At 43.6% G+C, this 72,089-nt stretch overlaps 1 protein-coding gene across 1 annotated transcript; it reads right to left on the bottom strand.

Moving 5' to 3' along the window:
- Positions 1 to 21,356: 21,356 nt before the first annotated feature.
- Positions 21,357 to 66,679, bottom strand: ONECUT1 (one cut homeobox 1). Its single transcript, XM_019442073.2, has 2 exons — positions 65,112 to 66,679; positions 21,357 to 28,271 (listed from the first exon to the last, which is right to left on the bottom strand). Exons 1-2 carry the CDS (start codon positions 66,214 to 66,216, stop codon positions 27,979 to 27,981), a joined length of 1,398 nt encoding a protein of 465 aa, XP_019297618.1. The 5' UTR covers positions 66,217 to 66,679; the 3' UTR covers positions 21,357 to 27,978.
- Positions 66,680 to 72,089: the final 5,410 nt, after the last annotated feature.

The following is a 72,089-nucleotide window of genomic DNA, read 5'->3' as shown; positions in this document are numbered from 1 at the left end:
AGCCACTCAGGTGCCCCAAGCATGTGACTCTTGTTCTTGAGGTTGTGAGTTCACACCCCATGTTGGGTGTAGAGATAACTTAAAAATAAAAAATCTTGGGGAACCTGGGTGGCTCAGTCTGTTGAGTGCCCAAGTCTTGATCTTGGCTCAGGTCATAATCTCATGGCTCGTGAGTTTGAGCCCCAGGTTGGGCTCTGTGCTGACAGTGCTTGGGATTCTCTCTTTCCCTCTCTCTCTGCCCCTCCCCCATTCTCTTTCTCAAAATAAATAAATTTTTAAAAATTAAAATTAAAAATAAATAAAAAGTCTTAAGGGCACCTGGGTGGCTCAGTTGGTTAAGTGTCTGACTCTTGATTTTGGCTCAGGTCATGATTTCACAGTTTGTAGGTTTGAGCCCCTGTGCTGACAGCTGACAGCATGGAGCCATCTTGGGATTCTCTGTCTCCTTCTCTGCCTCTTCTGCTTGCATGTGTTCTCTCCCTCTCTCAAAGTACATAAATAAAACTTAAAAAAAAAAAACTTAAAAAAAAAAAGAAAGTGTTATTCCACTGTCTGTCATTCTAATTACTATTCCTTTGTAGGTGATCTGCCTTTTCTCTCTGAAAAAAGATATTTTCTTTGTCTCTGGTATTTTGCAGATTTCACTATGATGTAACCAGGTTTAGATATTTAAGAAATTATCTTTCTCAGCATATGTTGTTTTACTGTAGCTTTAAATTCTTGACTTTAATCATTCTGGAAAATGCTCAGCAATGATCTCTTTAAATACTGCATCCTTGCATTGTCTTTGATCTCTCCTTCTGAGACTCTAATTAGACATATGCTAAACATTTTCATTCTTTCTATCTCAACTTTTCTCTCTGTGCTACATCTTGTTAATTTCTGAAGCTCTCTCTTTCAGTTAGCCAATTTTTGCTTCAGTTGTTTCTAATCTGCCTATTTAATCTCTATTGAGTTTTTAAATTTTCTATATATTTTTTATTTTAAAAGTTCTATATGTAACATATGGCCAACTAATCTTTAACAAAGCAGGAAAGAATATCCAATAGAATGAAGACAGTCTCTTAGCAAATGGTGTTGGGAAAACTGGACAGCAGCATGCAGAAGTATGAACCTGGACCACTTTCTTACACCATACACAAAAATAAACTCAAAATGGATGAAAGACCTAAATTTAAGACAGGAAGCCATCAAAATCCTAGATGAGAAAGCAGACAACAACCTCTTTGACCTCTGCGGCAGCAACTTCTTACTCAACATGTCTCTGGAAGCAAGGGAAACAAAAGCAAAAATGAACTATTGGGACCTCATCAAGATAAAAAGCTTCTGCACAGTGAAGGAAACAATCAGCAAAACTAAAAGGCAATCGACAGAATGGGAGAAGATACTTCCAAATAGCATACCTGATCAAGGGTTAGAATCCAAAATCTATAAAGAACTTATCAAACTCAACACCCAGAAAACAATCCAGTGAAGAAATGGGCAGAAGACATGAATAAACACTTTTCCAAAGAAGATACCTAGATGGCTAACAGACACATGAAAACATGCTCACCATCACTCATCATCAGGGCAAGACAAATCAAAACCACAATAAGATACCACCTTCCACCGGTCAGAATGGCTGAAACTAACAACTCAGGCAATGACAGATGTTGGTGAGGATGCAGAGAAAGAGGATCTCTTTTGCCCTGCTGGTGGGAATGCAAATTGGGTTAGCCACTCTGGAAAACAGTATAGAGGTTCTTAAAAAAATTAAAAGTAGAACTACCCTACCACCCAGCAACTGCACTACTAGGTATTTATCCAAAGGATACAGGTGTGTCTTTTCAAAGAGGCACATGCACCCCAATGTTTATAGCAGTGGTATCAACAATAGCCAAAGTAAGGAAAGAGCCCAAATGTCCAGTGACAGATGAATGGATAAAGAAGATGTAGTATATTTAGACAATGGAGTATTACTCAGCAATCAAAAAGAATGAAATCTTGCTGTTTGTAACAACATGGACGAAACTAGAATGTATTATGCTAAGCGAAATTAGTCAGAGAAAGACAAATATCATATGATTTCACTCATATGTGGAATTTAAGATACAAAACAGATGAACATAAGGGAAGGGAAGCAAAAACAGTATAAAAACAGGGAGGGGGACAAAACATAAGAGACTCTTAAATACGGAGAACAAACCGAGGGTTGCTGGAGGGGTTGGGGGTGGGTATAGGGGCTAAATGGGTAAGGGGCATTAAGGAACACACTTGTTGGGATGAACACTGGGTGTTATATATAGGGGATGAATCACTGGATTCTACTTCTGAAATCATTATTGTACTATATGCTAACTAACTTGGATGTAAATTAAAAAATAAATAAATACATACATACATACATACAAATTCTCATTTTTTATTGTCTCCTTTTTCTATTTTTGTGACTCCAACTTTTATTTATTTAGACATTTCATATATTATTTTCTAGTCTTTATTTTGTAATTCTAGTATTTGAAGTTTGGACGGTTCTTTCTATAAGTCATGACTTATGATCAATGTTTTTGCTGATACTCACTCATGGTGCCTTTTTTCCTTATTGATCCTTGGTAATGAGTACATATTTGTTTGATCTTAACCTGGAGGAACCCTCAGGGTGAAGCTTAACTTTCCTTTTTTCAAAGGAAACTTTCATTTGTTTCTGCATGGAGGGGGCACTGCCTTCAGGGACCTTTTGGCCCCTTCCAGGGTCTCTGGCTTAATCTAGAGTCTAAGGTTCATTTTTGCGACCAAAGGTGTAGGCTCTGTTAAGGGCTGAATTGTCTCCCCAAAATTCATATGTTGAAATCCCAATCCCCAGTACCTCAGTATGTAACCATATTTGGAGATAAGCTCATTAAATATTTAGGTGATAACATTAAAATAAGGCTGGGTCTCTGATCCAATTAGGGTGGGCCCCTCATCCAATATGACTGGTTTCCTTATAAGGAGTCATAAGTTTTCCTTATAAGGGAGTTCACCTCTGTGAACAGGTGAAGAAGCAGTGAGATGGTGACTATCTTCAGGTCAAGGAGAGAGGTCCAAAAGGGTTGGCACCTTGATCTTGGACTTCTAGACTTCAGAATTGTGAGAACAATGAATCTCTATTGTTTAAGCCAGTCATTGTGTGGTATTTTGTTATGGCAGCCCAGCAGACTAATATAGGCTACATGGTACAGTTCATTAGGATTTGCCCTCAGGGTAACAGCAGCTTTCCTCCTGTGTATTTATTATTCGACACTCTGTTTTTAGCTCACATTTTAATCTCTGCCCCTGGGAAATGTCCCTTACTTCCTACAAGCTCACTGATGCAAAGAAAATATGTTTCACTACAGATCTAGCTGTTTGGTCGGGGTATCTATTCAGAGTATCTAGTCTGCCAGCAGCAGAAGTGCTTCAAATTCTATTGCTTTCTTAAGTACCAGTTTAACAATTCTTTCTTTATGATATTGTCCTGAGTGACCTTCTCCTATGGCAATCCTTTCCCTCCTTAAAAATCTTAGCGCTTATACATATATCATTTATTGCCATTCAGGCTGCCTTAGAATTAGTCACCAACCATTTCCTTGAAAACAGAGGCCAAACCTTACACCTTCTCTCACACAGCTCATAAGGTAATCATAAGGTGCCTCATAAGGCACCATGGGGATCTATTTCATGTTTATGGAATGGTGAATAGAAAATGAAAAACAAAGGACCAAAACTCTTTAAGCTGTGACTACCAGCTGAACAGACTGCATGAACCACAGAGTTGATTATGGCTATTAAGTGATCTAAATACATTTTAACTACAAAAACATCACATCTGAGGCCCAATTCACAGAGAGCCTTTGAGAAGTTAGTGAAAAGGCCTTCCATTATCGGTGAGAAACACCCCTGAAAGAAATGAAAACTGACGTGAATCAGATCAGCAATCCTAATTTATTTTGCAAATCCTGCTCTTCCTGAGAAACAAAAATAATAGAAACTAAATTTATCCTGCACTGACTAACACCAGAAAGGAAAATACAGTCACCTGTTGTGACTCATGTAGCCTATTTGGCAATGATTTCCAGATTCCTCTTCCAATTAAGAAGCAAGACAGAACTAAGATTGTTCAGTTAAGTCTGTGTGGCTATAGATATTAGACCATAACCACATGGAGGCACTTACGACATGGGGACTTAGTCTGTAAATGAGTTCTGATTTTTATTTTTTTTATTAAAATTTTTTTTTAATGTTTATTGAGAGAGAGAGAGTGTGTGTGTGTGAGCATGTGCAGGGGAGGGGCAGAGAGAGATGGAGACAGAATCTGAAGCAGGCTCTGGGCTCAGAGCTGTCGGCACAGAGCCCAACGTGGGGCTTGAGCTCACAAACTGTGAGATCACGACCTGAGCTGAAGTTGGATGCTTAACCAACTGAGCCACCCAGGCGCCCCAGTGAATTCTGATTTTTAAATTTACCAGGTTTCTACCATCAATTGTGTCATTTCATATTGTTGAAGAAATTAAAAGGAACCAAGTTGAAAATAAAGATTTAATAGCTATATAACAACACGGTCAGAATTACTTTATTATTTTAAAGCTTGATTTTTATTTATCTTTTTTGTAAGTAATCTCTACACCCAATGTGGGGCTCAAACTTGCAACCCTGACATCAAGAGTTGCATGTTCTAACAACTGAGCCAACCTTGTGTCCCTAAGCCTTAATTTTTAAAAAGCTAAGAAAGACCCAAAGGAAGAAGAGGGACAAGGAGCTGGGAAGGACAATGGAGATGTGAGATGAGATGGAGGGATGTCACAGCCAAGAGGAGTAAAGCACCGAGGCCACCTTGTGGGGTGACTCTGGAATCTGGAAGTGGTCCTCCTCCCTTCCAGCTCTCAGGGGCTCCTGGAGAAGTTCCGAACAGGCATTTGGAATTTGGAACAAGACAGATAGCAGTAAAGTGTATGTTAGTTGTCCTGCCTTGTAACCGGGGGCATTCTGTGTGAGTAGTACAGGAGTGGCCAGTTCTTAGTTAACTGTGATCTGGGAGACTGCTAGGAGCAAGTTTATTCCTAGACGAGTGCCAATCCAAAAAACCGGGACTGAATTTGATTTAATTTCTTCAATGGGCTCCATTTTCTGAAAGGCCATCAAATTAAAGAATCACATAGCCTCGTAATTAGAATTTTGATGGTTTCCATAGACTTATCTTCCTATTGTGTGATGAGTTTGTTTGAAACAAACTCACAGCTTGCTTAAGTTTACTTTCCTTTCTCTTAAGGGAAGAGACAATTATCCCCAAATGGGCCCAGACTAGTTGCTTTCTAGCCCAGCACTTGTGTAGGTGGTGGCTTATAGGGGTATATATTTACTGAAGTCATATTTGTACCCCTCTTTTGTTAATAAATCTGTAAATCCATACCCCTTCAGACTCATTTTGTGGAAAAAAGAACCCCCACAACCCCCAATTTCCTACAAATCTTTTTGTGTAGCACACATATTTCAACTTCTGTCTTCATCTCATGAAAACATGATCAATTTCCTGTTGACTTGATTTGTCTCATGCACGTGCTATTAGATCTTATGACTAATGCATGCCATCTTCTGAAGAGGACCTAAATAACCTACCTGTAATTCTAGTTCTTTTGTAATAGACCCACATCTGGTTTCTCTTCCTGGTCTAGTTAAGGCAGGTGATGTGCAGGTAATTTTTCTATCCCCTTCCCCACGGGGGTGGGGGTGGAGTGAGCTGCCCATCCCTGCACTACACTTCTGTGTCAGAAACAAAGGAATATGATATCCAAAGGGTTTCTGGGGAACTGTAATAAATAGTTTTCACTTATTACAGCTTTTATAGTCCAATTCTCCAAGGTGCATAAAACCAGCACATTGAGGTAGGGCAAATGAGTCTAAGTGTCAGATCTCAGCTTTCTTGTCTCATAGTACACCACAGAGAATACCTGAACCTTTGTGTAAGCCAACACCGAGGTTAAAAATACCTCTCTCTGCTCTAGCTGGGGGAGAGTAGGGCTTTACCTTGGAGAGGAGCGGATAAGGCCACAGCCACCCTCCTGAGCAGGGCATTCTGATTCTGGAAAGCTGCCCAAATACAAAGATAGCCCATCACACAGCTCCCCCAGAAGCATAGTGGAGACAGTCTTGAGCTATCATAGAAATTTTAGAAGAATTGAGAAACGCTTTCCCCCGGGCAAGATACCTTCCTTATTCTAACAACCAGCACCTGAAATTCTATTGCTGATAGATGCCTTTAGCTGAAGACATGTGAATTTGCAAACCCTCCCAAGAATGGTAACATATATCAATACATTAAACAAAGAAAAAACAACCCGTAGTTGTTGAAAAAGTCATATATCCACACAGTAAAAAACAAAACAAAACAAACACAGATAGTTCAAAAGGCTATACATTAAAATTAGTCTTCCTCCTACCCCATACCTTCAATATCTCTGCAGTTATACTAGTCAGACTCAGGCAGATGTAAGATAGGTGTACCCCTATAGCCTTTCCCTTTGTTTCTTACCTACATGGGTACACACAGTTGTGTCCCTCCAATCTCCACTTTTTTTTTTTTTTTTTTTTTGCCTCCTAGGTTTCTTCAATCGACTGATTTATTCTGAGGGTACGCTTAGAGATGGAGCACATCCTTCCCCGCTGCTGTTCAGTGTTACATGACCATCATAACAGGCTCAAGCTATCCTTTTGTTTTTTTTTAATTGTTTATTTATTTTTGGGAGAGAGAGTGCAAGTAGGGGAGGGGCAGAAAGAGAGGAGGATAGAGGATCCAAAGCAGGCTCTGTGCCGACAGCTGAAAGCCAGATTTGAGGCTCAAACTCATGAACCGGGAAATCATGACCTGAGCCGAAGTCAGATGCTCAACTGACTGAGCCACACAGGCACCCCCAGAGTTATCCTGTCTTAAGAGGATCCAGAGGCTCCACATTTCCTTAAACAGAAGAAATATCTGAGATCACTTTAAGGTGGCTTGTTTGAGTAGATCACATGTTCATAGAACAAATTCTTTATTCCACAAAACATGGTAAAATATTTAGATTTAGGGGTAAATTAAGTTTGGAAATTGGAAGCTCTTGTAAACTTTGGGAACAGGTAAAACTTCAAATGTCCAATCTTCTACTTATGGGGCTGGGGCTGAGGGAGGAACCAGGCAGAGCAGGTGTGAAGTGGACGGTTGGACCAGGATCAGATCCAGGGGTGGGGTCGGAACAGGGCTGTGAATCAGAAAATGTAAACAGATCAGGCTCCCAAGAAAAAAACAGGTGTTTCCTGTAAAAGATTTAAATATTCTAATTTATTTTATGTGGGTTTCTTCCAAACCATATGAGAGCATATATTTATGACTTATGAGATTCCAAAGGTAGAATTATAAGTAGACTCTGATCCATATAGTGAATAAGTAAGTAGGTTTTGTGTTTCATGGGACTAAGATAAATGCAGTCTAATTGAGCAGTACCAGTTGATACGTGAATATTTTATGCAATTGTCATTTATGTCATTCAGTCTTTCTGTGAGACACTTTCTCCATTTTATAAAAACATACTTAGAATTCTGGCACTTTAAGAAGAAAATATTTCATTTTTAGGAGATCTCTGTACCCAACATGGGGCTCAAACTTACAACCCTGAGATCAACAGTCACATGCTCTACTGATTGAGCCAGCCAGGTGCCTCTTAGAATGCTGGCTCTTTAAAAACATTTAACCCAGGGGTGCTTAAGTGGCTCAGTCAGTTGAGTGACCGACTCTTGATTTCATCTCAGGTCATGAACCTAAGGCCCTGGATTGAACCCTTTGTCAAACTGCATGCTGAGTGTGGAGCCTGCTTAAGATTCTCTCTCTCTCTCTCTCTCTCTCTCTCTCTCTCTGTCTCTCTCTCTCTCTCCCTCCCTCTGCCTTTCTTCCTAGCTTGTGCTCTCCATCTCTCTAAAATTAAAAAAAAAAAAAGTTAACCCGAATCTGTTTTAGATCTAACTTCCAGGTTATAGGAAACTTCACGGATAGAGCAACAAGCTAAGCCACATCTGGAAGAAGTCATCAAACACACCCAGGAGGCAGGCATTTTCCAGATCTACTGATCACAAGTCTCCAAGTCAGAAGCATTAAAAAAGGGAATGTTGTAGATTAAGAGACAATAGGGAAATAAAAAACAAGTGCAATTGTGGTCTCGCTATTGGAGCCTACTAATTGTTTGTTTGTTTGTTTATTTATTTATTTAAAGTTTATTTATTTTGAGAGAAAGAGAGAGCATGTGCAGAAAGAGCAGAGATGGGAGGGGGTGTAGAAGCCCAAGAAGACTCTGCACTGGAAGTGCAGAGCCCAATATGGGGCTCGAACTCACCAACCAGGAGATCATCACCCGGGCCGAAGTCCCACGCTTACTCAGCTGAGCCACCCAGGCGCCCTCTTCTTTCTTTATTTTTTAGAAAAATTTTCTTTTAAGTAATTTTACACCGCTCAAACTTACAACCTCCAGACCAAGAGCCGCATGCTCTTCTGACTGAGCCAGCCAGACACCCCTGGAACCTACTTAAGATGAACAACTATAAAGGACATTTTTAAGGACAATTTGAGAAATTTGAATTCTAACTGGGAATTCTACATTAAGGCATATATTTATATAATTTAATTTGGTTCAATGTGAAAATGTTATTTTGACTATAAAAAACGTTCTTTTTTTATTTACTTACTTTGTTAATGGGCTGAACTTTATTTGCTACCCACCGTCGGGGTGCGCCCTCCAGGCGGGGAAGCTCAGAGCTTCCCCTATTACAGCAGCAGGTCCCCATCCACCTCCAAGAAGCACGCACTCGAGGGCGTATCTGGTAGCGGAAGTGGTGGCACCCAGGATCGCTGACCACCACCTTGAGCCCTTATTCCGCGTTGGTGAGGAGCACGCGGAAAGGCTGTCTCGTACAGGAAGTGAATGGCTGCGCCACTCCCCTCTCGGCCCCAGGTGCCCTGCACCAGGGTGTTGAAGACCACTGCAGACTCATCCAGCCCGGGGGTTGAAATGCAGGGCAGAGGCACCACCCTGCACCTGGCTAAACAGCAGGCTCACATAAAACCTGCCAGCCTTGACAGGAATGACGCTACGAATCCTCATCACATTGCCGGCCTGGATGCCCTAGGGCAGCGGGGTCTTGTGGGACACATTCTGCAGGATCAGCGGTGTGGGGTCCAAAGGAACCAGGGACACAGAGGAGTGAAGCAGATGGGTCAGCCCCAGGGAGAAACGACCAGGACCCAGATCAGCAGAATCAGTAAGAAGAAAGGCACAGAGCCAGAGGAGAGAGAGCCAAAGCTAGGCAAAGAACTGGAGAGAGAAATGCAAACATCAACGGAAAAAGAGAGAGAGAGAGCATCCAAGAGGCAGATGGGAGCATTGGGATGGGTTGGGTCAACCCAGGAGCCACAGCCCAGACACTTCCTAGCACACCCTAGCACCCACTTTCTCCTTTCAAACAGGAGACCTCAGCTGGGCCAGGCCCTACCCCCTAGTCTGGTGCAGCGTTGGGTCCAAGCCCCCCAGGCCTCTAGGCCCCTGAGACCCTCACAGAGCTCCCCTGCCATGGCTGGGACAGTGGGGCAGACAATGAAATGAAAAATGTTCTTGTTTTAAAAAGATGTATACTGAAGTTAAAAAACAAACTGTGTCGTCACCATCCCCTCAACCCATCCCCCTCCTTCCACCACCAGACTTTGATTGAGTTCTTAAAATGAAGGCTACCAGATCAGAGTAGGGTACAGGACTGTGCTTCATTTTTCTTTTCCTTCTGGTTAAAGCCAAGTGTTATCACTGACACGTGGGGGTGAGGCGTGGGGAGGAAATTACAACAAATCAAAATGTTCACAGCCATGCATGTCTTTCTTGAGTTGCTTCTTTCTTGTATTGAGTTTTGCACCGTCAGCAGAGCAGAACTTGTGTTATGTAAAGCCAGGGATTCCTGCATCGCAGTATCTAAGTCCTTTTACCCACATCCTGTCACATTCAGCTGCAGATGTGGGAAGAGGCTCCAAAGCAATACAAAAGGTCTGTCTTGGGATATTGTGGGTCAAAATGAACTGCAAGGATTCTGGGTTGGAAGGGAAGACAGAAACAAGTTAGGTGGGCCCCTGGGCTGGCTGGTGCCTGCAGTGACCCCCAACCTGGGCCTGTACCAGAAACTCAGGAACAGCTCCTGTTGGGATCCTTTAACCCCATTTCTGTCAGTCTTAGTATTTCTCAAGCCTAGGCCCCAGGGAGCCCCGCTGAGTCTGACTGATTCTGAAGGCCATTTCTTTCTACACATCCAATCTGCTGCTTTGCTGAACGGGCTGGGAGGGCTGGAGGGGGAAAGGATGTCTGAGGATGCCAGGCAGTGAGTGTTAACTGGGTATTTTCATATTGCTGGGGGACTCTGAGCAGACACCACAATGCCCGTCTGTCCATTAGCAGTAGGCTATGGATTAGAAGTGGTAGAAAGGATATCTTTAAATAGATTTCTTTTTTTGTTTGTTTGGTTTCAAGCCTAGTGATTGAGGTCACTCTGGGAGAAGCTTCAGAAGAAGCAGGAAGCTCTGGTCAGAAGCTTTGGGTTTTACATTTCACAACCATTATCCTCCCTCCTACTTCAATGGGAGAAAGAAAAGGTTAGGTGGGTGGGGTAGTGGAATGAGGAACAAAAATCCTCAGTCTAGGAAAATCAGACTAGAAAACATTACAATACATATTTTATATGTCTGAACCATTGAGGGAAGGGTTTGGCTTAGCACAACTCACCTTCATCAGGGAATCCTTGGTGCCCAGCATGCCTGAAATCGGCCCAGGTCCCTGTTACCTTTGAGCCCACTCATTTTGCAAATAAATGGCAGGAGCTCAGAACCAGTTTCCGTTCCAGTGGAAGGACTGGGCTTATCCAAATTCTTGTCTTTAAGTCCTAGCTCTGGCACCTGCTAGCTGTGGTGTTTTAAACCAGTCTCTGGCCTGCCCTGGGGCTCAACAACTAGTAAAGATGGCTGAGATAAGGGGGTCGGGTATCAGACTTTCATGGGAGCAGTTCTGGGCTTTGGGGGAGAAGACAGAGGAGAGGAGAGAGAGAACCAAGTGGAGTTTCTTCCAAGTCTACAGTTAAAAAAAATGCTATTAGTTGTATTTAAAAATGATTAAACGTCTTATAATATTAATAATTTATCATTTCCTTGTAATTCATTCCTTGAAAGCTTAAAAAACATTTGCAAGCCATCCTTTGTTATAATTTCAACAGTGTGGCATTAGCACCCAGTGGACGCAGTGCCCAGGGCTCTTTGATGCCCCAGGCTGGGTGTGGGGGCAGGGTGGGGATAGGGTGGGGTAGATAATTTTGCCTCCAAGCCTTACCTCACTGTTTACAAGTTCTTTCCTTCCTGCCTCATCACTTAAGTGCCAATAAAAATGGCATCTCCCTATAGTGACTGTACATCATATAATGACATTGTCACCTTCAACTCCTGGGTTGTGGATGTCTCATTGTTTTACCTCCCCTCTTTGCAATCTCAGGTTTTGTCTGGGGGTTTTGCTGAAAATAACCTTGGTTGAGTGCTGCCATCTGCTGGCCAAAATGTATATAAGTAAGGTGATGTGGCAGGGAAAATGTTAAAACCTGATGTTTCCAAGACCATGCTCTGTGATGTCACTGGGTTGCGGCTTTTCATATTATTCTGTCAGCAACCTATAAAGCAGAGACGGAATCCATAACTGACTTTCAGAGAAAAATAACTCTAGAAATAGGGGTTTAAATAAAAGTTTTTAAACCTTTTATGTTGAAGTAATTTGAGATTTACAGGAAAGTTGTAAAATAGTACAGAGAGTTCCATTAACCCTTTACCCAGTTTCCTTTAATTTTAAGTCTACATGACCATAGTGCCATTATTGAAACCAGAGAATTAACATTGACACAATACTTTTAACTATACTAGAGACCTAATCTGACTTTCGAATGTTCTTTTTCTTGATCCAATTCAGGAGCTCATGTCGTCATTTCTCCTTAGTCTCCTCCAATGGTGACAGGTCCTCAGTCTTTCTTGACCTTAACGCTTTTGAAGAGTACTGGTCAGCTATGTTGTATAATGTCCCTCGGTTTGTTTGATACTTTCACATGATTAGATTGAAGAAATACATTTTTGTCAGTGCATCATATAAGGGGAAACATGATGTTGATATGACTTAACAAATAGTGATGTTAACTTTTTTTTTTAAGATGTTATTTTTTTAAAGAAATCTCTGCACTTAACATGGGACTTGAACTCACAACCCCAAGATCCAGGGTCACGTGCTCTACTGACTGAGCCAGCCAGGTGCCCCCAGTGATGCTAGCTTTGACCTCTTACTTAAGGAGGGGCCTGTCAGGTTTCTCTGCGGTAAAGTTATTATTTTCCTCTTTTAAATTGATGGGTATCTTATGGGAGACACCTTGAGATTTTGCACACATCCTGTTTATCATACTTCCACCTAGTGATATTAGCGTTCATCAATGGGTGTCACTTGCAGCAAATATTACTGTGTTGTTTGCCTAGTGGTGATTATTTCCATTTCTCCTATATTTTGAAATTGGAATTCTGCTGTAAGGAAGGGCTGTCTCTCCCCTTCCTTTCTCCCTTTGTCCCTTCCTTCCTTCCTTCCTTCCTTTTCTTTTTCTTCCTTTTCTTTCTTTCTTTCTTTCTTTCTTTCTTTCTTTCTTTCTTCCTTTATATCAGTGTGTACTCATGGATATTTACTTTATTCTATGGGTTAGAATCCAATGCTATCGTTTTTTTTGTTGTTGTTCATACTGTCCAAGCTTAGGCCTTTGGGAGCTCTTTTAAGTCTGTTCCTGTGCCCTTCAGCAGGTACCATCATTTAAAAAATAACAATGGTATTGAGATATAATTCACATACCATAAAATTCATGCTTCTAAAGTGTACAATCCAGTGTTTTTTAGTATATTCATGAGATTGTGCAACCATCACCACTATCTAATTCAAGAACATTTTCATCACTCCCAAAAGTAATCTGTTAGCACTTACTCCCCATTTCCTTTCCCTCAGTCCCTGGAAACCACTAATATATACTTTTTTTTTTTTTAATGGACTTGCCTATTCTGAACACTTCATACAAATGGAATTGAAGGGTAGCAGACACCCCAAATTGTGCCACTTTGGCATGTGGATTATTTTGAGCTGCAGTCAATCAAAATGTTGCAGACTCAAGAAAAACTTTTACCTCTCCCTTAACTACCTAAAAGAATTTAGACAGGGGGCCTGCCCAGAAAGAGGGCTATTACCTCAGACAGCTCTTTTTATCTGAAAGATGTATCTGTATGTCAGGGTAAATATATGGTTACTGAATACCTGCTCTATGAATTACCCACCTCCCCTTCGAAGCCCCAGGTCCATATCCTATTCCTTTGCTCAGGCAGGCATACAAGCCACAACTGGTTTGCCCTTGAGTCTCATACCTTTGGGGCCCCCCTACATATGAAATTAAATATGTTTTTCTCCTGTCAATCCATTTTATATCAATTTAAATATTAAAGTAGCCTAAGAACTTAGAAGAGAAGAAGGGATACATTTTCTGACCCTGCAGCATCATACACATGTGGCCTTTTGTACCTGTGTTCTTTCACTTTGCATAATGTTTTTGAAGCTCCTCTGTAGTGTAGCATGTATCAGTTCCTCATTGCTTTTTATAGTTGAATAATAGGGCATTGTACAGACATGCCACAATTCGTGTATCCAGTGAACACTTAGCTTGTTTCCATTTTTTTGGCTATTATGACTAATGTTGCTATGAACATTAGTGTACATGTTTTTGTGTGAACATATTTTCAGTCCTTTTGGTTATACACCTGTGAGTGGAATTGTCGGAATACACCTGTGAGTGGAATTGTCAGATCAAATGGTAACTCTACGACCAACTTTTTGAGGAACTGCCAAATTGTTTTCTAAAGTGGCTGCACCTGTTTACATTCCCACTAGCAATGTGGGTTTCAATTTCTCTATATCCTCACCAATGCCTGTTTTTGTCTTTATTATAGCCCTCCTAGTGGGTATAGAGTAATATTTCCTTGTGGTTTTGATTTGCATTTCCCTAATGACTAATGACGTTGAGCATCTTTTTTGTTTTTATCTTCCATTTGTATATCTTATTATAATTTATTTAGATTGCTTCAAAATTTTTTCAACAATGTACTGCAGTTTTCAACGTACAAGTCTGGCACTTCTTTTGTTAAATTTGTTCCTAAGTATTGTATTGTATTGTATTTTGTTCTATTTTATTTTATTTTATTTCGAGAGAGAGAGAGAGAGTGAGCAGGGGAGAGGGAGAGGGAGAGAGAATCCTAGCTTGCTCCACGACCAGCATGGAGACCCATGTGGGGTTTGATCTCATGACCATGAGATCATGACCTGAGCTGAAATCAAGAGTCAGACACTTAATTGACTGAGCCACTGAGGCGCCCCAGTATTTTATTATTTTTGATGCTCATAAAAATGGAATTTTTTCTTAATTTCATAATCAGATTATTCATTCAATATATTAGTACAGAAATACAATTTATTTTTGTATAATGACCTTGTATCTTGCAACCTTGCTGAATTCATTCATCAGTTCTAATAATTTTTTTATAGATCCCTTAAGATTTTCCATACACATGGTTGTGTCATCTGTGAATATAGTTTTGCTTCTTCTTTTTTATTTTGGATGGATTTTACTACTGTTTCTTGCCTAATTTCTCAAGCTAGAACCTTCAGTACATTTTTTAATAGAAGTGGTGATACTGTACATCCTCATCTTGTCCCTGATCTAAGGAGGAAAGCGGTCAGTCTTTAGCTATTAAGTATGGTGTTGGCTGTGAGTTTTTCATAGATGTGTTTTGTGTGGTTGAGGAAGTTCTCTTCTATTTCTGGTTTGTTGAGAGTTCTTATCATGAAAAGATGTTGAATTTTGACATTTTTTTTTTCTGCATCTATTAAGATGATCATGTGGATTTTGTTCCTTATTGTATTAAGATGGTATGTTAAATTAATGCATATTCACATGTTAAACCAACCTTGCATTCTTAGGATAGATTCTCCTCAATCATGGTATGTCATCCTTTTTGTGTGTTGCTGAATTTGGTTTGCTAGTATTGCATGGGGACTAAAATCATCCCTAGTTGAGAATTACTATGCTAGAGGAAAGACTAAATTATCTTTCTTTCCCCTTTATAGTGAACATTTATATAAGGAGGCAATCTAACATAACAGTGTGTAGCCAATGCCTTGGCCTGATGGAAGGAGAATTTTTATAGGATCCCCAGTCACCTCCTTCTGGTGGGCATAGCTGTATATGGCAACCCTAGGTGCTATGGAACTGAGAACAGATGGGGCAATCCTTGAGTAAGGCATAGGCAGAGGAGGCAAGCGAATGTTTGCATAGAAAGTACCTGGCATATAAGTTAGAATTGCAGTTAGTAAACAAAAAATTCATTTTGTAGCAGGATTCTAACACAGACTCGTGACACTGAGGCTTTTCTTTCCAGGAAGCAACTTTATTCCTGCTGGCACTGCTCAGTTGGGTTGTACCCAAAGAACTGAGCCCTGAATGCCACGTGGCATAGTTTTTTATATATTTTCTACTTCTTTGTCTTCCATATATGGTAACACACAAACATGTAGCCTGATTAAGGGGTCTCATGTTACAACGTCATCGTCATCGTTGTGAGGGATGTTGTCACCTATAGCCAGGTTGCCTTGAGGTTTTTTTTTTTTCCTTTCCTTAGGGAGGGGACCCTACCACACTTTATGATTAGATAGCTCCCAGGTTGGTCTTAGCTCTTCCCAGAGGATGATAATGTGCAGATAAGCAAGTGCTTTGGGTGCCTTGAATGTTCTGGGCATATGGCCTGAGATCCTCTGAGCCAGCTAATTGACTTGGCTTAGATGAGTTACTATTAGGTGGACCAAACACACATTTAAGGTACCAACCATGCAGGGGCACTCAAAATGTGACAACAAATTTTGGAAAGACTATGATGTTTGATCTATTAAGAAAAGCATTAAAGTAATTACCATGGGAAAAATAGAAAATGTGTTTAATTTCTTTTTGTGTACTGTAGGTTTAGTATTATTTTGAGTTTGAATTCTACATTAGGGATATGGTAGGGAGGAGGTGGGTGAAAGGAGGTACATCATAATCTTTTCAGTGCTTAGTGCCTCTGAAGATCCAGCCCTGCCTGTGGGGTTATCAGAATGTGCTCTAATGGGAAGAGCCTCCAAGTCTTAATCCCTGATTTTACAAAAGAGGAAGCTGAGGCTCAGAGAAGTTAAGTCCTTGCTTTGCAAAGTGTGGTCTGTGAACCAGCATCACAGCATCACCTGGAAGCCTTTTGGAAATGCCAAATCTCAGGTATCATCTTAGACTTATTGAATCTGACTATGCATTTTAACAAGAACTCCAGGTGATCTATGTACAGAGTCTGAGAAACACTGGGTTGAGAAATTTATTGAGGATCAAAGAGACAGCAAAGCCAAAGTGGGACCCAACTGCTACCTACCATGTATTTATGTTTTTGATGTCATAATTTACTTCTTTTTATATTGTGTATCCATTAGTAAATTATTATAGTTATACTTATTTTTTTAATGTTCGCTTATTTTTGAGAGAGAGAGAGAGTGAAAGCTGGGGGGGGCGGGCAGAGAGAGCAGGAGACACAGAATCCAAAGCAAGCTCCAGGCTCTGAGCTGTCAGCAGAGCCCAATGTGGGGCTGGAACTCATGAACAACGAGATCATGACCTGAGCCAAAGTTGGACGCTCAACTGACTGAGCCACCCAGGCACCCCTCTATGTTTTCTTATAGCTCATTGATCTTCCTAAAAACAGCTGTTTAAAATTCTTTCTTGGGTAAATTGCAGATCTCCATGTTTTTGAGGGAGGTTACTGGAGGAGTATTGTGATACATTGGTGATGTCATGTTGCCTCAAATTTTCATCTTCCTTTAAGTCTTGTATTGCTATCTTCATGTTTGAAGTTGTAGTGCCCCTCTCCAGTCTTTACTGAATAAGTGTGACAGAGAAATATCTTCCTTGAGTCCTGCTGGGGATTCTGAGGTTTTCTCAGACCTTCTATGGATATCCCTGCTCCATGCTTCTTGCTGCCTCCTGTGGCAGAATTCTTAAGCTGTGTGCCTTCTTTTGATCCTTCACACCAGGCTGAGTGCTGATAGCCTCCCTTTTGCTTTCCCAAAGGTGGTGCTAAAGCTCAAGTTTTATGGTCTTTCCCTCAACCAAAGATTTGGACTGGTGCAGGCTTTCTGTGAGGGCTCCCTAGCCATCTGCAAAGCTTTCTCTCACTACTATTGGGAGCACACATAGGTAACTGACTATAGAGAGAGAGTGTGTGTGTGTGTGTGTGTGTGGAGGGGTGAGACTTGAGTAGTGCTGGGATGACTGTGGCCACTTGGGGAGATTTGTGGGTGAGGGATCCTCAGTAGATCATGGGTAAGCTTCTTGATGGAGTCCATGACATGGTTATTAGGATTTGTGTCTCTTTAGTGCCCTGAGAGCTCTATCTGCCCCTGTGCCAGCCACCTTCTGTCTCCCATGTGTGAGCTCACAATTCAGTATTCTAGGTGCAGTGGGAGAAAAATGGGCATCTTTGGCCCTGTGCTGCACAGCTATAGAAGTTGTGTGCTCACTCATGTGCTTTCACTTTCCACTGTGGGAGAAATCATGGGCTAAGAAGGCCTCTCTTGGGGGAGGAGTGATGTGGGTAAAGTCAAACCACTCCTCTTACCCTCTCCAATGCATCTGAACTCATTTTGTTGTTGTTGTTGTTGTTGTTGCTCCAATGGTGTTCTGGAACCTCTGCTGGACTCCTAGACTTCCACAAAAGTTTTGTTGTTCATGGATAATTGTCTAAGATAGTGTTCTCCAGGGGTTCCTGGACCATGGGTAAGAGAGGCTAGAGCCAGTTCCTGGTACACTGCAGGGTCCACAAGCTGGGACTTACTACCCTGTATGGGTGGGCAAGAATCCTCCTGGGTCCCTTGGTAGATGATGCTGGGTCCCATAGCTCCCATGAAGGTACTTGTGACCTTGGATGGATACCAAATTGTTGTTGATGGGGGGATATGAGTGAGGAACATCTTATTTGGCAAATTTACTGATGTTCATTCCCTGGGTGTTTTTTTAGACTGCTGGTTAAGAAAAGATGTCATATCCTATTACTGAAATTCTTGTTTTTATGGAAAGATGGCTTTGAGACCTAACCCTTTTCCCCCAAAACAAAAAATCTGAAACAAGAAGCCAAAGGCAAAATGTTCCTGTTTAATGTTTTCTAAGGAACTGGCTGATGTAATAAACACTGTGCGGTCCTGACCATGGTAACTTGACTAAAATTCAAATGGAATGAAGTAAATGCCCTGGTTGTGGAGACTTTTAGTAGTAACACATTAGAGGGTTGGTGGTGGGAGTAAAGTTTTAAACACCTGAAAAGGGAATAAGGTGAATTGTCTCCCATCACTTCCTTTAAGCCCATGAACAAACCTACTGAGTGCATCAGGTTTTCATGAATGTAGTCATTGGAGGTGAGGACCCTTCCTAGTAGGGTGGAAATAGAAAAAGTTTTTTTTTTAATGTTTTATTTATTTTCGAGAGAGAGAGAGAGACAGAGAGACAGAGTGCAAGCGGAGGAGGGGCAGAGAGAGAGGGAGACAGAATCTGAAGCAGGCTTCAGGCTCTGAGCTGTCAGCACAGATGCAGGGCTCGAAGCCACAAACGGTGAGATCATGACCTGAGCCGAAGTCGGTCGCTTAACCACCTGAACTACCCAGGCATCCCAGAAAAAGCTTCTTTGGAAGGATTTGAAACCAATTACATTTTATAGGTATTTATTTGCCATGTGCAGCCAGTATGTATGCTAGTTTTAGCATTTAATGAAATAGAGAACTACTGACCCCATCTAGGAGGCTTCCATTTTTGTTTGACTTCTCTTCCCCTGGGCTTCATTTATAATTTCTTCTGCAGGTACTCTTAGACCCTCTAGGTTCTCTCTGTGGAGCCTTCCAAATCTACCCAAACTAGCTCCACTCCGCTAAAGACTCTAATAGTTGAAGCCTTCAGGAGTCAGTGTTTGGGATGCCTACAAGGAGACTCTCAAAGTCCACTTTCCCTTCAAAAACTTCTTCCAGACAGGCAATTGCTTTTTCCTTTCTGGTGTCCTGGAAGTTAGACATTAAACTGGACATCTCTTTAGGGTCAACCCATTGGACCACTTGGCAAATCCCTATTCACATTTTATTGTACATCTTTGTTGCATATCTCCTAACTTTGGAAAATATAAAGTAATTGCTGGAATATCCTGAGAAAGCAATCTTGCTTTTATATTGAAAAAATGGAAAGCCTAACTTAGATATTATTTCTTTAACTAGAAAAATATCTGCACTTTAAAATATTTACCAATAATAAAGACAGCTAAGGTTTATTAAAGATTTGTCATATGCCAGATACCATACTTTTACTTACTTGTAATATCTAATCCTCACAGCAACCCTGTAATATAGATACTTAGCCCACAGGGTGCCTGGGTGGCTCAGTTGGTTGAGTAGCTGACTCTTGTTTTGGCTCAGGTCATGATCTCATCGTTGGTGGGTTCAAGCCCCGCACTGGTCTCTGCCCTGGCAGCATGGAGCCTGCTTGGGATTCTCTCTCTTTCCCTCTTTCACTGCCCCTCCACCACTCTTGCTCTCTCTCTCTCTCAAAATAAATAAACATTTAAAAAATATATAGATACTTATCCCCATTTTACAGATGAAGAAACTGAGATTTAGGGAAGTTAAATCATTAAAGCTAAAGAATGTGCCCACAAATCTAGTAATGAGCATAGCAGGAATTCCAAACCCAGTTTCCTTTTGTACCTGAACCAGGCCTCTTGATCAATCACTAGACTACCACTGCTTTCTAATTGAAGATCCTAATTCTCCATCCTCCCCTAGATCTTGAGCCACATACACACACACACACACACACACACACACACACACAAACACATAGTATTTTACTGATGAGGACTTTTAAAGGTCATTCTCTCTAATAATAATTTTTATTTCTTCTGAAAGTCAGTCAGGTTAATACAAATGGCTAACACCTACAAATAGAATGTCCCACTTCCATTTAAAAACAGCCTCCTGAGGCTCCTGGCTGGCTCAGTCAGTAGAACATGAGACTCTTGATCTTGGGGTTGTAAGTTCAGACCCCAGGTTGGGTGTAGAGATTACCTGAACATAAAATCTTTAAAAAAACAAAACCAACCAAAACAGAACAAAATAAACAAAACCAGCCTTCTGCTCCACTGGAGAATACCATTTTCTTTTTTCCCTCGTAATGAACCCTTCTTTAAACCATGACACTGGCGTTAGTTCTCAAGCACGTCACCCTCTCAGTTTCACCCTTCCTCCAAAGAAAAACTATGAGCTCCTTGCTGAGAATTGCAGAGAATAAGAACAAAAGAAGGCAAGAGTTGTCTAAATTTAAAGTGCTGGAAAATCCAACATTTTATTTCACTACATTTTGGTGACTACATAAATGCTGAAACATTTTAACACTGAAAAGCATGATGGCATCATCACTTGCTTTTTTTTCTTTTTTTCTTTTTTTGCTTAGCAAACACAGCAGATGATATTGCACGGCATAAAGTGAGAACAGTAGCGAAGCTTAAAAAAATGAAAGAAACCTTAATGCAGTACAGGAGATACTCATAAACAAACCAGAATAATGCCTAATGCATTACACTTTTTGTTGCTACACACAAAAATACAGAAGAAGCATTAGACAGAGAGAGAGAGAGAAAGACAAAATATTAGCGAACAACCATAACTGGGTACAATAATCATTTAGTCTGAAATGCAGATGCAATGTAGAAACTACCACTGCTTTCTAATTGAAGAAGAAAATGACAACAACATTTGTCTTTTATCAAAAAATCTTCTAAGCCCCTCATGGTTAGGTTTTTAAATTAATTATTTAATTATGTATTTACCTTTTTTTTTGTTTTTTTTTTTTTTGTTTTTTTTTCATTGCTAAGGAAGAACTCCCTCTGCTCTTGGAAGATTTTCTACTCTACTGATCTTTTTAAAATTTTATTTTTAATTTTTTTTTTACCTGATGATTGTCTTAGGCACCCTCCTTACATAATAAACCATCAAGCTAACTTGAACAGGGAAACTGAGTCACACTCAAACAATAGTGAAGGTCAAAGGTGTGCTGAAAATAGAAGGGAGGGGGGACAGGTCTGAGTGACACATGGGCTGCCTTCTGAAGGGACAAGGAACACAGGGAGATATGAAAACTACCGAAGCAAGTGGAAGACAATGTTTTAAAGTTTATTTTGTTAAAAAATACTTGTCACTTGGTTCAGACGGCAAATCTAAAATGAGCCCACAATGATTATGTAATAAATGCAGAACATACCACAAAAAGAAAATCAAGACTAACACAGAAACAGAAAATATGACCTTGTGAATACAACTCTGTTCAGCGTTTCATTGCTGATGGTAAAAGTCTACTCCCTCAACCATTTTCCTGGGCTTTCTGTAATTCACTGCTCAGCATTTGTATTAAAAACAAATAATTAGTCAATGCTTACCAATGATCCTGCAAGTCAGAGCAGATTTATTGCCCTATTAACATACATAACGAGTATAAAAATGTTTCTAAGAAAATGGAACATTTGACCCAAAGTCTAAGCCCTCCCTTTCCTTCCCCACCCCTAATACCCTTGCAAAAGAAAATAAGATAAAATTCTTGTATTGAGAGGAAAAGTATTTACATCTATGGATTTATTCCATATAGTTGAAGCAATTTATTTCCGCAAAATAAAACAAAGCAGTGGGCACCGGCACTTCTGAGGATACTGCTAGTTGGCTGAGAATTGTGTGTGTGTTGACCTAAAGCAGGGCCAAGAATCTGAACAGCTTTGATTAAGGGGGCCTGGGGCAGCGACCATCTCTGGTGTGGACAAGAAAAGTAGTGGGAAGATGAGTGAGAAGAGACAAACTCAAATAGGGCTAGGATATATGCACTCAGGACTCTGACATTTGAGGAGAGCTCTTGCCATTTTGGGGGGTGATTGAGGGGGGGATGGGTAGAGGTGGGAGGTGGTGGGCGGGGGGGGGGGGACAAAGGGGGAGGGTAACTGTAGGTAGCAGATTACAAGAAATGGATGTGGAGAGGAGCATGTAACTGTGAAACATTTTCCTTGATAACTGGGGCTAAGCAATTATGTCTTGCTTTCCTGTGGGTTGGCCAGACAGGCAGGAGCTGGGCCGGCTGCCTCTCAGCCTTGACTTTCTCAGTCAGGGCACAAAACCATTCCACTTTCCTCAGCTCGGCCAGAAGAATTGCCTCTCTGCCCTGCCCCCTGCCTTGAAGCAGTTCAGAAACTTGGTGAAACTTAAGAGGATTTCCAAATTCAAGTTAGCTTGCCTCTTTGATTTTTTTTTGTTTTCTGTGTTTTTTTACACTCTTTACTTCTCATACCCGTGTGAATGGTTTAAAAAAAAAAAAAAAGTAGCAAAGTATCTCACAAAATGCCGGTGCTTTGAAACATTAAACAACTCTAAAATTCTTTGGAATTTCAGGTCTAACCTGCAAAATAATCTCTTCTAAAAAAAAATTAATAAATTAAAGGAAGAACACGAATAATGCCTTTCTCCTTTCTAAATGACAAAAAGGACTACCATGAAACACTCATTTTGGCATGTACAAGTGTTTTGAGGGGGGAACCTGGCAGTGTTCACAACACACATTGAAGTGTCTGCTAAGAAGCTGAAGATACACCCTGCAGTTAGAGAAGCTCTTGCCTTCAGCTTCATCTTAGCATCAAGAACAAAAAGATTGTAACGTAAAGCTTTGGCCGTTTCAATTCTACTATATACATTTTAAAAACTACACAGTCATAAATTAAAGCAGTGATTAAATAAGCTCATATAAAATGTAATTAAATTAAAAAAAATCACAGCACATTATAGAGAAAAATAGGAACCAGTTTCACAAAAAAGAGATTATATATATATATATATATATTTTTTTTTTTTTACCCTGTGGAAACAAATTTACTACAAAACACAAAAACTTCATAAGTAACCATCAAAAGAAGAATCATTTCTTATTCCATTCTTGCATTTTTTTACACAACCCTTAACCCACCTGGGGAACATTTCTGGAAATTAAGTCTTCCTTGAGCAACAAAGCAGTTCTGCCAAGAAAATAAACCCCAAACCAAAGCGGGGGGGGGGGGGGGGAGGGTGGCGGGGGGACATCCCAAACATACAAACTACAAAATAAATAAGAATTATAAAGTTTTTTTTAAAGTAACCTTAACAATTATCAAACTAGTAAGTTCTGCCTTATCACATAGACTCTCTATACAACATAACCCTAAAACTTTATTACTATGAGGTATTTGGAGGAATTGGTAAAAGTGATGCACGGCCTGCCTGGTGAAGGGGCTCGGTGAAGTGGGGGGATCTTGAGAGGGAACGAGGAGGAGGAGCTTTGGTTTATCAGCAAGAAATTGGGGGGAAAAGTCATCCTTTGGTATCAAAGAAAGTTTCATTGCATGGTTGCACGGAAAAAGCACCACGGTGAATAATTATTCCTTTTTTTTTTTTTTCATTAGTGGCCTTTCTAAGAGGCTGAGGTATTCAAAGAGTATAAGGTGAGAGGTCAACAGCGGTTTAACACTTTGGTTCAAGCAAGGCACTCATCCTAGGAGTTTACAAAGTTTGCAACATGTTTGCCTAGAGATTTACAAGTAGAACTAGCAGTAGTAAGAGTAGTATTTCCTAATGTTGTTGTTATCATTTCGTATCATTATTATTAAGAATGAAGACAAGTTTACACACTGAGTGAAGAGTGAGGAGGGGAGGAGAGGTGGGGGAGGGAAAAGGGTGGAGTTCCCTCTGCAGACCAAGGCCGTGCATGAAAATATCTTTGGTATTCTTTGGTATCATCAATGTGATTAAAATCACCAATGGAAATCGAGTGAGGTAGCGTCTTTGGTTCACACTATAAATAGTAGATCTTTACACTTTTTTTTTTCTTTTTCTTTTTTTTTCTTTTTTTTTTTTTTACACGTGGAAGTAGCTATTTCTTACCTTCTGCTTCTTTGTCCTTACTATTTAGGAAATAGTTACCAAATGTACTGTAAAGCTAACCACACCACAAGAATAATCCAGAAGGCCAATCGCATCTCAAAATGGCCTCTGGTGTTTGAATGCACCCTAAACAACTAGATAGGAAAGGGGGAAGTGCTTTCTCTTTGTTTGCTAAATGCATAGTTTTCATCCTTTATGTACAAAGAAGGGAGGACCTTTCTTACAGAAAATGCCTTTATAGCTCATGTGAAAATGTCCTAGGACTCTTTGGTATAGCAAAGTTTGCATTTAACCTGCAAAGATGGATCATTCACCTGGGGTAGCAATGGGAGTGGCATGAGTCCAAAAGTAGCATGGTGCTTTTACTTTTTTGTCCTGGAAAATTAATTATGCTTTTTTTGGGGGGGGTGGGGGGTGCAGAGTGAGTGACATATTCAGTTAGAATTTCTGAATTTCCCCACATTCTCTTTGGGTTTTGGGGTCTATGACAGCTGCATCCAGGGACTGAATACTTAGTTCCTGACATTCAGAATTCATTTACCTGAACATTTACTGAAGTCTGGGTTTCTGGAGTATCCAGACTTCTCATCTTCCACTCTCTTTCTTTGCCCCCTTTCAGGGAAACTTCTAGGCATGAGAGGACCTGAATGCTTTATGGTGAAAAACAGTCTAACTTCCATTCTACCAAAAAAAAAAAAAAAAAAAAAAACCCCACAGAACCCCAAAACATGTTAAGTGAAGTGCAGTTCTGGAAGAAACAAACATACAAATGAAAGAATGAGATACCTTTTTAGGTGAATTTTCCAAAAGGATTGAGAAATAATGGATGAGCAAATGGCATGTGATCTGCTCTGTTGAGTGTGGTAGGTTAAGAAAGCTGAGCCATAAATTAATGCCACATGCCAAGTTAGAAGCAATAAAGAATCAGTTGTACATGACGTAACAAGTATATTGCTCGTGAGAAGCTGAGTTTGTCGTTATGATTTCTAAAAAGCAAAGGTTGTGAGTATACTTGAACAGTCAAGTAAAAAAATTGCTTTTCAGGCTCTGATTTGTGCATCTGTTTATGAGAAAATATATCTCTAGGCCCTGAAATTGCGTAATGGGTGCAAATTCAATGCTGGTATGAAAATTATCTTTGGTGTCAGCAAATAGGATCACTGTATTTTTTTTTTCAAAAAAGCATTATGATGGGAATATTAGAAATGTAGTAATATTCTCTGAGACTGTGTCTACACAGTACCAAAATAATTGGTTGAAAAGTCAAATGCAATTGGATCAATCTGAAGAGGTTATGTAGCACAAATGAAGCAAAAACCATGGTGTTCGAATTCAACTTTTGTTTTTCCTGGGGAGCTGAATTTGGTAAGATTGTGTGTAGACACAGCTTGAATGTCCCTGCATTTAATATTCTCATGTTTTAAATAAATAAGGCTTTCCTCCCTCCTGAATTATAAATATATTATTATAGCTGTACCCCTGGCCCCCACCATTCCTGGAGAGAGTGAAAAAGTTAATCAGTTTTTTTCCTTTTGGTTTATGTCATTGACAAGATTATATGTTAAGCAAATCTCTAAGGGTGGCCATTGAAATGCTCTCTTTTAATAGCTGAACTGTAGTTGTGCCATATTTAGAAGAGAAATTTTTAAGCTGGAGTTTGGTATGAGATAAAAAAAATACTAAGACAAAATGTGTCAAGGCAAATGCACTATTTCATTAAAGGAGAAGTATGTGTTGGTTTGCTTTTCTCATTCTACAGCAGACATGAAGGAGATCCAGATGGCTTGTTGGTTTAGTTTCATCTCTCCAGGTGCCCGTCTCTTTCTAGACCTAGACAAGACGCTGAGACTTGACCTTAAGGAGTTAGGTTTTGTGTCAAGATGGTTCAATATTTTTCCTTTAGCATTTTAATGAATATCAATTAAGAACTAATTGTTGTGATAACATTTCACTTCATATCTCTAATTAGGTGTGCTAATTAACCAAGAGTACCCAATTCTTTACCTAATAGTACAAAAGACATCCATTTGTTTGAGTTACAATTCAATGGAGTTCAGAGAGAATTTTTCTGGGAAGCAAGTGATTTACTTGGGTATTGCTAGTACAACTGTATTAGTTTTTTTCTTCCCCCTTGATTTCTCCAGTTCTGGTTAAGTGATTTGGAAAAACAGAAATTGAAAATTTTGTATTTGGAAGCTCAGATCTAGTGTTTTATCTGTCCCTGTTAGAGAGTGGACTCTCTGTTAGAAAATTTCCAGCTTAATGCAGTAGCAAGAAAGAATGTAGTATAGTTTGGAGGCTATGCTTAGTGAAATAAATAGCTTTACGCCAATAGAACCCAAAGTCTTGTCTTCCACTAGAACTCTGGTTTTTTCAATGGTGTTCCACCACTTCTCAGTTGCCTCTGCTATTTTTATTGATGTTCAAGTCATAATATGTCTGAGATTGGCAATAAGATCAATTTGGTTACAAATACTGGATAGTTCATTGTAATAATAATATTGGTCTGCTCGCTTTGTGTGTTCATAAAATATTTTAAAAAGGTATTTGGTGTCAAATGCATAAAGCAACTTTCAGTCAAATTAACCCAAGTATGATATCCTTTATTCAGTGGTCTTTTACTAAAAAAGCATTACTTTGAACAAATGTTCTAATTTAATTGTTTGCTCTGTTAAACTTAGTTTTCTAATTTATAAATGGGGTCCTACTTTGGAAGAATCCCCAGGTTTTCTCAGCTATGAACAGATTATGGCATCACGTCTATATTTCTAAGTATCATTTATGGATCCCGAAAGGGAGTGTGCCATCTGGATGTACATGTATACTACACTGACCTCTCTGTTCTGATATTAATTGCTTCCCTGAAGCTACATTCTTTCTTGCCAGTTCTGAAAACTAATATTTCAAATGCTTCAAGAGTCATAAATAATAGTCATGATTCTATGTGGCATGTGTATTACAGCTAGATCAGTTTATACGTATAACTTTACATAGTATCTTGTGTAAAAATAGCTTTGGTTATTAAAATCATTGCAATAAAATACCTGCACTATAATATTAAGTGTGTTCTTTGGTACCTAGGTGATTTTTCTTTTAATGGATGGACTCTTGTTTCATTTCTTAAAAAATATCTGAACATTCCTTAACAAACAAAGAGAATGCACTGGTTTAGGTGTCATTCAAATTTTCTTTGCTGGGTTTGAATCTGCATTTAGGTTGCGGGCCTGGCAGGTTCAAACGCTAGGCTAGACGAGCGAAATCACACTCCTATCCAATGAACTCAGACAACCCCACACTATGTTGGGTGCACTCCTATAGCACAACCCTTCCTGAAGACCAGCCCTGCCTAAGTCCCTAACCACTGGTGATGCGTGTGTGTGTGTGTGTGTGTGTGTGTGTGTATGTATGTGTATGCACTCACGTACCCACACACAGTACTGAGACACCATACACCTTCGTGGCATAGTGGAACAGATGAGAAAGTCTGATCTTAAAAGATGTCCACTCAATGGCTCAAAATCACTATGCTCCAAACCACAAAACAGCCAAGCACAGCGAGAATGATCATGGATTGAAGGTGTGAGATCCAGTGGTGCTTTTCTGCTCATATTTTCTCTTGCCAAGTCGTTGCCCCGCTGAAGTGTGTGTCTCCGAACAAAGTCAGAATGCAGGTGAGCTAAGTCTTTGGTTTCTTTGGACTATAAATAACACTTTTTTTTTTTCTTCAAATATTTCTAAGTATAAACCTGCTATCTTGAGGTCCTGGTCTTTTAAAAATTTTTTTATTTAAAGCTTTTCCACCGAGGTTTAGTTTGTGGGTGTTCCTTCATGCTTTGGTACAAGTGCTTGATGAAGAAGATGAGTTGCCTGAATTGGAGCTGCCCTCGTCCTGCCACTTGTCCAGACTCCTCCTCCTTGCGTTCATGAAGAAATTGCTGACCGTGCTCAGCTCCAACCCCAGCTGCTGGGAAATAGTGATTTGCAATTCTTTGGATGGACGCTTATTTTCCTTGAATATTGCATGTAGAGTTCGACGCTGGACATCTGTGAAGACCAACCTCGGCTTTTTGGGTGTGTTGCCTCTATCCTTCCCATGTTCTTGTTCTTTCCTTTTGCATGCTGCAAAAAAACATAGCGGGTGTTAGAACAAACTTGCCTGGGAGATTCAAGAGTAGAAAGGCAGAGCCAATAGCATTTGTTTGCCATTCCTCATGGACCACTTTGTGACTGCTGACCTCTAATTTTAGCACCATTTTGGGCTGGGAAGAAAGTGTAATATAAGGATAGAGAATTAGGAGGTGGGGTTCTGCGAGTCCTGGGTGTGGGTCCTGGCTTTATAAGCATCAACTCTTTGTCCGTGGTAAGTGGTAAATCAATTAACACCACCAGCGCCTCAGATTCCTCATCTGCAGAATGTATTTTCTGTATTGTTCTGACAAAACAAACTCATTGCTTGAATTTTTGTATCATCATCTGCAAAAAACCTACCTTGCTGGGTTGTGGTAAGGATATATGAAATAGTACATGCATAAGTTTGTGTTAACTGAAATGCTTTACAAAGTCTTATTACCTAGATGTGGTTGTAGCCCTCAAGGGGTTACGGTCTGCTTCTGGTAGAATACTAAGAGCCTAAGAGAGTCTGAAAACAATAGAAAAAGGAATTGCATTTGCTATCCTTCTGATCTTTTTTGTTTCCGAGGCAACTCCGTATGTAAGAAAACTCTGTATATAGCATGCTACCGTGCCCATCAGTTTTCTACTGATTATTTAGTGGAACCAGGACTTTGGGAGGTGTGAAGCCTGCTTCCTTGCATTTGGGGCTAAACCTGTCATATTAGGCACATTCCCTTTTGGGGTTTCTCTGTGCCTTTTTGCCGTTGGAGTCTCCTTCTTCCCCTACCTCATCTCCCACTCAGAAGACCTATTTCCTCTCATGCCTTTTGGTCCTGCATCATGTATCATGCTTCTTGGCTGCTAGAACTGTTCTGGTGTATCATCCCAATGTGGCCTTTGGGTCCCCATGGTTTGGTGTTGGATCAGGGGTTCTCCTAATCTCAGGTGCCATACTTCCTCTTTGAGGGCTAATATGGCTCACTAGCTTCCACCTGCCAAAGAGGCACTAAGGGCTACATTGCTAATAACACACTCCACCCACTCCTAATTTCCATCATCAATCAATGTCTATAGCCATCCCCAAATAACTGCACAACCTATATAAAAATGATGCTTTGGTTATGCTAATGCAACTTAAGAAGGCTCCTATGCCCTGACTCCAATCAGATTGCTGCCTCTCAGCCCCCTACATAGGCACTGTGGAGCAGCCAGTGCTTTCTCCATTTCTGGCTGGCTCTACTCTGACATGAGCTCCAGTAACAGCGACAGGCAGATGGGGTATCTTCCTGATTGACATAGAGGCTGTTACTCTTTTATTCTTTTCTCTTCTTTTCTTTCCTTTCCTTTTTTCTTTCTTTCTTTCTTTTTCTTTCTTTCTTTCTTTCTTTCTTTCTTTCTTTCTTTCTTTCTTTCCTTTCCTTTCCTTTCCTTTCCTTCTTCCTCTCTTTCTTTCTTCCTCTCTCTCTCTCTCTCTCTCTTTCTTTTGGCTTGAGTGATCAACAGCCTATATTGTTATGGTAACACTGATACAGATGCCCCATTCTGGGTTAGGGCTACCCCCACCCCACCCCACCCCACCCCTTGGTCCTCATCACTGTGGAACTTTGGAAAGGGAGGGGGCAGAATCCCTCAGCAGAGCTGGACAGAGTCAAGTGGGACTGGTGAGTGTGGAGGTCACCTGGAACCAAGGGTTCAACAGGGTCAGGATGCTTGAATCCTCTGTCTTTTTTTTTTTTTTTTAATGTTTATTTATTCTTGAGAGAGAGAGAGTCAGAGAGTGAGCAGGGGAGGGGCAGAGACAGAGGGAGACACAGAATATGAAGTAGGCTCCAGGCTCTGAGCTGTCAGCACAGAGACCAATGCGGGGCTCCAACTCACAAACCATGAGATCATGACCTGAGTGACGTTGGACACTCAACCAACTGAGCCATCCAGGCACCCCTAGAATCCTCTGTCTTGATGGGGGCTGGGAACACTTGGGTCCCAGGTTCAAGATTGGTAATGCCCTGACCTGGGTTCAAAGCTGGGGTGAGGTCTGGAAAAGCCTTAGTCCAGGGTTCAAGAGATTCCCTTGGTTCCAGATCCCGGCTTTGGGGCTGAGCACGGGAGATGGGTGGGTCCCAGATTGAGGGTGGGGGAGTATCTCTGGGTCCAGAGTTTGAGGTTGGTCATGGATACTCTGATCTCCAAGCCCCAAGTTCAGGGCTGGGGAAGAGTCTGGTCTCCTAGGTAATGGGGACTGGGTAGGAGGGATATCCCAATTTTGGACCTGGGTGAATGGTCACAGATGTCCTATTTTTTAAACTGGAAGGGGAGCTCTATTTTTAGGGCTGTGGATAAGGGCTCTGGGTCCCTGGTTCCAGGCCAGAGTCGGGAGTGGGCATTCTCCAGGGTACAGATCCCAGGCGCCTAGGAGACCAATACTCTCACTCTTGTTCTCAATCTTGTTCTTGAGGTTTTGCAGGTGCAGTGAGGCATCCACCAGAATCAGAAGCATGGGCCTGGAGATGCTGAGCAGGAAGGTACAAGTGCAGCCCATCACCCAGAGGACGAGGAGGCCAATGGCAAGCACTGCAGCCAGGCAGTTGGTGGTGGGGTGGCTGCTTGAATCTCAGCTGCCCACACCAGCACCTCAAGGCCACCATCACTACCAGGACACTTAGGATGGTGTGCAGCAGGAGGGTGTACCTGCCCCTGGCACGATCCAGGCTCCCCTCCAAACCCAGAACCTCCACAAGTTCACCCTCCCAACACTTCAACTTGACTATGTCCCAGTCCCTGTCTCTGCCTGAAGTTCTGTTACCCTTTCATGCCTCCTCATACCTCCTGTTGGCTGCCCTCCTATTGCTGTCTCCTGCTCCACCTCCTGCCTCTTTTTATTCCAGGTTCTCAATTTCCTACCAGATGGCTCATCAGTTTGGGACAGATGCAGTCTCTGTGCTCTCCACACATAGCCCTGCTCCTCTGCCTGCCCCTACCTGTCATTCCTAATTGCTTTAGCTCCTGGATTTCAGAGTTTTCCTAAGGCCTTAGCACAAATTAGCTCAGCAATCAGATCAGCTGAAAAGTTAATGGGTGATGGCTGAAGGAGACTCCAGTCTTTGGAGTCCAATAAAGGAGTCTCTAAAATGTTTTAACCATGTGCTACTTAGCAAAAAATGTTTTGAGTGTACACTTCCTAATATTATTTATTTACAAATTACATATATGTGTTACTCTACTACAGTATTATATACATGATAAAATATATACAAAATACAGACATTTTGAAACAAGTAAAATAAAAATAAATAGACACAGAAATTCTCTTCTCCAGATGAATTAGCTTGCCCAGGCCCTAGCACGCACTCACCCCAAAGGACCACCGGTCCAATTCCAATCACAGGGAAATATGAGGGTAAGAATTTCAGAAAGGCCATGACGGGAAAGCTCAGTCATAAAAGAGACAGTTTTAGGCCAGTCAGGCCATATGGTACCTTTCATAACATCACCCAAACATTACTGGCTGTGCCCCTTCTCAACATAAGAGGCAGCATCAACATAATGGGAAGTATGTATTAAATGCCCCATCCCTCAGAGCACTGAGTCACATATACTGAACCAGCTGAGATTTCCCAAATAGAATCCCTGCCCCCAGGGGCAACTATAGCCCTCATTGGGCAAACTAGATTAAGTCTCTGAAAAAAGAGCTGACTTGACTGAAGGCAACTCTAGTTAGTTTGAATCAGCCCATGTAGACCCAGCTTTACACAATACTGATGCCCGTAGCTGACTGATTCATTCATTCACTTTCAAAAACGAATATGACAGGGTTGCCTGAGTGGCTCAGTCTGTTCAGTTTCCAATTTTGGTTCAGGTCATGATCTCTAGCTCTGTGAGTTCAAACCCTGCATTGGTCTGTCTCAGTCAGCACAGAGCTTACTTCGGATCCTCTGTACCCCCCTCTCTCTGCTCCTTCCCCTCCTCAAAAGTAATAAACATTAAAAAAAATGAATACAACACAGGCTTTGCTCTTAAGGAGGTCACTCTTACAGTCACAGAAGCAAATAACTGTGAGTATAAAAAGAGTATACAGGATATTACTTCTTCTTGGGGATATTAAAAGAGGCATCAAAAAGAAGGTGTGCTTACTCTGGGCTAGAAAGGATGAATAGGAGCTTGTTAGAGAGAAGTGGGACAAACTCATGCCCAGCAGGGGGAGCAGCACTCATGTAGGATTGATAAACATCAGTAGATTGGGGTTAGTGGGGCAAGAGCACATAAAAGGAGGAAAGCTGTGGGAGACAAGGTTTCACAGGTGGACAGAGATCAGAACTGAATTATCTTGTTGGTAAGGAGGAGTTACCGAATGGTTTGAGAAAGGGTGTAGTGTGATTAAATTTGGGTTTAGAAAAACCCTTCTGGTGGTGTTGTGAGGGATAAATCAGAAAGCAGTAAGAATTGGGAGAAGGGTGCTGGGGTATGCCACCCTGATCCCCTCCGGAGTAAGACATTCGTTCCTCTGCTAGAAGAGTTGGTGGCTGTTGGCTCTCAGCTGAGGGCCATTCTGGGAAGTGCCCTTGGCCAAAGGTTATGGCACCCTGGGAGTGGGGTGGGAGACTGCCTACAACCAGTGGGGGGTGCGGAGGGTACAGGATGGGGGTTGGAGGACAAAGGATGAAGAGGGTGGGAATGTGTTAGTTTAAGGATCTCCTCCCCAACCCCTTGCATCAAGTTGGGACAATTCCGAAGTGTCACCCAGTTCCATAGCACCCCATAGGGTTGGTTGAGGCTATTGTTGCAACTATATCAAAGTTCAACTTCTTCAGCCTGCTCTTTCTTCCTCTACTCCCCCAGTGGGAGTTATTCTCCATTGCTCTCTCCAATAACCTGCCTACATGCAAGACTCAGAAAACCTGACCCGAGAAAACCACTGTACTGAGGATCCCATATCAGACAATGACAGTTGAGGGTAGAATACAGAGACCAAATGTAAGAGCTTCTTGGAAGGTAGAATCAAGAGGACTCAATGACAACTTGGCTGGGAGGGTAGAGATTGGAACATCTCCCAGGTTTCTGAGTGGAAGGTAGCAATGAGGCCATTAGGGAATGCAGATGGAGAAATGAACTTTATGAGAGCGGTAATCACTTCTATGTGGGACAAGAATTTGAAGTGCTTGTTTGACATTCTATTAAAGATCTCCAACATGTGGTTGTCCAGCAGACGGCAGCATATATATGTATATATATAGGGCCTAGGGCTCAGTGGGGAGGTGTGGGCTAGGACTGTAGACTGGGAAGGCATTAGGGCTCCAGATGGCAAATTACACAGAACATACCTACGGAAAGGTAAGTAATTGAGCATCAGTTGTAGACTCAACTTACAGAACTACAATTTATCATTCAGAAGGAAGAGCTAAGGGAAATCACAACTCATTTTCCACCTAACTAGGTTGTATATTTGAATGACTTCAATCTGGTCCTTCGCATTTGGCAGGACTGGGTGGGCTGAAGCTACTTCCAAACCAGCATTTTCCTTTTTTAAAAAAAATTTTTTAACGTTTATTTATTTTTGAGAGACAGTGAGATAGAGCATGAGTTGGGAAGGAGCAGAAAGAGAGGGAGACATAGAATCTGAAGCAGGCTCCAGGATCTGAGCTGTCAGCACAGAGCCCGACGTGGGGCTCGAACTCATGGACCATGAGATCATGACCTGAGCTGAACTCAGACGCTTAACCTACTGAGCCACCCAGGTGCCCCCCAAACCAGCATTTTCCAAATGGTGTCAGAGAAATGATATTGTCTCCAATGGGTTCCTGGAAAAGATGGCTTGCAGGTCAAACACATTTGGAAAAACCTACTATATATATATATATCTTTTTCCTCAAAATTCACAATATGTGTTAGCAAATGTAATTATGTTTCCCAAATGTATTTAACCCTTGAACTCTGTATGGTAGGGAATGTCTATTAATATCTCATACTAATGTTGGGGAAATGCAGTTTGGAAGTTTCCTCCCTGAACTCTCAAGCATTACAGATGTCACAATGCCAGAACCTGGGAAGTGAGATATTCCAGGAGCAGGGCACCTGGCTGTCTCATTCTGTATATCTAGGGCATGCTGGTATAGTGCCTGGATAGAAGGGTAAGTATTGTAGAGGGGTGGCTATGACTCAGTGAATGTGGTATATCTGCAGAGAACTCTGTGAATAAGAATGCAGAGATATCAGTAGAATAAAAAGTGGACTAAAGCTTGCTGAGGCTCACTGGGTGACCTTAACTAAGGCTAGGAGGAACAACCCACAGAAGTAAAATCATGCTTCAGGAAGGCTCTACAGAACTACAATTGTTAAGACTGTTAAGAGAATATGAATGAGAGAAATGCTTTGAGATTTTCATGGAATACATTTCAGGGTAGAGATTACCCTGGAGACTACCAAATGGAGGTCATGAGAGTCCACACAGTGTGCAAGGGAGGGAGCAAGAGGAGAGGAATGAGAGTGAGGCATGACAAGAGATACTGCTGCTCAGGGAAAACCACTGCATGTGTTTTATGTGAAAGTTATACTTCTTGTTTAGCTATATAGTTTCCATTAAAAATAGATAAGTATTTATCATAGAAATGGATTAAAGGGAAGAGGGTACTTATTGCTTGTGAAAGGTAGTGTTGAAGAGGAAGATGACCTGTCGTGAGTCACTTTTATGAAGGTGCACAGCTGGTGTATTTGCAGGATGCAGCGGCAAAGTGTAGTGGGGGCTATCCTAGGAGACTTTGATCTTCTCTGTGGGCAAGGTCACCCACAGTGAGTACTAAGTGGGAGGCAGAAGTAGGCATGAGAGATGGTAAAAGGCAGAGCATGACTTTGGGTGCTACAAGAATAAAAGATGGTAAAGAATTATTTTTTTTTAAAGGCAGAACATGAGGATATGGGTAAAAGACAGAGGCTCTCATTTTAGGCATGCCTGGGACCTGTGCTTTGCCCATAGTTGGCAAGACTGAGCCAACTGTATTTCAAGAAATATGAATTCTGCAGGATGTTGAAAGGTATCCAATAACAATAACCTGAGTTATTGAGGTCAGTTTGGGAACTAGTGAGTAATTAAGGATTAAAAAAGCTTTTTAAATGCAGGACTTCTTAGAGCCTTTATATGTTAATGTGCACTGACACTTGGGGGTCTCCCCCAATTTAATATACTAATGTGCACTGATACTTACGGGGTCTCCCAAGCTTCTTTGATTAAGGAGCTCTTTATTCAGGGACTTTCTCTCAGGAATGGCATTACTTAGAACAGTGTTTCTCAAAATGTGGTTGGCAGGCCCATACTGGTCTGTGAACTCCCACTGACCCGCAGGAAGATCAGGACAGAAAATTGAGAAGAAGCAGTTAGAAATTTTCATGGCAGTTTGGTATTGCTACAATATTCAAGTGTGTTATTATTGTCCTAGTAATACATTTTTAATTGTATTATCAAAACTATTGTTCCAGGACAGATGAAAATTATAAACAAACAACTAGCCCTTGACTACATAGGGTTTAAGAGACCCTGTCTTGGAACATACTCTATAAAGCATGGTAGACAGTAACATCTTAGAATCTGCTGTTGGCCAAGCATTCCTTCATCAACTTGTATCCAGTTTCCTGATTTAATGACAGAAAGGACTTCACAGTATCTAAAGTGCTGACTGAGTTATGCAAAAGTCTGCCAAAAATTTGTCTAGGAGCATGTGGGCACAGACATACTGGCCTGGAAGACATTTATAAAACCAGATACATTTATAAGATAACTTTGTAGATGAACATGGGCTCAGGACACAGCTCAAGTCCCAGCTCTGACCAATGGTAGATGTGTGATCTTGGACAAGTCCCTCACTTTCTTTGAGTCTTAGCTCACCCAGGTGCAAAACATAACAATGGCCTTCTTTCATCACAGGATTAAAATAATCACTAAATAAGACAATATATGTTGAAGTGATTATTAAAACTATAAACCCTTAAGGGAGTATTCCAGATGTGTGCAAATTAATTTTCTTCTTCAGTTATGATACAAGTATAAATATTGAATTTACACAGTAGGTTGGAATATTTGCTCTGCCTCTAGTCTGCTGCATGAACTTGGACACGTCACTTGATCTTTTTTTCTTCCTTCTTTAAATGAGCAGACTATGCTTCAAGGCCTCTGTGGACTCAAAATCCCTGTGAGTCAATTAATGCATGGCTGCAGTGTCTCTCCTGGTTTCCAAAGTCTATTATCACCTCTGTTAAAAAATTTCCAATGCAACCTTACTTTGTCTTTTAGAATATATAGCCACTATATTGACTTTGTAGCACATCTCCTCTCACCTTATGGCTTCTCAAAAACAGCAAGTAATAGCTCTGCAGGATCATCAGCCAGTTCTGCAAATAATCCAGATCTGCGTTCATCTGAATGAACGTGATAAACAAAAACTCACATTCCTCCTAGTTGCTTTGACTTCTAAATGTTATGAGCTCTGGAGGTTAAAATATTTACAGCAACCAGGACCACAGACATTGAGAACAGGTAAGCATTTGCCCTCCTAGGATTCTGAGCCATTAAACCATTGCAGCTTATATTTTTACTGGGTTGCTACATTTTCGTGAAAATTGTAGGACAATTTATTTAACTTGCTTCCTGACTTTCTTGATAATTTGTCCCAGAGTTGGCTGCTCACATCGGATGAAATTGTGTACTGGAATAAGGCTACCCTCTTGTGTATGTTTCAACATGTGCTTACTGAGAGTGTACTGTGGGTCCAGGTATAGTCAATGTATACTCCATCTTATCCAACTATGAGGGAGGAAGGTTTTATAAAAAGCATTGCACTAGTCGTCAGAAGCTTTGGGCTCTTGCTCTGACTCTGTCATCAATTAGTCGAATGTCTGGATTAAGTCATTTAACCAAGCTGGGTCCAGGTTCCTTAACTGTACAATGAAGGGATTGGACTAATGACTTATAGTCCCTTCAAGGTGCAACTCTATGACTTGATGTATGTAAATGGCTTTCTACATCACTCCAGAGGGAAGCAGCAGGCAGTACAGACCCTGTTCAGGACTATGGGTTTCTATGTCATTAATGGGCACCTGGACAAGTGTGAGCATTGAAACTGTTCACACTAGGGATAGCTGGGCAATCTTTCCAGTCCATGCCCTCTCTTTTGTCAGACCACCCACGTACCAGTACTACCTCCATCTCACTCCTGACAGGCAGAGGTGGCCGAGGGATTAAAGAGAGAAGATCGTTGGGCAGAACACCTTCCAGTGAGGTGGGAAGGGGAATAAGACCTGCATGTATGGTAAATGATATTATCAGATAGGATCAGAAAATTGAGCTTCAGAAGCACAGAGTCTTGCATTTGATAGGAACTGATGCCTGGATAGAAACTTACATCACCCATCACCCCTGCCACTAATAAGTAGGCTCTTCTTATTCACTACTGCATCTTGGGTACCAGAACAATGCCTGGCTCCATAAACGTGTATTGACTGACTTACTAAAAAAAAAAAAGAAAGAAAGAAAGAAAATTGGGCTTCATAAATTGTGTTATTCTTAGACATACTTTGTAAAAGTCCTTCAGAAAATTCTAGCTTGGGGCACCTGGGTGGCTCAGTTGGTTAAGTGACTGACTCTTGATCTCGGCTTAGGTTATGATCTCACAGTTCATGAGATCGAGCCCTGCATCATGCTCTGTGCTGACAGTGTGGGGCCTATTTGGGATTCTCTCTCTCTCTCTCTCTCTCTCTCTCTCTCTCTCTCTCCCCACACACACATATCCTTGTGCGTGCCCTCTTGCTCTCTCTCAAAATAAATTTTTTTTTTTTTAAAAGGAAAAGTCTAGCTTACCTTAGTTTTACTAAGAAGGACTAAGTGTTGTGGCAGAGGCGGGGGGTAGATGCACATACACACAAATGAAAATCAGGACTGAGGGCTCACTTCTAAGCAGTCATGCCTATCTGATAGAATAAAATGGGAATGGGGCCAAATGAGAAACAAATCACGCGTCTGTCACTTTAGAGGCATTACTAAGTCTCGGCAATGCACTATGAGGACTACATATGATAGGCTGAATGAAATTTAGGCACTTAACCTACGGGGAGGGCAGTTTTAGCCTTGATGTCTGGATGGAGAACCCCAGAGAGGCAGGGTGAAAGAACCAGGCCTGGCGGGTTCAAATTGGATTCATTTGGTGGTCTGAATGTAATACATTGAAGGAGGACTGTATGTCTACCCTGTGCTATGGCAAAATATCTTCTCCCTCCAAACAACTGCCCAAGTGTCTGCCATACTAACAGGACCCCAAGGGAGATGGGTCAGAGAGAAGTAAAGGGAAAAGCTGAAATTTCCAGGGCACCATGAAATTGCCTTGCCATCTCAGGACGGTGTGGCATTTTAATAGGGGCCTGCTAGAGACCCAGTGTCTTTGCCCTAAAGGCCAATGCTGGGGCCGAAATCCACAACCTGCAAGGCAGAGTATTCTTGAGCAGGTGACCCTGTGATGCCCCCGGTCATTCACAGGAGGTCTGGCCTCGGTTTGGAGGAGAATGCAGGCAGCTGCTCAGGCCCTCAGGCCCCTTGAGGCTCCAGGGTCAGGTGGGGTGCACTGGTAAGATAAAAGCACACCCCAAAATTCTACCCAGATTTCTGATGGGCTTGCCCACGTTCATCCCTGCATACTCAACCCTTCAACCCACCTTCATCCCTGCATACTCTGCTCAGGGGAGCTTGGGGCTTCAGGGAAGCCAAGAAAGGGTAAAAAAGCAGCTGGGCCAGAATAGGCAAAGCCACAGGGACAGAAAGTAGGTTGGTGGTTACCTAAAGCTGAGTGGGTGGTAGGAGGAAATACCAGTAACTCCTCATGGGTATAGGGTTTCTTTTTGGGGCAGGTGATGAAAAGATTCTAGAACTGGTTGTGGGGATAGTTGCACAGCTCTGTGAGTATACTAAAACCACTGAATTATACATTTTAAACGGGTGATTTGTATACCATATAAATTATATCTTAATAAAATTATTCACGAAAGAAGTAGCTGAGCATGTACACAGGGTGAGTCCTCTGTTATCACTCCCTGTCTGCCTCTTCTGAACTACAGCAAGGACAAGCAGGGGTCGGCTCCTCATATCTACTGAGCCCCCAAAGACCCTCTCTTGACGGCTGAAGCTGCTTTTCAAGGCAGACTCTATGTGGAGGAGCAAGAATGCAAATAAAACAGATTTCAGTAAAAGAAGATAGTGGTTGGGAGAGATATAAAAAGGGGAATTATTGCGGTGCCTGGGTGGCTCAATTGGTTGAGCGTCCGACTTTGGCTCAGGTCATGAGTTCATGGTTTGTGAGTTTGAACCCCATTTTGGGCTCTATGCTATTAGTGCAGAGCCTGTTTCAGATCCTCTGTCCCCCTCTCTCTTTGCCCCTTCCCCGTGTGTACTCTCTGTCTCAAAAATAAGTAAATATTTTAAAAAAATAAATAAAAAGGGAAACTATGGAAGTGAATGTGGCAGGTTTCCGAGCCCATTTGAACAGGCCAATACCTACACTGTGGAGCTCAAACAACTAGAGTACAGGCCACAACAGCTTCTGAATTATAGCTCAGACTCCAGGAGTACTGGGTCGTAATGTTATCTGCCTTGCCTTGAGTTATTTTGCTATATTATGCATATTTTTATAATCCACGCTCCCAGTTGTTTTTGGACTGAGGTAGCTTTTTAATTGGAAGATTTAGAGGACACAGAATGATGCATGGTGTGTAATTTAAAAAGCAATTCCAGTGAGTTCCAGCTGCTGGGGTCAAGGGCAGCCTTTGCACAGGAAGTGAACTCCTGCATACATTGTCTGGAAACTGTGATGCCCAGCAGAGGGAGGTAGAGCCAATCAGTATACCCTGCTGGACACAAGCTAGCTTTGCTTATGTCTGTGAGTTTGCGGGTAGCCAGAGCACCAGTGGAAACTCTTCTGGGCATGCACGTGGAAGGTCTAATAGAAACCTGCAGACATTCCCAGCCAGAAATGATCCCTATAACTCACCCCTGTTTCTTGCTTTACAGTGCTTAAAACATCACCATTGAACCTTCCTAGGTGATCCCCACAAAATTCAAGTGAGGCAGAAATGGGTATTACTTCTTTCTCTATAGATGAAGAAACAATGTCAGAGAGGCTAGGTGGCTTGTCTATGGGCACACAGCTGATTGGGTGGGGGAACTTTCAACCCACTGTGCCCTGGAGGCAGATGTCAGCACAATGGACACATCATCAAAACTTCTTCCAGAATGTTTAAATGGGCAGAAACAGCTGGTGAAAGGGAGCCCAGGGAACCCACAGCCAAGGTGAGCCAATACAGGAGCAGTGGGCCAGTGGGCAGCAGCCAGTTATCAGACCTGTTTTGCTACGGCTGAAAGGATTACAGTGAGCCCATCCAGGAGAGTGAGCAGCACAGGAGAGGACACAGAGGGAATTCGGCTTTACAGGGACAGTACACGCACTCTGGCCTGGGAGAGGGAAACTAGTTTTGATAGGGATGCAGAGGGGCAGGGGACAGCTATCTTCATGTGGATATGGGTTTTGAAAGGAAGCTAGAGGAAACTGAGCTGACCCAGTGGAGCAGCTGGGGAGCAGCTAAAGGTGGGAGAATGTGCCCTATCAAATTCTGGTTCGAGGGTCACCTGGGTTGCTCAGTCAGTTGAGCGTCTGACTTCGGCTCAGGTCATGATCTCACAGTTCACAAGTTGAAGCCCCGCATCAGGCTCTGTGCTGACAGCTCAGAGCCTGGAGCCTACTTCAGATTCTGTGTCTCCCTCTCTCTCTCTGCCCCTCCCCTCTCATGCTCTGTCTCTCAAAAATGAATAAACGTTAAAAATTTTTAAAAACCACACAAATTCTGGTTGGAAAAGTCACCTGAACCTCTCCTTACCCCACCTGGTTTGCTTCTTTAACAGAGCCATCTAGGACAGAGACCGTCTTTCCAGGCTTCTGCTGTCTGGAGTCCTTCTGGAGTCAGCATATGAAATATTTCTATCCACCTCTCTTCTCTAGGTAAAACTCAATAGGCTATGGCCCAACAGGTGAGGCTATTGGACTTCATGATCCCAGGAAGGCAGAGGCTGCCTGTGCTTGGGAGAAGTGGAACAGGATCATCTGAAACGCGTGGCTGCTTCCCCTGTGCTAAACTCTGCACATGTATCACCTTACAGAGCCTCTCAACAACTATGGGAGGTAGGTACTATTATTATCTCTAGTTTACAAATGGGCAACCTGAGGTTTAGGGGTTCAGGGACTGTCCTGAGGTTACCACGGTGGAGCCGGGATTCCAGCCTGTGCAGGGCCCTGTGATGGTACTGGAGGAGATGAGGAGATGTGGCTCAGGTATTCCTCAGACACAAACCAGGAGGGCACTAGGGAATCACACAAGCCTTTGCTCTCTGTGGCCCCTCAAACAGCCTTTTTTGTGTGGTTATAGACTATCTTAGTTTTTCTCCCCACAAAATTTGTCTTCTCCCTTTTGTTCTGTGTTCCCTCCAGTACTGGCTGAACCTGAACCAGAAAGGTGACTTGAGTATCCTCATTGAATGAATACATTTTCATACATATCCCTGTGAGACTTGCTTTGTCCTCTTGCTGGGCATGGACAATCTCTCTCTCTCTCTCTCTCTCTCTCACACACACACACACACACACACACACACACATTTTCCTGAGCACAAGCTCAACCTTTTTGACACTCACAGGAAGAAATACCCAGTACCTGACCCTCCCCTCCACGATACTCTTTCCCTGCATTGCAGCTTCAAAGGAACCAGCGGGAAGCAACACCGCTGTCTTGTACCTGCTCATTCAGTTAGTAACATGGCTCTTTTCTCTGAAACACTGCCTCAGGGATTCTGATTTTTAAATTCCTAAACTTCTGTTTATGCCTGACCCACTGGAATTTTACTATATCGGTATCCCTCATCTTAAGGAGCCCCTCAATAGTTTAGACCCTAATAATTGGAAACAAGTGATATTCATGCCCTAGTTATGATGCTGATTCCTCTAAAAGTCAAAACAAATGGTAGACCTGATGAATTTCACGCTTATGATGTGTTATTATCTCATATAGGCCTATTGTGAATTGCAAGTCTTAATTTTTCGATCCTATTTCTTTAATCAATAGCCATGTATAATACTTGATAATATTCACAGCAATTGAAAGTTCTAAAATGGAATTCCTTCAAAAATAACCTCCAATTTTTTTTTTGAGAGAGAGAGAGAGAGAGGAGGAGGAGAGGGGCAGAGCGGGTGGGGGGGAGACAGAAAATCTTAACAGGGTCCACACTGAGCATGGGACTCAATCTCATGACCCTGGGATCATGACTTGAGCCAAAATCAAGAGTCAGATGCTCAACCCACTGAGCCACCCAGGCACCCCATAAAGGTTGACTTTCTCTCTCTCTCTCTCTCTCTCCCTCTCTCTCTCTCTCTCTCTCTCTCTCTCTCTCTCTTTTTGAGTGAGAGAGAGTGAGAGGGAGCACTGCCATTACTCTTATGACCGAGTCAGAAGGTAGGTCAGGGCCAGGTAAGGAGGGGACTGTAGTAACAGAGTGGAAGAGCAGAAGATGCAGAGGGGCTGAATTTGGGCTGAAGCATTGAAACAAGCTGGGAGTAGCATTGAAACAAGCTGAACAAGTTTATCAGCCTCACCCAGATAAAATGCTCAGGTGGGGACACTGGTTATCAGAGGACAGAAACATGCTGTGTCTGTCTTTGCTAAGTCTGGGTGGTGACTGGTCCATACATCCCTCAAATACAGGGATGCAGTCAAATCAAGGGTTGAAAAACTCAGATGAAGAATGATTTACATATAAGGTGAAATGAAATATCATTTTGTTTCTTTTACTTCTGATAACTGCCAAATCATTGGATTTTTTTGTGTAGGACCTCTGGCTGTTGGGAGAACTTTTTTTAAAAAAAAATTTTCTTTTTAATGTTTATTTATTTTTGAGAGAGAGAGTGAGACAGAGTGTGAGCGGGGGAGGGTCAGAGAGAGGGAGACACAGAATCGGAAGCAGGCTCCAGGCTCTGAGCTGTTAGCACAGAGCCCGACACAGGGCTCGAACTCATGGACCATAAGATCATGACCTGAGCTGAAGTTAGATGCCCAACCGACTGAGCCACCCAGGCGCCCCGGGAGACCTTTGATTGAAGAGTGAGAGGTGTCATTCCTTCCACCCTGGGTCTCCATTCTGGCCTGAATTTTGCAGTGGGAGAGTCTAGAAGGATCCTCAGAAGTTCCTAGCCTTGGTTATAAATAGGAATCACCTGAGAAACTTCAAAAACATTGCTGCCTGAAACCCATCTCCAGAGATACTAACTTATTCAGTCTAGCAGAGGCCCAGCCCTGAGATTTTTGAAAGCTCCCAAGGTGATTCTAACATATACATAGTCAGGTTGAGAACCAGTACTCTACATCAGTGTTTCTCAAACTTGGTGTACAAACTTGAATCATTTGGACATCTTGTGAAGATTATGATTCAGCTGTTCTGGGTGCGGCCTAAGAGTCTGCAAAAGAAACAAGCTCCAGGTGATGCCTAGCTGCTGGTCTCTGACCACACTCCAAGTAAGCAGGGTCTAGAGTCCAGAGAAGAAATTCTAACTGATGTGTTTGTGGGCCAAATACATCAGCATCACCTGGGCACATGAAGAGGAGGTTTGTTCAAAATACACTCCAGAACCTCATCTTATCCCTACTGAATTCGATTCTCTGAGAAAATGGGATTCACAAATACACAGTTTAAACAAACTTCCCAGGTGATTCAGATACCCAAGTTGGACAGCCGCTTGCTCCTAGGCCAGTATTTCAGAACTTGCGAAGGTCAAAAGAATCACTCCACACATTTGTCAAGACTACAGACTGACCCAATCAGAATTTTAGAAGTGGCCTGGGAATCTGCATTTTAAGAAAAGCAGCAGGTGATGCCTTTTGATTTTAGGTTTAGGAAAGCCTGGTTGGTAGGATCTTCCACTGGGGCCAGGGAAGGTCCAGGTAACTCTTTTCCCTTTCTCCACCATGAAGTTGTCCCTGAAAAACCCAGGTATGTTGACTGTCATAAAAATCCGTAGAGGAGAAGTGAGTATGTAGGGAGTTAGGGCAGAAGCATCCATGTGTTCAATGCTGGAGGCAGAGGGATTTATATGGTGATTCTCAAGAAAGAGGAGGTTAGGGGAAAACAGGGGGAACAGGTGTGAGCCTTTTCAGCACCGACTGCACCTCCTCCATCTTGACTGTACTCTCAGTTGTCTACTTCAGAGGGGAGACAGCTGTGGAATTGGAGGGCACCCCCTCTGGCAGGTTAGGGTACTTCACACTCACCCTCCCTCTCTGCCTCCTGATTATCCTCCTGGGCTGGCACCAGGAAGAGAAAATAGAGCTACGGTGTTTATTTTCTTTTACATTACACCCTCACACCCATGCTGTGACAGAAGAACCTCTATTTGTCTGCACTAGACCTGTTTTATATTTAAATATGTTTTTTTAATGTTTATTTATTTTTGAGAGAGAGAGAGAGAGAGAGAGAGAGAGAGAGAGAGAATGAGTGGGGGAGGGGCAGAAAGAGGGGGAGACACAGAATCCAAAGCAGACTCCAGGCTCTGAGCTGTCAGCACAGAGACTGATGAGGGGCTCAAACCCACAAACTATGAAATCATCATGACCTGAGCCACAGTTGGATGCTTAACTCAGACTCCCCTATTTTAAGATATGTTTAAAGTATAACTTTACATAATAATGCATGGTTATGTGTGTTCACACACACACACACACACACACACACACACACACACACACATATCATAAACCCATGGTGCACATTTCCAGCTATGCCTCTCAAACTTTAGGTTTAGAATCACTTCCAGAGCTTATAAAAACACTGGGCTCTACCACAGGGTTTCTGAATCAGTAGGACTGAATCAGTAGGACTTTTTCTAACAAGTTCCCAAGGGATGCTGGGGCATATGTATGGGGGAAGAATTGAAAATAAACCCTAACAAAAATTTTTATAGCAGATTTGTTTATTTTATGGGTATGGGTGAAATTACTTTAGATGTATGATACGATTGAGTAAATGAGTAAGTGTGGGTGGGGGAGAGAAAAACAAAAATAGAGATGTTATGGGTGCCGGGTTCTCACTGTAGAGGAAGGGATATGCAATGTTTCATTGTGCTTTGTGGATATTGCTTTATTTTTATTTTTACTTATTTTTATTTTTATTTTTTTTACAAATTGAAGGTTTATGGCAACCCTCATGGAGCAAGTGTATTGGTGCCATTTTTCCAACAGCATTTACTCTGTGTGTCCGTGTCACACTTTGGTAATTCTTAAAATATTTCAAACTTTTTCATTACATTTGTTATGGTGATTTGTGATCAGTGGTTATGACTTGCTAAAGTTCAGATGATGGTTCACATTTTTTAGCAATAATGTATTGTTAATTAAGGTTTGCACCTTTTTTAGACATAATGCTATTTCACACTTAATAGGCTATAGTTGGGGCACCTGGGTGGATCAGTCAGTTGAGCATCTAACTCTTGATTTCAGCTCAGGTCATGATCCCAGGGCTGTGAGACCAAGCCTTGCATGGAGCACCATGCTGAGCATGGAGTACGCTTAAGATTCTCCCTCTCTTTCTCTCTCTCTCTCTCTCTCTCTCTTTCTGTCTCTCCATCCCTCCCTCCCCACTCTCCTTCTGCCCTTCTCCCCTGCTCATGCTCTCTCAGATAAAATAAAAAGTATATATATTTTTTTTAACGTTTATTTATTTTTGAGACAGAGAGAGACAGAGCATGAGCAGGGGAGGGTCAGAGAGAGAGGGAGACACAGAATCTGAAACGGGCTCCAGGCTCTGAGCTGTCAGCACAGAGCCCAACGCGGGGCTCGAACTCACGGACCGTGAGATCATGACCTGAGCCGAAGTCCGCTGCTTAACCGACTGAGCCACCCAGGCGCCCCAAAAAGTATATTTAAAAAATAAGCTATAGTGTAACATAAACATAACTTTTATATGCACTAGGAAACCAAATAATTCACTTGACTCACTTTATTGCAGTATCTGTCTTACTGCAGAGGTCTGAAACTGGACCCACAATATCTCCAAGGAATGCCTGTACAAATATGGAGTGGGAGAAGGAAGAAAAAATCCTATGGGTATATATTGTAATTGGATGTGCAGGTATTGGTGTGAACTCATGATTTAAAAAGTACATACATAAGCATGTTTATGTATACACGTATATAACATATGTATGAGTGTGTATGTACATTTGTGTGTGCGTGTAAATATACATGCATATATTTCCTGGATTTTTCTGAATGATCCCATAACAAAGTCACCCTAGGAGCCAAACCCCACACCTAGGACTTTTTGGTCGCTAATATCATTCCCCACCAAAATATACCAGGGCTCATTAAAATGGCAGATTCTAGGAGTAGAACAGGGTAGGTAATAGACGGGGTTGGTCCATCTTATTATAACACCAGAAAGTTAAAAAAAAAAAAATAGATGGAAGAATGTCCTGAGAACATAGAAGGCAGGTCAAAGGTGCTCCCACTGGTCAAGTCTGGGATAATTTGCGCACTGAAATAGGTGAGTACAGTAATGAATTATAAACCAGTGTGTGTGGGGGGGAAATGTCTGAAGCTACATCAGTAATAAATTGAAGGGAGTTCTTGCTCATGGAAGAAAGCTGAGAGCTGGCTGCTAAATATGGCAGGAATGCTGGAGATGGATTATCATTCTAAAAGCATTGTGAGGGGTGCCTGGGTGGCTCAGTCGGTTAAGCGGCTGACTTCATCTCAGGTCATGATCTCGCGGTCCATGAGTTCGAGCCTTGCGTCGGGCTCTGTGCTGACAGCTTGGAGCCTGCTTCGGATTCTGTGTCTCCCTCTCTCTGACCCTCCCCTGTTCATGCTCTGTCTCTCCCTGTCTCAAAAATAAATAAAACGTTAAAAAAAATTAAAAAAAATAAAAAAATAAAAGCATTGTGATAAACAATAGATCAGGCAAGAATCAGTAGAAGCCAAATCTATGGGGAATTTTTTAAACAAGGTTATTTGCATGACCTTAAAGTGTCTCTATACAGATTGCTTATTAGTTGTAAGAAAGAAAAAAAAAACACAACTGTAATTATACAGCGGAGAAACTTGGCAACAGCTTGGCTGGGTGATCAAAATAAACTCACCAGTTAGGTGAGGGACAGACAGACTTTGTGGCCTCGAGATGTGATCCTCTGAGAGGACACACTTCACTCATGCAGCTTTCTGGGTAAGAAAGCATCCCCTCAATCCAATCACGAGGAAATATCAAACACAAAATAAAGTGGGGATTGTATGCTTCAAACATGTCAATGCTATAAAAGGTGAAGTAAGGCTGTGGAATTGTTTCAGATTAAAGAAAAAAAAAAAAAGGAGATATGAGACAGCTCAGCCTGAGACTGGATTCTGTCTTGGAGGAGAACAATGCTATGAAGGACATTACTGGGTCAACTGACAAAAGTGAAGTGTAGCTGCATAAGGGAATAGCTGTGCTCTTGGAAATACACTCAAGTATTTAGGGGAAAGAGACCAGATGTTTATAACTTAACCTCAAATGGTTCATGGAAAAAAATGTCTGTGTGTGTGTATATGTGAGAGAGAGACAGACAGACACAGAGTGGGAGTATGAGTGCTTGAGCATGTGTGTACATTTAAGCAAGTGGGGTAAAATGTAAACAACTGGTCAGTGGGTCCTGCTAACAATTGGGAAAATGATTTATGGATGTTCTTGGTACCATTTTATTTTTGTACCTTTTAAAATTTGTGAAATAATTTCCAAAGAAAAATGTTTAAAATCAAGCTTTGGATAATATTTAATGGCACTGAAATATGTTCAATTTTAAATTCTCTATGAGCTCAATTTTGTGAAAAATAAAAATTTTTAATGTATCTTTATTTTTGTACTTTTAAAAACCCAGAGGGAAACAAAACTATACCCAGGTATCATTCTGGATTATGGGATGGATAATTTGACTCTGTTGTATTGTTTATAATGTTTCGTATTTTCCAAAATTTCTACATCCTGCATGTATTACTTTAATAATTACAAATTAAGTTTGAAGGAATAAAACAGATATTTAGTAAAGTTTTATGTATAATGTGGCTGACTGCTGTGTCATTCCTTAGTAATTGAAAAAACGAAGCCAAACAAAAACCCCTAAAATCACTGAATGTACAGTGATAGAAAAGGTTGTCAGAAAGTTTATATCAGTTATGATACTTTATTTAAGGTATAATAAAGTCATATAAATTTATGCTTACCCAATCAATTTATGGACCAACCCAAGTGTCCAAAAATAGGGGATTGCTTAAATGACAGCATAGCTATAAAACACAAAATGTGTAATATTTTCTGACATAGAGTGCTCTAGGAGTAGAAGGAACTGTCTTTGTTTTTCTCTGTTGATCTCTGCTGTCCTGCAAATCATAAACACCTTATCTATTCACATCTGTTAAATGAATGAATGCTAGTCATGAGGTATTTGGGAGGGGGGAGGGATGATGGAATTATCAGGAATTTTTATTGTCTCCATTATTCTTTTATGTATTTTTGAATGTTCTACCATAAATGTAATAATATGGGAGTTTTTAATTTTAAAAGCTATAAAATAGTTTGTATGTATCATCCCATTGAGAAAAGATTAGAAGAATATTCTTTAAAATGTGGGTTATCTCTGTGTGGGGGGTGTTATGGGTGATTCTTGTCATCTTTTTTCTTCTTTTTTTATAAAGATTAATTTTTTTTTTTATTTTAGAGAGAGAGTGAGAGAGCACAAGCAAGGGAGAGGGGCAGAGGGAGAGACAGAAAGAATCCCAAGCAGGCTCCCTGCCTGCGTGGAGCCTGATGTGGGGCTCCATCCCACAACCCTGGGATCATGACCCAAGCCAAAGTTAAGAGTTGGATACCCAACAGACTGAGCCACCCAGGCACCCCTCTTTCTTTTTTTCTTTAAAGATTTTATTTTTAAGCCATCTCCACACCCAGTGTGGGGCTTGAACTCACAACCCTCAGATCAGGAGTCACATGCTCCACCGACTGAGCCAGTCAGTCCACCCCTTGTCATCTTCTTTTCTTGAATAACATTTTCTTTTACAAAGAAGTTATTCTTTTAGATCACTGCAATTAAAAATGAAATTATAAAAAATTTAAATTATAAAAAGTTTACAAAATTATTTAAAAAATGAAATTATAAAAAATTATAAAAAGATAGAGGGTGCCTAGACATGGTAGGTATGCAACAAATAGTAAAAATGTTTACTAGGGTTATGCCATGACAAAACCAGGGTCTAAAATTAAATATATATACAGTACAATAATTAACTGATTAAAAACCTCTATCATTCTATTGAAGGCAGTGTTCTAAAATGATATAGTAGCTGCATCTGGGTGTTATATTACTTTAAAATAGGGAGGCTGGGTGGTAGATAGCATATATTTACATAAGCTTAAATTTTGAACAACTTTCCTAAATTAAGTTGTCTTTCATAAAAGAACTGGATTAAAGCACTTTAATGAAACACTTGATACCACTTTCAATATACCCAGAAGGGTGGTCACCCTCCTGGTGCTAGTCCTTAATTTCAGTGTTCAGATAATTGCACTGGGCAGTACCTTGCTGGGCATATAAATATATTTACAGGAAGGCAACTGTCAGTCAAAAGAGCAGAATAAAGGAAGCAAGAAGCATTCAATCTTTTTCCCAGAAAGTTATTTGGGAGAGGAAAGAGGTCCTTGATTATTTTAAAAGAGGGATACACACGCATACACACACACATGCACAGGCATGTACATGCATGCTCACACAGTTGAAAAGCCATAGACTATCTCTAAAAGATACACAAGAAACTGGTAACAAGGGTTGTTTCTAGGGCAGGGGGATTGGGTACTGAGGGAATAGATTAGCAGGAGAACTTGGTTTTCTCTGTATACCTTTCTATGTTGTTTAACTTTTGTTAATCAAGCAATTAATTAAAAGTTTATGTATTTATTTTGAGAAAGGGATAGTGCGCGTGCATGCACACTTGAACAGGGGAGGAGCAGAGAAAGAGAGGGGGAGAGAGGATCCCGAGCAGACTTCACACTGTCAGCTCAGAGCCCAATGCATCTCGCATCTTGAGCTCATGAACCATGAGATCATGACCTGAGCCAAAATCAGGTCACTGAGGATGCTTAACCAACTGAGTTACCCAGGCGCCCCACCGTGTTGTTTAACTTTTAAAACACAATGTGCCCATAGAACATACTCAAAAAAAACCATTTATTAATTAAAAACAATTATTTAAAAAATTGGGGGCTTGGGGCGCCTGGGTGGCGCAGTCGGTTAAGCGTCCGACTTCAGCCAGGTCACGATCTCGCGGTCCGTGAGTTCGAGCCCCGCGTCAGGCTCTGGGCTGATGGCTAGGAGCCTGGAGCCTGTTTCCGATTCTGTGTCTCCCTCTCTCTCTGCCCCTCCCCCGTTCATGCTCTGTCTCTCTCTGTCCCAAAAATAAATAAAAAACGTTGAAAAAAAAATTAAAAAAAAATTGGGGGCTCATGGGGGAACAACTGTGTAAACTAGACTAGTTTTAGAAAAGCAAAATTTGCATTCTGGTGAAAGTGACAAAAACCAATACTCGCCAGTACCTGTCTGCCCTCCAATACACCTGTGCTTCTATACCCTCCTCTGTTGTCTTCACTTATAGACACAGGGCTCCTGACCAGTGTTACACAGGATTACAGAGAGAGAGAGAGAGAGAGAGAGAGACAGAGCGCCAGTGGGGGAGGGGCGGAGAGAGCGGGAGACATAGAATCTGAAGCAGGCTCCAAGCCCTGAGCTGTCAGTGCAGAGCCTGATGCAGGGCTCAAGTTCACCAACCATGAGATCATGACCTGATCCAAAGTTGGACACTTAACTGACTGAGTCATCCAGGTGCCCCATGCTTTTGTTTCTCTACCAGCAGGAACAGATTTGGGCTAAACTTTGGCACTCGTTCTTCATGGTTCTTGTGTGCCCAATGGTAGGCAGCTGGTTGGAATGAAAGTACCTATCACTGCCCACCAACACTGGGAAATACAAACCAGACCTAAAGGACTGAACCTACAATCTTCACCTCACTAGCATGCTAACATCATGTCTTCCCCATTCAGTAACATGTTCCTGTGAGGAACATGTGAGGACATGATTTTACATCTCAAATCTGTGTGGAGGCCAGAGAGCCCACCTCTCTTAAGAATATGCTTGAGTGGGTGGGCTATTCTGACATGTTGTATCTTTATATTTACATCAACACAGCCACCCTGTAGGGCTAATGGTGTATCCAAGCACCAGCTTCCCAAACCAGAACCATAGGAGTCAGTTCCTCTCTCATTTTTGTTCTCCACGATGTCTTCTCTACTTTTGATATATCTCTCAAGTTTTGCCTACCCGTTTTCTCCACCTTTGCTGACGATGACATACAATCAGACCCTCATCATCTATTTCACCCCACCTCCCAGCTAGTTCCTTGCTATTGTTATTCTCCTACGATCTCACTCAAGTTTGTTTTCAAAAGCACACTGCTGACTTCATTCCACTATGTATTATATCTCTATCTGTCTACAAATATAAAACTATGGAACTATAGATTATTCCAGAAAAATGGTAAATAAAGGGGCAAAAACAAAAGTCATTTGCCTTAAACCCTCCATATAAGTGTTCTAATTCTCAACCTGTAATTATATTAGAATCACCTGTGAAGCTTTTTAACCAGCACCTATTTTCTCCCCACCTCTCCTCCACCAACCTTATTTGTTCCCTTAGAGGAATATAAAACCCTCTGCCCACTCCTCCCCAGCACTGAAAACCACAGCCTTGGAGAACACTTTTGTTATTGATGGGAAGGTATTATGTCACTCAGCTGTGCCAGGGAAGAAACAAGCTTTCAGCTGTATAATAATTCAGATTCAAGACATCTGCAAAAACATTTCAGCCTGGGCCTCCGCACATACTGCTGTTCCCTCTGCCTGGTAATCCCTTCCGTTTCTGACCCAAGTCCTATTCATTTTCCAGATCTTCAAACTTGTCCTTTCATCACACCCCAAAGTTCTCTTGGCATGCATGCAGACACACACACACACACACACACACACACACACACACACACATAAATCAAAAAGAAGGAAACGAACAGCTATTTGTCTCTCTTTCCCACTAGACTGTAAGTCCTAAGGGACAAGTTGGCTGAATATGCCATCCCCAGTACTGAGCACACGTGCTGTAGCTGGTGCTCAAATGAATGAAAAGCAAGTCTTTCTTTCCATTATCTAATAAAATTTCCTCTTTCACTTGTTTTTATTTTTAAGTTTTTATTCACATTCCAGTTAACATACAATGTCATATTAGTTTCAGCTGTACAATAGTGATACAATACTTTCATATAACACCTGTTGCTCATCACAAGTGCCCTCCTTAATCCTCAACACCTATTTCACCCACACCCTCTCCTCTGGTAACCATCAGTGTGTTCTCTACAGTTAAGAGTCTGTTTCTTGCTTTGTCTCTCTCTTTTTTCCCCCTTTGTTTATTTGTTTTGTTTCTTAAATTCCAAATATGAGTGAAATAATATGGTATATTTGTCTTTCTCTCTCTGCCTTATTTCATTTAGCATAATACCCTCTAGCTCCAACCATGTCATTGCAAATGGCAAAATTTCATTCTTTTTTATGGCTGAGTAATGTTCCACTGTTGAGTGTGTGCGTGCATGCGTGCGTGAGTGTGTGTGGCATATATTCTTTATTCATCAGTTGATGGACACTTGGGCTGGTTCCATAATTCGGCTACTGTAGACAATGTTGCTCTAAGGCATCCTCTTTCACTTCTTGTGTCCTGTCTACAGTTGGCAGAATATAATTTCTAAGAGGGTTGACATTTAGTACATGGCTAGGAACAGGGTAAATGACCATAATGCTGTGAGATTTGTTTGGTCCAAGCTGTTTGGGTTGGGAAACCAGAAAAAAAATCAGTCTTTTTCCTCCCCAATGTTAAAATTAAATAACATTTACATCCATGAACAATATGTATATTTAAGTTAGGAAGCCTAGTAACAAAATGAACATTTGTGAAGGCAGCATCCAACAAAAGAACTAAAACATCAGTTGCATTGTAAAGCTACTTATCTTCTGACCTTCCCCTACTGGAGGTAACCACACTCTGAAATTTGAGTTTATTATTCACTTTTTCATTTTTTTAAAGTAGGCTTCGTGTCCAGCATGGAGCCCAATGTGGGGCTTGAACTCACAACCCTGAGATCAAGACCTGAGCTGAGATCAAGAGTCGGATGCTTTAACTTACTGAACCATCCAGGCACCCCTCTTTTTTTTCTAAATAGCTTCATCATATACTTATGCATCTCTAAACAATAAATTGTTCAGCATTGCTTGCTTTTGAGCTTTGTAAAGGTGATATTGTTCTTTTTTTAAATGTTTATTTATATTTAAGAGAGAGAGAGCAGGGGAGGGGCAGAGAGAGATGGAGACAGAATGTGAAGTAGGCTCAAGGCTCAGAGCTGTCAGCACAGAGCCTGATGCAGGGCTCCAACTCAGGAGCTGTGAGAACACGACCTAAATGAAGATGGATGCTTAACCGACTGAGCCACCTAGGTGCCCAAAAGTAGTAATGCTTTGATGTGATCTTCCATAGCTTTTTTCCCCTTAATTCAACATTGTTCCTAAGACTCAACTATGCTGCTGTATATAGCTATAGCTATATATGGTGCAAAATATCATCGTAGTATACTACTGCATTAGATAAATATATCACAACTTATGCACTCTTTGTCAATGGACACTTGGATGTTTCTGACTTCTTTGCTCTTATGAACAGTGCTGCTACAGTCTTGTATACATCTCCAGGAGCATCTGGAGATGTGAGTTTACCTAGGGTATATACCAAAGAGTAAAATCACTGGATAGGTGTAGGTTCAGGTTTATAAGTCAATGCCAAATTATCTTTTGAAACAATGGTAACAATTTACATTCCTAACCAGCAGTGTATGAATTCCTGTTGATCCAAATCCTCACCAACAGCTTGTATTATTAGGGGACAGGAATCTCAAACTAAAGCATATTTGTGCCAGAAGGCAGCACTCCTGACTGGGTAAGTTGTTTTCTCCTGACAGTTTGACAGGAGAGCCTGACCTGAGTCTTTGCCCAAGAGATGGGCCCCTGGGCCTTACACCTAATGTTGAATCCTGACTTTGGGACAGAGCAGTAAGTAGAGACAAAAGACTTTGCTGTGGATACACAGTCATCCAGAAGGCAATCAGTCATAGAATGTGGGACCTGAAAGGACCCTACAGTCAATTCCTTCATTCTACATTTAAGGAGACTGAGGCCCCAGAAAGGGTAAATGACAAGTTCTCTGAGTTAATTAATGCAAGAACTTGTCTCTGGGGCTTTTGATTCTTAGTCCAGGGTTTTTAATTTTAATTTCTTTATTTGTTTTAGTAATGTAAGGTGGCATAAAATGATCTATTAAATTAAAAATAACTGTAAGTATCCAAATAAATGCCAATTTATTTTTTAAAGGTAGTTGTTTGACTTATGTGACTGATGAATTTACTAATTTTAGCTTCTCTGCTTATGAAGAAAACAGGGATAATATTGAATTCCACTGGGATAAATAGGGGGAAAATGCAACCTCCACAATTACAGTTGTCAGTATGTAAATTTGACTGTACTAAAAGACACCTATCTCCTGGGGAAAATAATCCTCAATTTTATGTCTGACCATCTTCATCCTTGGATCATTTCATTCCCGCCCCCCCCCCCCCAGAAAATGCTAAACACGGCTTTATAAGTCACTTTTTGTGAGGAAGGCAAACTTCAAATTCAGTTTTTCAATTCCTCTGTCTCTTATGAGCATTGATAATTAAGCTATCATAAGAGTCTGGGAGCTGTTTGTGAACATTATAGTAAGATAGCCTCAGTAACTTGATGGTTTATAATATCAGATGGCTTTAATATTCAATAATTTATAATATCAGAACGCAGAAAAATACTGAAAAAGGCCAATTTGCAGCTGAGGTACTTAGCACCATTCAGAGTGTGCATAACAATCAAGCATGGCATGATCCCCTGCAGAGGAATCTGTCCTCTTGAATCAAAGCAGTACAAGTGCAACCAGGGAGACGAGAAGGACTGCTTTACTAGGAAGGGTGCTTATGTGAAGGAAAGTGGCCTCAGAAGCCTTCAATGGATTGTTCATTCTGGAGCTGTTGACTTCAGGGAATTCCCTCACCAGCCCTCCCTTGGTTCATCTGCCTAGCTCCTCCCTACACTGAGAATCCATTTACCACTTAAAAATGTCTGCTGATTGGGGCGCCTGGGTGGCTCAGTCGGTTAAGCGTCGGACTTCGTCTAGGGTCATGATCTTGGGGTTCAGGCCCCGTGTTAGGCTCTGCGTTGACAGCATGGAGCCTGCTTGGGATCCTCTCTCTCTGCCCCTCCCCCACTAGCGCGCGCGCGGCTCTCTCTCTCTCTCTGTAAAAATAAATTAATTAATAAACTAATAAAATATCTTCCGGTTTAACAATGTCTGTAGGCTGGCAATAAAGGCTTCCTGTGAGATATCCTTTTTTTTTTTTCTAATGTCAGGATAAAACTCAGGAGGTGTTTATTATTTTGGGATGGGGGCTTGGAGAGAAAGAACACCAAGAAATTTTGCTAGGAATGCTAACCAAACTGCTGAGGTGCTCCTGGTTCAGGTTTTCCTCCTAGCAGTCATTTTAATCAGCACTTCCCCTATTTAATGAGCTTGTAGTGCCATTACATAATCACCCAGCTCGCTGGATTAATGATGAAAAGAGGAACTGATTTTTCCAGTTGCATCATTTGAAGTAAATGTTAACTTTCTTTCTGAGTCCTTAGTTAACCGCATTAGCGTGACAAATATGTCTTTGTCTAGCATAAGTAATTAGAATTTAATCACTTTAACTGCATCTTAATTATCCCAAATGAATTGAAAGGACATTTAATAGCAAAGATTAAATTGCCTTAATGAACGATTTTTGCGACTCCATCAATACTTGAATCGCGTTACCCACTCCTCTCACGCACTTCACCTGCAGTGAACACGGGGGTCACTAGGTGGCGCGCTTCGCTCGTTTATTTATTTAATCCTTCTCCGCCACCACCTCCCCGCCCCACCCCCCCCACCCCGCCCCACCCCCCTCCATTGATCTGTTTTAGAAGACAACAGGCAAGAAAGTGAAAAGCTCATAGTTTATTGTGTTCCTTTGATAACCTCTCTTTGGGACTATGAGATCATCACCAGATGCAAAAACGAAAGCAGTGATTTCAGAAACTGTCGATTCTGAGTACCCTATGGCATATGCAAAGGAAGATGAGAGACACACGGATAACTGGAAACACATAGTGTTTGAGGGAAGTTGTAAGTTGTCCTCTGGATGATTGCCAACTTATACACAGAGTCTTAGTTTCATTTATTATTTTTTAGTGCAGGGTCCTAAAATATGAGTAACAGTCAAGCTTGAAATAGCAAGACAGCTACTGATCTGAAGCAAAGAAATGTAATTGCTGTCCAAGTGCAGATCAGAACACCAATGCCTCAAAGTACGGGAGGATTGGGCCTTTGGGCCCTCCTCCAGGCATGAGTCCCAATGGACCAGTCCTACCCACAGAACACATCTAATGATTGATCTTGCCCATCAATAACTGTTTAAATGAACAAATGGATAGGGAGACTTGGGTTCCATGTCTAGCTTTCACACTGCCTTATATTCCTTCTGGCTGCTTCTTCAAAAGAGAGCAATAAAGAGTCCCACTTATAAGTCTTCGGTTAAAAAGCCATAAGTTTCTATAAGTAACTTCCTTGAGAGTCTAGAGGAAACACACACTCTTCAATTTCAAGACCTTTATTATGCAGACACTTTCCAGATGGGGTATTTATGACAGCAAATTAGACATCTCCACATTCTAGGTCCACTGACCTGGTGGATCTGTACTAGGCACAGGGTGGAGAGTAAGAGGGTTCTGGGCTTTGAGCTGGGAAAGCTGAGTTCAGGACATCAGTGCTTACCACAGGTAAATTATGTAACCTCAATGAACATGGAAATAGAGAAGATAATAGTAACTACTACTAAACTAGTGGCTCCCCAACTTTGCTGCTCATTAAAATTACCTTAGAGCTCTTAAAAATCCCAATGCCCAGGTCATGTCCTATACTAATTGCACGAGAATATCTAGGGTTTTAGCTAGGAATCGTATCTGTAAAGATCCCTAAGTGATTCCAACATGTAGCAAGATTTGGGAGCCACTCAAATAGGCAGTGAATATTAAATAGGAACACCTATGCCCTCACATAGTACTTGACTAATAGAACATACACAACAGACATAAGCCCCTTCTTTATTAATTGCCATGACAAATTGGATGGGTAGTACTTCAGGGGCTGGTTCTGTTTAGCTGTTGGTTTACCAAATTGTCTCATCTAAAGGAGAAGAAAAATTCTAGAAGCTGTTTTCCAACTTGATAATGTAACACCTTTAGGAAGAACACAGTGTAGATGATTCTGTAGCAAGACTCAGTGATAAAACATAAATTCCTATGTTTATATCAAATCATCAGAATTTCTCAGAGAAAAGCAAATAGCATATGACTTGACTCAGATGAGGACTTTAAGATACAAAACAGGTGAACATAAGGGAAGGGAAGCAAAAATAATATAAAAACAGGGAGGGAGACAAAACATAAGAGACTCTTAAATATAGAGAACAAACAGAGGGTTGCTGGAGGGGTTGTGGGAGTGGGGATGGGCTAAATGTGTAAGGGGCTTAAGGAATCTACTCCTGAAATCATTGTTGCACCTATGCTAACTAACTTGGATGTAAATTATAAAAAATAAATAATTAGGTAAAAGAAAAAAAAGAAAAAATATTATAATGAAGCAGAAAAAAATAATCAGACTGTCTTGTGATTGGTGTAGTCATGTAATCCAATCTTATCACTTCAAGAGGAAATTAAACTTCACTAGTATTAACATACTTGTCACAAAATAAAAACCTGTGCATATCTATTGATAGAAGACAGGAATTTATGATTGTGCACTAAATTCATACCTATTAGAAATCAGTTTTTTTTTTTTACTGAACTCTATGAAACTGACACTTTTCATGGAGAAATAATGTGGCTTTCTTCTCCCAAAGGTGGTTATTCATCTTACTTAAGTAGAGACATGATGAAAATAGTATTTAATGAATGCTTTTATCCAGAATGATGAGAAATCTATTCTCTAACTACCATTACTTCAATAAGACCTCCTTCTATTGCTACCCTAGGCTGGGGACCATTCAATTTTAGCAAGAGTGTGGAGATTCTGCTGTTTTAACTGAAATGAAACTAAGCATTTCTCATCCAATCCATGATGGCTCCTTGGTTGATTTAAAACATTAAGCTGGTGTTTAACTATTCCAATATGTGGAGTTTACAAAGAGCACTGAGCACTATTACTTGGAGGACAAGGCTTCTAGCTATGGATTTTGAGGAGCAAGACAAAAAGAACCTCTTTTTAAATTACCCACCTCCATCAGGCTTGAGGATTTTCTTTCTTACAAGGAAATCAAGAATAAATTTTACTGATATACCCTGTAAGAGCTATTTCCTCTGAGAACTTTGGATAGCAATGACTGTTTGATTAGCTGAATTTCCCATGAATGTGGAAATGATGACATCAAAACAGCTCATGTAACAACCTTCTTAAGGACCTCGTAGATTAGAGATGACTATAGATTTTCCCCAGCACGGATCAAAGGGACTGAATTGAACGTTTTAGCTTAATGATCCAACCCCTGTCACACCCATAGGGACTCGAATTCTGATTTTGTAAGCGGGTGTGCACGTGTACTCAGACACACACAGAAAGCTGCTGGGGAGGGACGAAAAGATAAATCACCGGCTTGACGAGGACAGGTTTGATATTTTTGATTACTTGACTGTGCCAGTGTATATTCCTGGCAGGGCCTCAAGATTTCTCATAAACTTCAGAATATTAGCTGTTAGTTTTCACTTCCTTACTACAACTCTTCAAAGGCATCCTACCCACTTTCCAGCAGCAAAGAGAAACTGGAACAGCCTAGCCAGGCGGGGCCCTGTCCAGGGTCCTGACGCTGCACCAAGACTCCAGGCCGGTTGGCCTCCGTAGGCCCTTTCACCCACCCTACACTAAGGGAAACAAAGACCTCCAAGCTCAAAGCCTCAGGGCTGCCTCCAGACTCCTGTCAGTTAGCTAGAAGGGGAAACAACAAAACAAAGGAACCACTAATCCACACATCCAGTACTGCATCTCCCAGCCCCAGCCTCCTACTCCACACCACCGGGGCCACCTGCTTTCCTCAAACAAAAACATGCCAGCAAAAGTATAATTTGGATAGAAAATCCAAATGTGAATTTTGTTCCGAGAGGTCAGAGTTGGGGTGTACTTTGGGGGGGATGGCAATTTTTTTTTTCCAATATATGAAATTTATTGTCAAATTGGTTTCCATACAACACCCAGTGCTCATCCCAAAAGGTGCCCTCCTCAATACCCATCACCCACCCTCCCCTCCCTCCCACCCCCCATCAACCCTCAGTTTGTTCTCAGTTTTTAACGGTCTCTTATGCTTTGGCTCTCTCCCACTCTAACCTCTTTTTTTTTTTTTTTTTTTCCTTCCGGGGTGGGGGGGGATGGCAATTTTGTCTCATTAGTGGAGTAACACCCAGACATTGTCAGGAGCCAAGATAGATCTACTATGTATCCCTTTCTTCCTCCTTCACACCCTTTTCCTATCAAAAAATAATTACTGTTTTGCAAATCACTAGGATAACGATGTTCTAAAAACAAAGCCATGGCAAGTATCCCTTTCCTCTCCGCAGCATGTTGAGCCACTGGAGGTTTGCTTGGTGGCCGGCTGCAGCAGCCTGCAGGGGGCGTATGCAGCTATCACCGCACACAACCCATCAGGCCACCTGGGGAAGCTGAGCCCAGTGGAGGGCATCTGGGAGGGCAGGATTCCAGCTCTGCACAGGGCAGTGAGGCTCAATGCTTGAAGGTAAAGAAAGATGCGGCCTGGGCTCTGAGTTGCTTTGTTGTTACAACACAGGTATTGTTGGCACAGTCTGTCCCAAGTGCCAGTAGCAAAACAGCTATGACAGGGTCTGTCTCTCTAGTGACCACTACATCCCTGGGGCCAGCAGATCACTCTGGCTGATCCTGATCACCTTTGGGCACTTCCAAGGCGCTGGGGCTGCACCTGCTGGTGGGACAGCCAGCTCCCATCAGAATGGGGTTAACTGTCTCAAGCAGCCATCCTGCATGTGCTAACACTAGGATTACAGACATTAACCACCAGGCTTCCTCAAGCCTCAATAACAGGTATTCCTACACCAGTCAAATAGTTGGCTCCAATCTTCACCATATGCACACTTTTTAACACCAAGTGTTCCTTCCTCTCTTCACTGGCATCTGTGCTCCCTAGTGGGGACTATAAGAAGGATCCCACACCCTCAAGGGATCAGGTACAGGCTGAGAGAAAGGCCCATGCAGAGCTTTTTGGTGACTGTCCCTAAGGATGAGAACTTTTGGATTCCTGCTGGGCTGGTGTGGGGGGGGGAGTGGGGGGGTGGGGCTGGGGAGGGGTCAACAGTCAACTCCTTGAGCACATGGCCACTATTCACCCTGAGGGAATGGGGGTTCTTTGGGACTCCTCTGGTCTCCTCCTGACAACTGGCTGCCCCCGCCATTGCATGTTGGGAGAAGGTGCTCCCTTCTCCTCCACCACTGCCTCTCCTCCCCAGTCCCACTGGCTCCTGGGCTGCTAGGAAGATGCGGTTGGCCGAGCCCGCAGGCCCTTTGTTTGAATTGCAGTGGACTGGGAGAAGCTGCACCAATGTGAGAAGTGGGGCTTGAGAGAACCAGTCCATTTGGCACCTTCTCCTATTTTGGGGCCCAGGAACTCTTCCAGTTCCCATGTCCCCATATGCCCAGTCCTAGTTTTTCTCCTGGCCTGGGAGTCTTTGAGATTTGGGGAAGTGAGGTTCCCAAGGCCCAGCATTTTACTCCTTCTTCTTGGCTCACTTGGCCCAGGGATGTGAGGGGACAGTTGAAATGTCACCCACTGGGATAAATATTAACAAAAAGCAAATGGACTTGCAAGGAGGCCAGTTATCAATCAACCAGACCGCAAGGCCACTTATGGCAAACACAGCCCAGGTTGGTCCCGGTGAGACTTTCTCATGGCCACTTCCTGGCTGAACATTCTCCCTTACACACATACCCCCAGACTCAGGCTCTCCTCCAGGTCTTTCTGTGGCTGATTCTGGACAAGAAGGGGGTGCAGTCCCAGATGCAGGAGATCTGGAAGGCTCCCTGGCTGGCATTGTTTGGAGGTTCCCTTCTTTTAGGTACCCCACTGTCAAAGGGGCCTGGCACCCATCCCTGCCTGAGCCTGGGGCCTCTGGGCTTTGCTTCCTGGGTCCATGGTGCTGTGCCCTCGGGTAGTGCACATTCCAGCCTCTTCCTAGGCTGACAGCTCCTCTATTGTGGCCAAAGCCTTCCGGAATCTTTAATTGGAAACTAATCTCAGGGTCTTAATAGGCGCCCACCCACCCATACAGTCCAGCCCGCCCACGCCTACTGAGGATGAGAAGCAGCAGTGTACTTTAATGGGGCAGCAGCAAGTATTAGGTTGAAGGAACACATATTGATTTTTTAAAGGTACTTAATTTGGTGAGAATTTCCTCCTGTCTCCCATCTTCCACCAAGCCAATGTAATATTGTAAGGAGAAAGCACCTCCCCAAACACACTGCCACGAGTGGAGGTTTTACACTTGATCTTAGCCAAAAGGCCGAGCACCAGTGTAGGTTTTGACCCTCCGCAACAGGCTTCGTGGAGCCTGGGCACCCGGAAGAGGATGGAGAAGCCACTCATCGCAAAAAAACCACCCAGCAGGATAGGGACGACGTTGAGGGTCTTTAGTGCAACAGCGAGTCAAACTGCAAGGGGCATCTCTGTGCGTGGAGGCTGATGATGGCGGTAATGTCCCCAGCCTCAACCAAAGTGTCCTGCAATGCATTTAAATCTGCACTTGGGGCCTACTAGAGATTATTTGGAGACTTCAGGAAAAGGCCTCACGCCCTCCTCACCCCACCCGAGAAATGCAAATGTTAAAGGAATGGCTCTTTGTTCTTCGGTGACTTTAAAATAGGTCGTGGTTCCTGCAATATAATGGGATTGTTCCCGGTTGGGCTCGCTCTGCAAGCGTCCCCATCCCAGTCTTTTCAACCCCTTCAATTAAGTTAAAGAAAGAAAATTAAACATTCAGCGCTCCATCCGGGTCCTAAGATATGGATTCCACTTGGGGTTGGGCACCAAAGCTTGTCCTGACACAGTATCCGATTTTCCTTTTTTAAAATTTTTTCCCTCCAAGAAAAGGCCACGTGCCTGGGCCGAGCTTAACTCGCCTTTGGCTGCTGGGTGGCAGACCGTTGCCCCTTAGATAACTTTCTGGGTCCGGTGAGGCTGGCCCAACCTTCCCACATGACGGCCCCAGTACTCGTGTTACTCCCTCAACAGCACTGCGGCGCCCACGCGTGTAGGTCAGAGGGCGCTCGCGCAGATCACGGTACTAAGTCGGGTTTCCAGGGCTGGGGGTCATCTCTGAGCAGAACCTGTCAGTCTGATTTTCCAGGATGCGACGGGGGGGGGGGGGGGGGTGGCGCAGAAGGGAAAGGCGGTCACTGAAGTCTCGAGCAAGAACCTTCACTAGGCTGGGGATGGGGGGTGAGTACCAAGCTTCCCCGAGGGGATCCCTCTTCATTTCCACCCCGTTCCTCCATTTCCTCTGCCCCACAGGCGGGCCTGTGAGAGCACTGCTGGTTAAAAGGTCCTCAAGCCGGAGTACCAGGCTGACGCAGGCGTGTGAAAAGGCACTGACTACTTTGGGCTCCTGCAGAGGCAGAGAAAGTCAGGGAGAAGGGTAGCTGTTTCTCCCGCTCCTTGTGGAACTTCAGCTGCCCTAGGGTCTTGGTCAGCTCACAAGGGTGGGAGGCGATATGGTGGATGCACACAGGGATAGGGAATGGATTCGCGGGAACCCCGGAGGGCACCGTGTCAATCTCTCTCCTAACCTTCCTGTCCTATCCCCCCATCTCCTGACTTCCAGGCGCAAGCTGTAATAGCCTGCGCGGGGACATTGCTTGGAACCAGGAGCGCAGGGCTGGGCTGGAAAAACTGGCGGAGCACAGGCTCCGCCAGTGCTGAGGACCGCTGAGAGGCCAGGAGCGCCCAGACCCTAGGAGTGCTTTGGGTAGCATCCGGCTCCCGCCGCAGGCTCACTGGCACGCCGGCACCTGCCTCCCTCTAGCTTCTCATTGGCCCGCACGAGGTGGGGGAGGGGGCTCTGGCCTCTCGCTTTGATTTTAGACTGTGAAACGCCTCAGTGCCCCCGGCTCTGAGCGGATTGACTGTCTCTCATTCTCCAGGGACGAATTAATGGAGAACGATCAGTTAATTAACAAACCCTCATTCCGGCTTTTACCTTTCTCTTCGCCAGGACTCAGGCCAGGGCACAAGGCTGAGATTGGGGCGGGGGGAGTAGCACGGACCCAGGAGTCAATCAAGTCTGCCGGTCTCATCAAACCGTGTCCGCCCTCGGTTGCCCTTGGCTCTACCTCCCCGTGTGTCCTCTGCCCTCCGGGGTCGCCGAATCCGCTTGAAATCTCCAGTGTGATTCAGCCTGGGCTAAGCTGTCCCCTCAGCCTGCTTCCAGGAGCTTTCCTTGAACCTTGGCTTTGAGAAACTGAGAAAGCTAGGCGCTGTCTGTGCAGAGCCGAGGAGACATTCCTGCTCAACTCAGAAACACCGGGCCTCCGGGTTTCGCGCCTGGGAGACCTCTGCTCGCAGACTTGGGGGTCATGTCCACACTTTCACCCCCTTGCATGGGGATTCACTCGAAACACCAAGCAGAGGAAACAAACAAACAAAACAACAAAAACGAAATGCGAAGTCGTAAACTAGCCGGCAGCAAAGGCAGTCCGTGGGCTCAGCTGTAAGCTCCCTAGCTGCTCCGCCCGCAGTCACCCTTACCTCGGCACCATCTGCCTTCCTTTCCCTTCCACAACCGGTTACTAGGGTAGAGTGCGTGCTCTTAACACAGTGTCGGCGCCAAACACACCCTCCGTCGGCTTCAAAACCTTTACCCAAAGTCTCAGAGTGCGCTCCCCATCCCTCCCACCCCTGCCTCGCGCCAATAGAGTGAGCTCCGGAGGGGGTCACCGCCGTAAGTTCAGCCAAACGTGGGCGGGCAGCTGCTGCACACTCCAACCCAACACCCGGGCGTGTGCCAGGAGTACTGCCTGGCAGAATCTGCGCGCAGTTCCACGCACTCGTCGCCTTCCTCTTCCCAAACCCGGAGCGTCCAACTGATAAGCGACGCACAGACGTATCCAGCCAGGTGCCGGGGTCTCCCTTCGCCTCCGGCGGTGAGCGCTTCCAGCACTGTCTCCCAGCATAAAAGCGTCCCGTCCCCGCAGTCGCCCAGGCGGTACCGCTCAGTTCCCGGAGCCTACCACAGCCCAATGCACTGAGTTCTGGAGGAGGCGGTCTGCATCTGGGAGCCGTGTGCTGGCTCTTCCAGGCCCAGGGGAACCCCCCTCCCTTCTGGGGGGGGAAGGAGAATGGGATGAAGCTTGCCCAACCCTCTCTTTTCCCTCCCTTCTTCGGCCCCTTCAGCTTCCCCAACCTCTGATCTCCCCCACGCGCCCAGCTCCTTGGCCGGCTCACCTGCCAAGCGGAGCGCAGACATGCGCTGGAACTCGGGCTCCTGCAGCCACTTCCACATCCTCCTGAAGGTCTCCCGTCCGGACTTGAGTTTGCTCCAGGGTTTGGGGTTGCGCAGCAGGTCCGAGAGGGTCCCTTGGGAGCGGCAGAGCACCCTCTGCGCGAAGATGGCCTGTGGGATGCTATAGCGCTTGAGCTCGGTGGTGATACGCTGCGCCACCTCTTTGGTATTGATCTCTTCCATCTGCCCTGAATTACTTCCATTGCTGACCTGTGCGCCGGTCACCGAAGGGTTGGGTTCCCGGGCCGTGCCCAGGAGCTGCCCGTGGCCCTGGGCGTTCAGGTGGGCGTGAGGGTGGTGCGGAGGAAGGCCGTTGATGGGCACCATGCCAGCCGAGGTGGGCGTGAGGTGCTGCTCCCCGTGACGGCCGAGCATGGCCGGGTGGTGGGCTTCGAAGCCGTTGGGGGTGAGCATCTTGTCAGTGGGCATAGCGGCGCCCGGGTGGGCATAGTGAGGGAGCCCTTGCTGGGAGTTGTGGATGCCGCCGAGCCCGGAGCTGGAGAGGGGCGAGAGGCTCTGGCCCATGCCGGCCACGTCCTTGTGGTAGGGGGTATAGAGGTTATTCATGGAGGCCAGCCCGCGCTCGTCCCGCATGAGCGTGAAGCTACCGCTCACGTTGCCCGCCAGGCGCTGGTGGTGGTGCGGGTGGTGGTGGTGATGGTGGTGGTGGTGATGGTGGGGGAACTTGTCCGAGACGGTGGAGATGGGCGGCAGCGGCTGCAGAGGGGTTAAGGTGGTGTAGGTGGTGGGCATGCTCATACCTGGGGGAGTCTCGCAGGCCATGGTCATAGTGGGGTGCAGGGGGCCGGCCAGGCTGTGCTCGGGGGCCCGGTGGTGGTGGTGGTAATCGCCGCCGCCGCCGCCGCCGTCCAGCAAGGACGCCATGCCCATGGAACGAGGGTGCGCGGGGGGCAAGTGGCTGCCACGGTGCGCCACGGAGCTTCGCGCGTGGGGACTGCCGCCCAGGAGGTCGGCAGGAGCGGGCACTGGCTCATGGCTCACCCCGTGCAGCTCGCCGATCGCCTCCATGGTCAACTGCGCGTTCATCGTGATCCGGGCGAGCGGGCGGCGGACACAACATCGATGAGGCCGGGCAAAGGCGGCGAAGGGCGCACGCAGTCCGGTCTTCACATCGGCTGCCGGCGACTGTTGCCTGCCTGCCTGCCTTCCTCTCACTGTGGGGCTCTGTCTCCCTCTCTGAGTGTCTCGCCTTCCCTCTTGCCCCCACCTTCCCCTCTGCGTCCTCGGCTTTTTTTTAAATATTAATTTCCAAAAAGGATCCGTGCCGTTGGGCGAGCGCGGAGCCCCCAGCCCGCCCGCCCCTGGCCCCCTCTCGCCCTTTCCTTCTTAGAATTCTGAGGCCCCCGGCTCCCCTGACGCAGCCCGCGCGTCTTCGGCGGCTGCTTTTTGCCCGCGCCGCTGGCCAGCTCCAGCCATGGCTCGGTTACTGTTGCAGACTCTGTGGCCGCGGTTCCGCCGCCGCTGCCGCCGCCGCCGCCGCCGCCGCCGCTGCGGCCCGCCCTCACGCCCGCCGGGCTCTGCGCGCAGGCGCGCGGCTCGGCCCCGCCCCCTCGGCCACCGCGCGGTAGGCCCGTGACGTCCCCATACAAATGCTGGAAGGGGGGCTCCGCGCCTTAACAGCGGCTCTGGGTGGCCCTGGAGCGGCGCGCACGTGCGAAGGCCTGGCGTGGACCGCGACCTGGGGAGGCCAACGCAACCGCTGGAGACTTGCACCCCTCTCGGCTCTCTGGCTGGGGTGCGCTTTCACCCAGCAACGTTTCCTGGGCTCCCATCCCGGGAGGCGCGCTACGCCTGGAGAGCCCTCACCCCTCCGTCCAGTTGCTGCTTCTCGGTGTAGATTGCCCAGAGAGCCTCAGCCAGTGTCGTTACTCCTTACACTCTGGTCTACCAAGCTTTTCCCCAGAGGGCTTCTGGGAGTCCGCGCTTTCCCCATCCTCAAACGCTTGGCCTCTTTGGAGGGAGTAGAAGCAAATATCTTAAATGCCTTGGTCAGCTTGGTGCCTGTAGACCCGACAACCTCCATCCTTCCTGATAATCCTCTGCCCACCCTTCCTCTTACACGCGCGGGAGAGGAGAACGCTCAGTGCCACGAGTTCGGGCCCGGCCATACCTCTCTGTCCCCCGCCGCCTGGGTCCTTCTTCATCTCAGCTGATAATTAAGGCGGCGTGCCACTTCCCGAATGAGTGTGTGTGTGTGTGTGTGTGTGTGTGTGTGTGTGTGTGTGTGTGTGTGTATTGGGGGTAGGGAGTGCTCTGGTGGGTTCCCACGTTAACTTCTGGGTGCTGGTGGGGCTGCCGAGGCGCGAGCTGTCCCTGCGGTTGCTCTAAGGCCCTCGTGGTGAAACACCCAGAGGACGCTGCTTGTGGGAAGAACTGACGCCGGCAGTGTGGACCTGGCGCGCCGGTCTCCGCTTGGCCCGTAGGGACGCCCTCTTCCCGGCGTCCCCGAGAGAAGCCTCCAGATTTGAAAATCAATTCAACCTCGGGCGTAATTGTCCGCTTCCCACAATCACGCTCCAATCTGGAATCGAACCTGGTCCTTGGGCTTGGTGGGGACGCGTGGGGAGGCCCCCAGTGTGGGACGTACACCCGGCTACCACATGCCGAGGCTTTCTTTCATTTACAAAAGAGAGAAAAAAAAAATCCGTAACAAAAGGCAGAGCCTTGTCTGCTTAGGTGCTTTCATCCCTCAGAGAAAGGACAGATGTGCCCATTGTCCAGCCCTTGGCAGTTACGACCGGGTCAGCGCCGAGCCTCAGCCCCAGGCAAGCAGTGGTCACAATGGGGGACAGGCTCTCAGAGCCTGGGTTATCTGGACCTGGATGTGGAACAAAGCATGTGTGGCCTTCTCTGGGCCAAACTTAGACTGTACATTCCTTTCCTGGGGCACTTAATCAGAGCCCACCAGCAGTGTCTCTGCTGAAAATGTTCTTAGACCCTAGGAGAGGCCAGGGCTTAGGTAGTGGGAGTAGTGGTGACTGAGTCCCCTAAGCAAACACTTGAGCCACACAATCCTTGGGAGAAACTTCTAATCAGCTAAGGCATGAGCAGGCCCATCTCTTTATCTAGTTCCCTGACAAAACCAGGGCAACATCATGATCCAGGTAGATTAAGGCCAGTGGGTACAGTCCAACTTGACTTCCTTGAAAGTGGTCATGTCCTGAGATTGGTTAATCTGGTTGGTTTCATCACCAAGAGGCATGCCTATCTTTTCCAAACAATGCTTGTGGAGGCCCAGGAAATGGGAATGCATCTTGGAGGACTTAGTGTCTACCTGCACAGTGAACATTTAGGAATTTAACGCCCCCAGAAATGAAAAGTTTTTTTTGGGGGGGGGGAACACACTGACATAAAGAAAGTCAGGGAACACAGTTACTCTATTTAAACTTATATCTACACCTAAACTATTCATACACACACACACACACACACACACACACACACACACACACAAAAGCATAAAACACAGTTTCTGCCTACTGAATCACAATATATTGGTGGGAAGCTGTATCCTTGGTTCCTTATTGTTTCTGTTCTCTTTTCTTACAACATAGAGTACGTAACTCTCATATGAGAACAGACAATAGCTTACAGTAGCAGGCTGCCTTTGAACTAAACCTTTGAGCTAAACCATTGTGTATCCTCCCCACCCGCACATATTTTAATCCCCTTGAAATGATTGATTTGCCCTTATGACAACTCTCTTCCCAAAAGACAGTTTGTTAAAAGAAAGACGTGAATATCACCAAGTGCACAAAGTGTTCATGGTTTTCTCTTTGTGTAAGTAATTAGGGACTTGATCTTGGAAACTGTCCATGTGTGGTTCCCAGCTGGGCCCCTGGAGCCTATGAAGAGGGCTGGGATCAGGTGAGCTCAACATTGGCCCCCACCCCCTACAAAAAGAGGGTCTGGTTCAGTCTTGGTCTCTAAAGGAGAAGTCAAAGGAAAGATCTGTATAAGTGTTATGTATGTTACAGTAATGTGTGTACAGGACTTGCTTTTGGTTTGCAAATCTCCCTAATCTTTCTTGGCTTTTCACACCTCTCATAACCATTGTTTACCTGTAGTTGACCCAAATTGCAATGATTTTTAAAGAAACATTGTATTCTTATTCGACCTTTTGGAAAATTTTCCTGTTACTAAGGATGGGTGATGAGTGGGAAGGATGCTCTTAAGCTTAGTTAAGGTGAATATACGTGTGTGTGTGTGTGTGTGTGTGTGTGACAGACACTAGATGGATTGCCAACTGCTGGAGGGCTGCGATAGCTTTTCATCATTTTGTTCCTCTCTTGCTTCCCCCCCACCCCACCTTGCAGTGCCAACACAATGCCTGGTACCCATCAGGTGAACTATGGGTAAAGAAATAATTACAGCTCGAGAGGGGCCCCTTAAAACTACTTGGCTGGTCAGTGTATACAATTACAGGATGCTGTTCAATTTTTTATGACAGTCAAGAAATTTAAGGGGAGGGCTTACTGTCAGCCGGTTAGATTTTGAGTAGAAGCATGGAAATTAATGGAAAAAAAAATAGGGCCAATCACCACCACGAAATTACATACATGTATATATTTAAGAAGGAAAGAAATAATACTACAGACTGGATGTTTGTTAGTGGCAATATTTTCAGTGCAGAAACAAGATTTTCAGACTGCTTATTTTGTAAATGTTGGGTGGCAGTGGTTGGGCAGATACAGTCCTTCCTGTACTGAGTGGGCCACAGCTTGCCATGTAACTCTACCATGCTTAGAAAAGAGACTGGGAATAAGGCCATTTCTCCAAATGCTGGCCACACAAAATTCTCTCAGAACCTTCCATAAGTTTCAGAATTCCTGTGTTAGTTCTTCTTGTGAGTTATAGAGATGTAACCTGGCTCAGTTCTAGTTTTTAGGACCATTCCAAAAAAAATGTTTCTAGCCCCTCTGAGCCATTAAATGTTTACTTCCTATTTGTTGACCATACAAACAGCAAACCTGGTGGCAAGGGCAGATTCTCCCATCCAGGGCTCCAGGGGAGGCTGACTCCTTGGCTAGAGCCTCAGAATGTAACTCACCAGAATTTCTGATGCCTGTAGCAAGTCTAAAATTAAACTCCTGGTGAGGAACCATTTCTATGGGGTCTGGCAACAGTAGGGAACTTGATAACTGTGGAGTGAAGTGTTTGGTCCTGGATGCTTCCTGCCAGCCTCTCCTGTCCTTTACACCTCTGTAGGATTTTATTCAGAAAATTGCTGTTAGTTTAGAATAGAGCACCAAAAAAATTCAGAAGTGACCCGGTGATTCACTATTGAAAACCATTTTTTTAAATTAGTCAATGGCTTCTCCCCCCTCTCTGGGGGCCGGAGGAAGTGGTAACCAATTATTCTAGCCCTCTTTGTCAACCTTTGATCTTCTATTTAGCATATAGTTTTTATTCATCTCTTAGGTTAACTTTTTTCCCTTTTTAAAGAAAAAGAAAACCTAACAAACTAAATTACGGGTTTTGCCCATGACAATATATAATATGTGTGTATATGAGTATATATATAACTTTACTTTTGCATTCGCCTTTGTTTCATTTCCTACCCACTCCTTCTAAGTCCCAAAGAGAAGATACCCTGGAGAAGGGCCCGTGCCAACCCCTCCTGACTCGGGGTTCTAGAAGGTTCAAGGGTTGCGTTCCAGGAGATGCGAGAGGCAGTGGTCTCAGGATGTCAGCGGTCCTGATAGAGCATCTCTGATTACTTCCTCTCTTGGGCCATCTTGTAAGCCAGAGGCGGATTCTCATGGGCTTAAATCCATTCCACTCTGGCCTCTGGCGAGGGCTTATTAAGGCATCAGAGCGCTGAAGGGAAAAGGGGTGTCCTGATGCCGTGGGGCTGCGGGAAGGGTTCAAAGCTTCTGGGTGACGCTCTGGCCAGAGGACCAGGCTCTGGACGCGGTCAGCTCTATTCCGGGAGAGTTGGGCTTCTCTCGCCAACCCTTCCGTGGATTTCCTTGGTCTTATCTCTGTATGGTTGAAGCATGTCACAAGGAGAGACCTATAACGGCTGCGGAGGACGACGAATTTTTTCAGTTTTGGGGCGATGCTTAAGAGGCTCCTCTTCCCTTTCTGGATTAGCCACGCTGGGGGGGGGGGGTGGGTAGAAAGTAGCAGTGCTGGGGTCTAGGGAGGACCGGGACAAGGGAGAAGGGTCCCTTTTGGTGCAAGGCAAAGTGACTCGAAGTGAGTAGAACTCGGAACAAAGAGGGCTGGCGGAGGACAAAGTCGGCTCACGACGGTCTCCGATGCACCAGCCTCCAGGCCTGATGAACATAGGGGTGAAAGTCGCAGGTTTCGGCCCAGCCTGAGACTGGAGAGGCTGGGACCAAACACCCTTACACCGTTAGATTGCAGGCTCTGCGGTCGGGCGCACAGCCCACTTGGCGGGCTTCTCCGCAGCCTCGCAGGATAACGTCTACCCGGGCCGAGAACAGCTGCACTTGGGAAGGAAAACTCTTTAAACAAATCATTTTGGTGTCTAATCAATTAGTGTTTGCGCAGTCAAGTACCATAGATTTAACAGAATAATCGTTACTGCCCTTGTCTTTATTTGACCCGCAGACACCTAGAAGATTTAAAAATGAAACGCCGGTGTTCCGGGCTCCCCACCCCTTGACAGCGCTTCCCTCCACGCTCAGCCGGGCCCCCTCAGAGCCCTTTGTTTTCTCCTGGCCGAGCCTCCCTGTTGCCTCCCTTCCTTCATCTGTTCTTTCCCCTTCATATTTTCCGCTCTTCTTTCTTTTCTTGCGCATCTGGCCCAGTCCACATTGCTAGTCTCGGCTTCCTCGTCCCTTCACTCCCTGACTTGAGCGCGAACCCATCCTCGGAGTATGGGACCCCTCATGCTCTGAGCGAGTGCGCCAGCCTTTGGCCCGCGCGCC

Source organism: Panthera pardus, unplaced genomic scaffold (genome assembly GCF_024362965.1).
Source record: "Panthera pardus isolate Hobbes unplaced genomic scaffold, ASM2436296v1 HiC_scaffold_24, whole genome shotgun sequence".
In the NCBI taxonomy this organism is placed as follows: Eukaryota; Metazoa; Chordata; class Mammalia; order Carnivora; family Felidae; genus Panthera; species Panthera pardus.
This window is presented reverse-complemented; position numbering and strand designations above follow the sequence as displayed.

Excerpts from the sequence above, each read along its gene's own strand:
- ONECUT1 (XM_019442073.2), bottom strand. The coding sequence starts at position 66,216 with ATGAACGCGCAGTTGACCATGGAGGCGATCGGCGAGCTGCACGGGGTG. Across the intron at positions 28,272-65,111 it reads GTCTGCGCTCCGCTTGGCAG|CATGCAAAAGGAAAGAACAA; the intron begins GTGAGCCGGCCA and ends GTTTTTTTGCAG.